Raw genomic sequence first — 64,682 nt, forward strand, 5'->3', positions numbered from 1 at the left:
GTAACATGTATTTATGGTTTGACTCTAAGCCATAATTCAGTGCCAAAGCTCAGCAAGTAAGTAAACAAAGAGCTTATGCTTCTAAGGCACCTGCAAGGCTTCAGGCCACTTTTTCAGCAGAAGCTTTTCTCCTGCAAGGTGCAAGCCTCTGTTCAGGAGGAACAGAAGGTTTCACCAGGAGGATCTGTCACACCCACACATGACATTCTAAGGAAGAGAGCAAGCCACACGGGTGCCAATGACTGTAGCTATAAGTTATTTATTCTGGAAAATAGAGGTATCTTCTATGGAGTTGAACACTGGAATCACAGCATTATGAATTGAGTTGTGGAAACATTATGACAGCACACGCACACACGCACACACGCAGGCACACACGTGTACACCTACACACGCGCACAGACGCAGCCTTCGGACACGCCCGACTCCTGCAGCACCCACAAGGAGCCCTCTCCGCACCTTTACTTGCAAAAACCTGCAGTGAGGGTTGCATTCCCCTATTCACAGGGCTGGGCAGGATTGGGAGCATGGCACAGGCAACACGTGTGTAGTGCACAAGATCCCCTGCTCAGTGTGCAGCACATCCTGGACAGGAGTTAGCTCTGGGCAGAACGCAGCTCTCATTGGAACACTCTCACCCTTGCCTCAGTCTTTGCTCACACAGACGAGCACAAGGTGTCTGCAGGAGGCAGACACAAGTTAGGACACAGTCAGTGCTCCCTGCTCGCCATGGTCCATGTTCCAAAGCCGGTAAAACTCTGCAAAATCCACGTAGGGCTCCACACGCCCATCCTCATCTGGCTGCAGCGAGTGGGTGGGTCGGGAGCGGAAGAGACCTCCATCTGAACTCGAGCTGCTGCTCTGCGTGTGAGTATTGGTCGACTGCAGCGTCACAGTTGGGCTTTGGCTAAGGAGGGAAAAAGAGAGGACAAAAACATCTTTAATCTACTCCATCTGATGCACTGGACAAGAAAAGCACCAGAACAAGCACCAGTTTCTCCACAGATCAAGCTGTCCCAGCAGACAGGTAAAAAGTTGCAGTCACTTGCTCTGTGAGAGCGCTCAAAGTGTTGAGAACTGATTGGAATTGACAAACACCAAAGGTATCTGATTCACATTAACTGGAAGGCCTTAAGTACAACCAGGCATCTGAGGAACAAAGAGGAAGCGGAAAAAAAACAGGCATGCACTCTGCTGGCCTCCCCATACCCAGAACAGTATGAGCTTTACGGGAAGAGTCTGGCACCGAGGAAAGCTATTCTTGCATGACCTGTGCTGCAGCCAAAGCAGCTCTAGTGCGTCAACCTCATTGTTTCTGCAGCTACAGAGCACAATACCCACAGCGCTTCTTCACTGTGCGGCGTGTACACACCATGCTGTGCCAAGGGCTCAACCAAAACCACGGCCACTAACTAGTACGACCCTGCAGAGTGGATCCAAAGAGGACCTAACCTTTATCTTTCTTCCCCCTGGGCAGTGCCTCTAAGCAAATCAACTTCATCAGTGCAGCCTCTCCAAGAGCCTTACAGGTGACCTGTAGAATCCCTCTTCCTTGCTCCAATGAAGGGCACCCACACTCCCTCTGTGCACAGCACCCAACACACTTGGCACACGAGGTCCAAAGAGAAGGGTTGCTCACTGCCAGGATGCCCTCCACGAAGAGCAGCAGATGCTGCTCCCAAGGCGTGTCGCCAGAGCTGTTGCTTCACTCATTCCCACTCCTCACGCAATCGTTTTCCAACTAACACATTATGCTGGCTGTCAATGCTGTAGTGGGGGGGAGCACACTCCAGATAAGGGACCTGACTGACGGGTAACTGACAGCTGTCTCTGCTTTGCAACCACTTTATACAGCGTGAGGGGCAGGGAAAACTCTGGGTAGCGAGAGAGCAGGACTTTACTTAGTGAGGGTGGGGGTGGCTTCATCCAGAGTTGAGCTGCTGTGGGCACCATTGACCATCTGGCCTTGAGAAGGCATGACAAGAGACAGCGTGACACTTGTCTTGCTTGTGCTTTGGGAGCTGGAATATGGCACAGAGACTGGGTAGACGCGGCCTCCTGAGAAGGGAGAAAACAGAAGTTATAAATGCAGCTCAGACACGAGCAACTGGTGGTGCAACACAGCAGCAAAAAACCCCAAGAATTTGTATCCAAGTGCCCTTGATGCTGTACTGTATCCTGTCAAATTGTCACAGATTCCACATCTCAAAAGCCAACGATCTTGTTTAATAAGAAAATTCTACACCAACTACCTCCTCTCCCAGTGTGAGGCAAGTGCTGGATCAATCAAGAGATCTTATCTTCCTCACCCCATTTTGTTTCATTCTCTCCCCAACACACCTTGCGTTGGTGTCAGCGTGGGCTGGCTCATCTCACCCAGGGGGTACCCAAAATTCCTCACGAGCAGTGTCATGTCTTCATGACGGGGACAGAACTTGGACCGCTCCCCACCACTGGCAAAAGTGTCACAGTGAATGCGCTTAACCCGGTCCACCACTGCTTGTGCCACAGCATCCAGTGACGTCTGCTTGGCAAACTCTGTGGCTATCATGGCTGCAATTTCCTGAGCAGAGAAGGGAAAAGAAAAAATCACTAGCGGAAAGATTTCTAGGAGATTTTGGAGGAAACCTTTTGCTGCCATCTGATCTAAGAGTTTTTATGGCAACTCATCTGACTGTGATGCTTACCTGCTGATAATGTGCCTTTGTGCCTTGAGTCATCCCATGCCCTTTAATGGGCTACTCCCAAGGGACAGGCAGCTGCCTAGAAGAACAGGCTTGGCAAAGCAACTCCCATATTATTAGATTGGAATGGGGTGGCACAGGCATTCAGCCTGGCCAGCAGTGACAGCACAGATGAGGAGGACAGCCTGTGTGAGAGCAGCTGACACCGCTGGAGTGAGTCAATACCCACGGGAAGGTTTCCCTTGTGAGCAGGCTCACCTGGTTGGCCTGCCCAGGCCCATGAGCTGCCTCCAGTGCTTTGTAGAGCCCTTCGGACATGAGCACCAAGAAGCCTGTCACCCCATCCAGCGAGTGCCCTCCGTGGATTTCAGGCTCTGCTATGATGGGCTTAGATTTAGCAGCACTGGAAAGAGACAGTAATTTAGCATTTAATGGTGACATAGTAGGTGAGAATGGAGTGAGCATGAAGAAAAGGAGGGCTTGAAACCCTACAGTTGAGTTTTTCTGACCTGAGCAGTTCAATATCGGTATAGCCGTACTTGACTTTGTAATCTCCAATGCGCCGAGTGCTTTCCTGCCCACGAATAGTTCCCACTTGTTTTATTTTCCCTGCATCCAAGCCTGTCAGATTGAAAACCAAAAATGCTTCATTAACTTTGTGAAACTTGCAGAACTTCCTCTGAGAAAAGAAATATCCACAGTTACACAGAACTGTAAGACAAAACAAGACACTGCAGAAGCATCAGGAGCTGAACGGAGAAAAGGAATAACTGTTTCCTTTGAAAGGACACCTTTTCATTACTTTCAAGCTGGGAGGGAGAGAGAAGGAGGGAGACACACACAGCCTAACAAGCATACTCTGAATGCAACAGCTGGCCCTGAGACAAAGTGCACATCCTGGTCCAAAGCCACCAGCAGCAGCTAGCCTGTCTGCACAGGCATTTGCCGAAAAGGCGGGGGAACATCTGTGCCTGCCAGCTCTGGACTGTGATGGGAGGAGAAGGCAGGAATGAGGAAAACATACGTGAAGGATTCTGCTTTTTCTTCCACCTGTAACTGACCCCTGCTCCTAAGCTCCACATGGCAATTTCACTAATACATGAGACTGCGGAGAGAGGCTGTGAAGTTTCCCTCACTGGAGATATTCAAGAACCTGTACAACGTGCTCAGGGATGACCCTCCTTGAGCAGGAGCTTGGACCAGATGATCAACTCTGGTCCCTTCCAACTTTACCCATGCTGTGATTCTGAGAAAAGGAGAACTATCTACAAGAGGCACTGAATTTGCTCAAGTGCTCAAATTGATGTGGGCTACTCCTAAAATAAGAACAATGATCAAGCAAGTATTTATTCAAATAAACTTATGGTGATATAGGGCCTAGGAAGTAATCCCATCTTGAAGAAGGTTCTAACAGGCACCATCTGAGTGCTGCTGCTGTTTGAGGCAGGACTTGGAGCAGATGATCCACTTACCTGGTCTGTTCTGGCAACCCCCCTTTCCTCATACCTAGAGCTATCAGCCAGAAAACAGAGATTTAGTCTAGGGATGACTGTCCTCGGCACAAGGTGAAGGCAGGGGTCCAGCTGAAATTCTCCCTTTGAGTCAAACCAAGCCTTGCTGCACAGATGGCTCCACACCTACCCCAGCAGTAAGACACAAGTCCCTCCATCTGCTGCAGACCACAGATGACTCATCAACACGGCCTGGCTCATTTGCCAGCTCCTGGCAGGGAGGTACATGCCACTGACAGACACAAACAGAGGGAGGCTCACAGGACGCCAAGAGAAGTCATGTCTAAATCACAGCAACTCTCCCAGGGTACTGAACAAGCTGTGATGTGCTGGCTGAAGAACCACAACATCACAAGACCTCTCCCACCCTTCCCCCAAGACAGGGGTGGCACAGGCACCATCATGACAAATGCTATCCCCACTACCTCTTATCACTGTGCTTCAACCTAGCTCAAAAACAACCTCCCTTGGGCCCCCAAAACAGCCTGTGCACACTGTCTTGTTCCACAGGATCGTCCTTCTGCTGGGACTGTAGGCAGGAGCATCAGTGCTGTGCCAAGTTAAGGCTGGTACATCTAACAGATCTCTGTTCTACTATGGACTGCAGCTAAATTCTGCATGCATTTTTGGTAGTAAAAACACTCAAAAAGTCTCGTTCCCTGGATTCTTGCATTCAGTGTTCTGTTTCACAGAACATATCCCTAGTGCAGGAGAAGAAGTGGGAATGAAAGAGAAATAGAATAAAACAAGACCTAGTAGCAGAAATTACCACATCACCAGCCTCACCCAATAAGAATATATCTGGCAGGTGAATCTAATGAAGAATGCCACCTCAGATCTACCTAAATAAAAGCACAGGACCCAAGTACCTCAATAAGAAGGATTTGGTACTGGCAATCACACAAGTGGTCTGAGTTAGCTCTAGACCAAGAAAGCAAACATGTCAAACACTGTAAAGGAAATGAGAAATTGCCTAAAGCAAAATGTCAGCATTAAGAGTTCTGTAGTTACTGATGTGAGAGAAGTAAATGCCAGTGCTTGGCCTGGCTCTGTCTGAAGTGAAGCTGCTTATTTTCCGCAGCAGCTTGTACAAAGGCAAATTGAAATGTACTGTCCTCAGGGTGAGGCATAACACAGAACTTAAAGCAGCATAAACTGTGGTTTGCCTACACAGGAGCTGTCATACATTGTCTGCTTCACTTCTACCCTCTGGCTCTGTGCTTCCACTCCTGCCTTCCTATCGACCACAGCAACAGCTGGAGGGCAAATCAATGCCACTTTGGCAGCTGGACACAAAACTAACACTCAAAACTTGAAACAAAAGCCCAGTTTTCTGCTGGGTCAGTGAGATGAGCCTGCTCACCCTGTAGCCCCAGAATGGCTATAAAGGCACAAAAAGAAGGCACTGAACTTGTCATCTGAAAACATAGCAAGCTTCTTTTTGTGGTTATTTATTGTTCCTGTGGCTTGAGTCATTCTTGGTGCCCCAGATAAACAGTCATGTGATGTTCTCAGCTAAGAACATGAAACCCAAATACTCACCCAGCTGAGAGAAGCGAAAAAGTTCATCTTCATTCTCCGTCGTATGGTCCACGTTGAGCTGAGTCACCTGCAGCCCATCCACCGTGGACTTGCACAGCAGTGCCCGATTGGTACCTGCAGTGGGAGCAGCGAGATGAGGCACCAGATAGCTCTGCCGTTAACAGGGAGAACATGTCCAAAGGGAAAAGGAACAGAGACGGGAATAAAGACAGAAAAGAAGAGAAAGGCTCATGTATGATCTCCAAAAAGCAGCCTTGCTAGCAGCATAGTAAGGGCCTGCTAGGCAGCTCTCCATCCAGACCTGAGCTGCGACCTCCCAAGAAAGTTCTATATTTCACAGTGAACCTGCACTCCTCCTCTCAACCTGTTTTCCCTCTGTTCTTTGGCCACGTGCACCAACATTTGCAGGGATGAAGAGTCAGGTTGATTTCAAGTGCTTGTGTAAGCAGCAAGCATACTGCTGCTTGGCCACAGACCAAAGAAACTGTCCCCCACATTCAAATGTCTTTTACTTCCTTGAGCCCCTACCATCCTCAGGAATGCTGAGGCTGAGCCACTGACCAAAACCAACTCACCCACATTGGCGATGTAGAGTTTGTTGTTGAGAACGACAGCCACAATAGCCATGGCTCCTCCAGAGATCTCCTGCTCTACAACCTTCAATCTCTCCACAATCTTCTGGTACTGAGAAGGGAGCTGGTGGTGAGGGACACCCTGGAAGCCAAAAGGAGGGGGAAGCTTAAACACACAGTCCACAACACAGAAATCACAGCTGGAATAAAAATTCTGCAGGGAGGGGATTCATCTTCATTAGGTCTTAGGCTTGTGTCATGTACAAGACATAAAATTTTCTGTTCAATCCTATTGAATGACACAGTTTTGATTTAATTCTGGAGAGGACAGTCCAGTACACTTGAAGAACAGAGCCCATACTTGCCCAGACGCCATGCAAATTTGAGGCCTTTCCTCTCATCTGCATGGCTCTGTCCTGGAAGAGCCATATGTACAGGCCGAACTCCCCTCTGTGATACACTCAGCTCCTTACTCAGATAGCCAATGTCAGGTCTAAGCAGTGCCAGCACGAACAGTGGGAACTCCAGGAAACGGAGCAAGGCACTTGCTTCTCTTCATGCAAGCTTCCAGAAGAGAACCATGGAGAAATAACTTTCACTTTCGGCCTCCCTTGGATCAAACTGACTAATATGCCCAAACCCCACCCAGCAAGCTGGAACCTCCAGCAAGCTCTGCTCTTAAGGTTACATTACCTCTGGTAGCTGAGACTGCAGGCTGGCCTTCTCTGCTAAGGCATCATCAATGGACTCCAGGAAACTTCTTTCCACCACATCAAAAGCCTAAAAAAGGCCATAAAGAGAAAAACGCACTTATCCGATGCCTACAGACTTTGGGGTACTCATCCTCACCTCTCTAAGACCAGCTCGTAAGAGTGGATGATCACTGTACATACAGACTTTCAAGGACCACTACAGCAGATTGAAACACAATTGTTTCAGTACAACTAGTTAACAGCTTGTAAAAACAATCTGCAACAGCTCAAAACAGAAGACAACACCATAAAAATTACATTCATAGCAATGTCAGAGACCTATCTGATCTTGTGTGTTGATCCTGTCACTCAAGAAAGCACACTCACAAATCCATCTCCCCACACATTAACTTCTCCCTTTCACTCACTGTCATCTCCTTCACAGGCTGACTGGTTCCTACACGTCCAGGGAAGGCTGGCTGCAGCTTCCTGGAGAGCTCTCAGCACCGTGCTGACGGAGCCAGGGGACAGATGGGATGAGGCATGAGTGAAACAAAGCACTACAGATGCTCAGCATGAGTGCAACTGCAACCACCAGATGTTTCCAACCCCCACAGAAACCAGATGCTGCTCCCGTGAAGGCAAAGAGGATGTGGGTAATGCAAGAAGCAGGAGCTGCTCCCACTCAAAGCTTCTTTACCTGCAGCAGAACTCGACGCACGTCAGCATCACTGTGATCTGCGTGGAGCTGGCCCAGCAGCAGCTCTGCAGAGAGCCTCTGACCCACGAAATTGGTGACTCGGTTGCCATCATAACCATTGAAGACACCATAGAGGTAGCAGTTGTTCTCACTCCTGCCAAGAGATCAGAAGCAAAGAGGTGACACAGATCTCTGTAAGACACAGATCCAAGCAGCAAGTTCCCGTGGACACCTCTTGCATGCTCAGGCCCCACCCTCTTCTTCCATGTCCTGTGTGACAAACTAAATACCTCTTCTACCTGCACTTGTGCCAGCAGGAGTCAGCGTCTCAGGTGAAACCCACTTACCTGAATTTTAACCAGTTATCTTCCAAGGGGTGACCCTCTGTCCCCTTGCCATCTGCACTGTAGGAACGGTTTGGAGCTGAGCCCACTCCAGAGAGATGGCAGGATGGTAAGTCATCTGTCCAACTGGGCTGCTGTTCCTGGCAGGAAGAGGAAAGAGACCATGTAAACCCCAAGCAGGCTGAAGATCGTGGTCCAGTATAGGTCACCAGTCCACCCCCACCCTCTTCTCAACCCTTCTCCCTTTGCTAACTTTGCTAACTAAAAGCACAGCCAACAACTCCACATTTCCCCGCTGCAGAACAGCAGCGCTTACCGTGTCCCTTCTCTCTGAAGCTGAGTTTTGGCTGTACTCCGGCTCTTGTTGACAAGAAACCAGATGTGAAATTTGCACGCAAGTTTTGCGCTCCATACAGCACAGCACAGCACTAGCTTAGCTATTCCTATGGTCAATCAGATCCTCACGCACCCCTGGTGCGGGAGTGCAGGGAAAGCTCTGGATTCTCCCAGGACTACTCAACCAGGACAAGGGACTGGGGCCTGACGCTTCAGCCAGCAGTGAGAGAAACACCCCCGGGGCCGCCATCTCCAGCCAGGCCTGCAGGCGCCAGCTGCCCCCTCCCACAGCGGGGCACCCCGAAGCCCACAGCACTGGCACGGCCCCCCCAGCCACCTGTCGCCCACCGTGCGCTGCAGAGCGGCCGGTCAGCGCAGCGGGCGGCTCGCTGAGCACGCAGGGACCCCCGCGGTCCGGGCCCCCCTGCCCTCAGGCGGCACAGGGGGCGGGAGAGCAGCAACCCACGGCCCCGCGGCGGAGGGACCTCCCCCTTCCCACACGGCAGCGCGGGGGGCGGGTGAGGAGGAGGCCCGGGGACTCCCTCGCACCCACCTGGGGGGTGCGTGTGCACGGAGGGGGGAAAGATGCCACTCACGCTCTGCAGCAGACTCCTCCTCTGCGCCGCCATCTTGCCGCCCTCCGCCGCCACAGCTCGGGCCCGCTCAGGCCCCGCCCCCGCGTGAGGCGGCGCCGGGCAGGGCCCGGGGAAAGCCGGGGAGCCGGAGCGCCTGGGAGTGCCTGGCCCTGAGCGTGCCTGGCCCTGCGCCTTCCTTCTGCTCTGGGCGGAGTGCACACGTCTCCTTTCTTACCTGTGGCCTTCAAGTGTGTGAGAAAGAAGCACCTGTTGGCCGCCACTGCCAGCATATGTGTGTGTGTGTGTGTGTGTGTGTGTGTGTGTAGGAGGAAAGAGGGGCAAGGTTGTGAGGATCGTGTAATCATGGGATCATCAGGGTTGGAAGGGACGTCTGAGATCGTCCAGTCCAGTTGTCCACCCAGCGCTGCCACTGTAAGCCCCATGACACATCATCTAGCGCCAGATCCAGCTGCTGCTTGAACACCTCCAGGGATAGAACAGCCCCATCACCTCTGTGGGCAGCCTGTTCCAATGCTTGACCACCGTAACAGTGGGGGGAAAAAAATCTCCCGTCTCAGCTGAAGGCCATTTCCTCTAGCTCTCTCACTGCAGGCACAGTAGAAGAGACCAGCCCTGACCTCACTATAACCTCTTTTCATATGTTGTAGGGAGCAATGAGGTCTCTTTTCAGCTTCCTCTTAAGACTAGAAAAACCCAGCTCCCTTAGCTGTTCCACACAGGATGTGTTTTCTAAATCTTTCACAAACCTTGTCGCCCTTCACTGGACCTGCTCCAGCATCTCAATGTCCTTTTTAAAGTGAGGGGCCCAAAACTGAACACAGTTGAGGTGCAGTTGGTACTGGGAATCCTGGATCCTGTGGAATGGGGTCACCCTAAGTGCCAGAGAGCCCTGAGCTAGCCCGGTGTTGAAATAGTTTTCTTAGTAGTGCATCATGTTCCAAGCAACCTCTAGGGAAGACTCAGCCCAGGTACCAGCTCTCAGCTGCACCCTGTTCCATAGGCACCACGTGCACGGCATCCATGTGTCTCAGCTTGCATTCTGTGTCCTGCCCTGTCCCTCTCTCTTTTGCAGGCCATAACAAGGATGTAGTTGGACCATGTCCTCAGGGAAGCAGTAGGAAGGTGTCTAGGACAAATGAAGTGGTTCTCAATCCTCACCGCAGTTTGGAGCAGTTCTTGCTAGTCTTGAGTCAGGCACAACAGTAAAACCATTTGTGTGCCTGCTTGAGCAATACAGACAAAATCAGAGAGCACTGATTTTGCTCTTATTTAAGATCCTTTATTGGCAGACATAGGCTGTTTCCGTTGAATCAGCTCAGCTGGGGGAGGAGGGAAGACACAAGATTCAATCTCACCGCTTTCTCAATATTATAAGTCAGCAGAAGAGCCCTCCAGGAGCCTGAATGCCGTAATCCTAATGTGTGTGATGGCTAGCAGTCAGGCTGTGGCAGCAAGGGCTTCAGGAAGAGCCGTGTGTTTCCCTGTGTGTATCGCGGCTGCAGGGGCTCCAGCATGAGAGATGTGCAGTTTCAGTCATGGGCAGTAGCGCAGTTGTGGTGAGGGTGGGAGTGTTAAATAGTCTTGACTTCCAGCAGTGGCTTGATATGCTCATAATGACATCTTTGTGGCAGATATATTTGATTCAGATGCACTTCAGGAATAATTGCCAGTTAATTAACCTCATTCTATGGAATGATGGCTTTTGCTGCAGGGGATTTTGCCATAGGATTCCAGCTTCCTTTCCTGTAAATCCTCTGTCTATTGTTTTGTTACACTTCTTTCTTCAAAATATTCAAAGATTACAGATCCTTTCCCCTCATGCAAGGCTCACAAATATACAGACATTCAACCAGAATTAGGTACACAGGCAGAATTTTTTTTTTAAACTTCTATTATGCAAAGATAGAAGAAAATGCAAGATTTAGAACCTGGGTCTACAAACAAGTTTCCTCAGGTTTAGGCTTCTGTATGAGCTTGGTCTCAGTGGTGATGTCATTCAGAGTATTCCCGTGGGTAAAGCTGTGAATAGGTACAAATAATTATAGGAATAGGTATGAAGTCTGTATTAGAAGTAAGATGGACAGACTTAGTACTGACAAAGGTTTGTTTTCTTGCCAGTATCAAAAGAAGAATTCCCGGTGCTGCAGAAAAACGCATAGCACAGCATTGTCCGTGTCATTAAAAAGCTACCGGCAAGTGTCTTTGCTTTAAAACAGGATGACACTTTTTCAGCATTGCAGCAGCAGCTTATGGTTATTTAATGCCACTGAAGGTTGCAGTCATGCACCTTGATGAGCACAGTCAGACTCCGTCCTTGCTCAGAGGGACACTGAAATCAGCAAGGCTTTGGGTGTGCCTAGAAACTGTCAGCATGTATTGCATTGCAGGGCTGGGAATTTAGGAGTCATTTCTGTCTTCTTCTATCCATAAGTGAGTCCTTTTGAAACTAGCAAGAGCAGAGTCTGTGTGAGAGTGTGATAAGGCAGAATATGAAGTCAATGAGAGAGCAAAACAACTTTCCTAAAGATACAAGATAGAAAATCTGCCACTTTCCTTGTTTGTACAATGGCTTGTCACCTCTTGCAGTTAAAAATGTGCCCTGTCCCTAATTTAAATATCTGGCTTCAGCTCGTAGTCACTAATCTTTGTCATTTGGGTTTATCTTTTTTCTGCCAGTTTGTGCTGGAATGAAGATCTGGTGCAAAGCCTTTTTTTCTTGGTGAAAATTCTTGTGCCAGATTCTGCCTGGATACTCCTGTGGTTCTGTCATTGAGCTTCAGCCCTAACCTTGAGTCAGTCAATTAACTACTTGACCTGGGAAAAAAGTGGATAGTAGGATTTAGCAAATAAGGCCATTTGCAGCATTAAATGCATGTTTGTCCAGCATTTCACAGTCCTCCAAAGGAAAGTGCTACAGAAGCTGGTGAGCCGCTCCATTAATGTCTGCTCATTGAAAGCTTTATGCAGCACTTGGAAGATGAAATAGTGCACCGAGTTTCTGTTGGCTGTATTGATCAAACTTATTTTAACCTGTTTATGCTTCTTACTTTCTGCAAATCTTCTCAGAAATTGCTGTGCTGTATTCCCATGCAGCCAAGATCTCCTCAGGAATGCAGGATATTGGTCACTGAACCTCACCATCCATGCACAAGTAAATGAATTATATGATTCAGTGGTTACCAGATATACAGCTCCCCCTCTCATGTTGAATTCCCACATTTCTCATTCTTCCCTCTCTCTCTCTTTTTTTAATTACTCTCCCATTTTCTCTGTCCCCAATGCTAGGGATTATACACGCAGTATTCCTAGTTCCAAGTTGTACTGCTGCCTTCCTGGTTTTATGTAAGCTTTCTCTGCAGGAATGGAAGAAATATGGTCACCACTGTGCTGGATGAAAGATGAACAGCATGACTGAGCAAAGTGCCATGGGGAGCAGGGAGCTGGAGGCAGCCCCTGCACAGTGCTCTTGTAGGCGCTCAGGAACCAGGAAGCATTTACCAGATTGCTGGCAGAAGCCATCACATCATTTCATTTCTCTCTACTGATGATGTGTGGGATATGTTTAGGGAGATTTTTTTTCTGTTTTGATGCTAACAGAGACCGGGCCTGGAAAGGAAAGCCATGATTTTCAGCAAAGCTTGCAGGAGGTGACATGGAAAAAAGGAAGGGTCTCTCTGTGACAGTGCCAGCTTGCCATATTCGCTCTGCTCCCACGGCAGACAGAAAGGGATGGTGGGGGGGTGGCGTTGTGAGGCCTCACACAGCTCCACCCCGAGGTCACCTCATCTGCCTTTACCAGCTTCAGCTTGATGCTTCCCACAGGTACAGGTGCCCTAATGCTCCTCATTTCTTCGCAGGCCACTGTTTCCAGGCATGCTGGAAGGGCAGAGAAATAAGATGGGGCAATAAAAAGAACAAGTGTTATGGAAGGAAAGCTGGAAACAACAGATTCCTTCCCCCAGCACCCTCTGTGAGAGTTGGAGAGCCAATGTGGAGAGCTACTGCCAGAGGAAGGGGGAATGAAGAGAATGTGCTGATCCCTCCAAGAGAGTCAAATACCTCTGCAAAACAGAGTTCGTACAGTTTTAGGCCAGATGGATTTATGAAGGAGGGAAATGGGTTGTTTAATATAATTTTATTGATCTCCTTGATACACTAACCAGAGTTTCATCTCCTTGAGTCCTGGGATTATGTGAACTTCAAAAAAAAAAAAAAAAAAAAGAAAACAACTTTATAACAGAACTGTTTCTAGATGTCATGGCTGCAGGGAAAAGCTTCAAAACATGACTCATAAGCATGTGAAATACCAGAGAGCAAAACTAAAGAGATTTCAAACGATTAGAAAACACAAACAAACTAGTAATGTTGGAGTCCTACTCATCTAAAATGCTTGCTTTTGGCAAATCTCGTCTCACCAGTTCTTAACACCACCTGTTGCCAACACAGATATTTGCCTTTCTGTGGGCTTGGTATCTCCACACAACATCCACCCAAAAGCTGTGACTGTAGGAAGGGTCTTTGTCCAAACAAAGATTAATCTTAAAACAGATGGGTCAGTCCACCAACACTTTTGCATATAATCTGATGTGCAGCTGCAGTGTGTGCTCAGTAGTGGCCCCAAGAGGGGAGGCAGTTTGGAGGACTGGCTGGAGCCTGTTCACCAACATGTGCCTCTGTTTACTGTCCTCAAACCCTACAAAGGTTGGGAAATGTGATACTCAGGTACTCGGGTGACAGACTCATTAAAAGGGGATGAGAGGGAAGTTGTAGTCAAGCGTCAGCACAGGATGGGATTTTGAATTTCATTTTTATTGCAAAGCCTGTTGAAACAAGATCCTTTTTAGTGATGGGCTACCAATCACTGACACCCACTGTGGGCAATGGCCCTGAGAGCTCATTTCCCAGGATTTGATTATGTTTTGAAAACCTGCAGGACACCTGCCACCGACATATTTGATGAAAAATCCTTTTTGCCAGGATTTTTTCTCCTGAGAAGATGAGGAGCCTCAGGAAAGAAATGTAAACTATAACTATCTGCTGCTGTGGAATGCAACAGGTGCATCGTTGATTGGTCCATGTTAGGTGTTTCTACTTAATAACCAAAGATCCAGCTGGTCTTGTACTCTCTGGGAGTCACAAGATTTTGTTAGTCATTCCATTCTATTCTTGTCTAGCCTTCTGATGATTCCTTTCTCTCTATTCTTTTAGTATAGTTTTAGTTTAGCATTTTTAATATAATATATATGATAATATAATAAATCAGCCTTCTGAAAAATGGAGTCAAGATTCTTGTCTCTTCCCTCATCCTGGCTGCCCTGCAAAGACCACAGCACACCAGACACCCGAGCAATGGTCACACATAGATGAATAAAGACACATCAAAGGATTAAACACTTCTGCTTCCCTGGGTGTGGAAATACAGGTGTTTATTCCATATGGATTTGTATCCTATATTCCTGTAAGTCCCCCACCCACACCTCCTATTGCCACATCCTTTTCACAGTGAGAGTCCACTTCTAGCATGGCATGTCAGGTTCCTCAAGTTTTCCTACTGATTAGGTGAGAGACACTTGATGGTGTGTGTGATTTGAAACTTAGGCCAAGTAAAACACAACCATTAGCTTCCACCAAAACATCTCAATCCAGTGGCTCCATCCAAGCCCCTGATTGTCACTAAACTTGCCAGCTTGGCCATGCAGGAGCACAGGAGCCAATGCTCTTGTAGCAAACCCAGCTAAAAAAGCCATCGCCCCCCAAAGAAGAAAGTCCAGACCATTTTTTTTTTTTTCCATATAGTATGGTTATTTTGAACGTCATAACTTTATTGAGACACCAGTAGTTACCACCTTCACTTTGTTAACCACAAATATATAGGACATTGTAAACACAGGTGCCGAGGTGGCGGGGTTTGCTGCAGTTGAATTTCGGAACAGATGGGGGCAGGGGGAGGGGGAGGAGGGGTGAAGGGACACTCGGGCTTAGACAAGACCACTCAGAGGATCCTGTATGCGGCAGGCCATCCATGAGTCATCGTATATATGTATATATGTATAGCTTTATATTATACATCTCTTTAAATATATATATATAATATATATACTATACACAGGCAGTAATGTGGCAGGGCAAGGGGCAGGGCAGCCCAGGTGGTGTTACCAATGCCACACAGGCAGCAGGGAGTTGTCTGGATGGATGGTTTGAACTTGCTGCATGAGGTGGCCTCACTGGGTTCCTTACCTTGTACCTGCTCTGGGGACAGGAGCTGAGACTCCTGTGGGAATCACCCTGCAATGCTGCCTTCCTGGGTCCTCCCAAGTCCTTGCAAGGGTACAGGGACAAAGACACCTCCTCCCCTGTGGGAACTGCCAGGAATAACGCAGAGAGGAAGGGCTTGTGATGAGGTGATGAACAGGGTGGTGGGGATATGGGTGATCCAGGGATGGGGACACATCAGGAGGCTGAATGCACAGACGTAACTGGGGCAACATTTCATCATCTCTTTGCCCTTCACAGCCTCTACTTCCACAAAGCAGTCCCTTACTTGGGAGCTCCATAAAATAAGAAGACATCAAGGGGCCATTGCTCCCAACAAGGGATGTGTCATTTCCTGTAATTGGAACAAATGGCAGAGGGGGAAGAAAGCTGCCTTATCATTTTGCTTATACAGCCTTCCCTCTGATCTCCTAATCTCTAGAGCGGGGCTGATCTCACCCACACTTAAAATGTAAAAGGGACATGTTCCAGTCAGCTGCTCAGGTCTCGCCTATGATCACCAGAAATAGGCAGCACCTTATCAGAAGCACCTAAGATAAGATAACCAGCCCTTTGGGTAGGTCTGTATGTCTCATCAGCTACAGAACCAGCCAAATGCCACTGGAAATTGCATTCTGCATTTTAAAGGGCTACATGCAAACAAGCAGAGTCCCAGTCCCAGGACTGTCACCAGCAACCTTCCACTGCAAAGGCTGAAAGCACATGAACCCAAGCAGCGTATGTCTTCTCCCATGAGCAAAAGCAAGAAGCTGTCCGAGTATCTACTGTTGTACTGTCACATCAATGCTGTTCTTATGACACAAAGCAAGGAGAACAACAGAGAGATGGGAAGTAACCCAAGATGAAGTCACTTGGCTCATGTCCCATTGAAGTGCTGGTTCTGAGGGGGAGGCTCATTCCTGCCTCAAGCCCACCTGAGCCCATCAGCTGGTTACATGAGGGAAGCAAGCTCAAGAGGATAAAGAAAAGCTTGCTCATTAGTCAGCCCCAAATGGTGTTCAGCCACCTACGTAACTCTGATGGGAAAAGGGGCATGCAAGATGCTCCTGCACCACACCCCAAACCAGAGCCCCAGGTAGATCCCCCACATACTGCCTGTACCTCTCCTTATGTGCCTAGTCACTTACAGAGGAGGGACCTCCCAAAAGGTACAACATATTTTTGTGCTGAGGGATGGTTCCTTATAGCCTCCACCTCCTCTTGGTTCCCTCCCCACACCCCGAAGGAAAGCATGAAGGATGACACAGATGAATCTAGGTGAGTACAACTAACTTCTCTCCTCCTCCACCTCATCATTCAATCATTCTTCTGCCCTGGTGGGAGACAGACAGGAGGGTGCTCCCCCCACATCCAGTCACAACAAACCTCTCTCAATAAAGTAAACCCGTCCCAAGCCTAAATATTAGGCTGAACCTACCGAAAATGAAGCTCGAGGGGCTTCTTTCCAAAAAGCACCTCTCTTATTTACAGTATTGCATTCACTCACAGGCACAGAGCAAGGGATGTGTGCCCGTACCCAGTCATTCCTGCTGCATCCTTAGGGCTATCTGATCCCCCACTCCTGTCCTCACCAGTGGGTAACCACCAGTGAGGCAGGCCAAGCCTGGGGAGGGCAGGCCATGGGGACAGCCACCAGCAGCACAAATGTGCTGGAAGGAACAGGGAGAAACAGTGCCTGTATATACAGTAGACATCACTGCTCCACTTCCCCCTGCTGCTCTACAGTTTCTACCCCTTCCTTATCTTTGTGGGGCACTGGGAGGAGGGAAGGACTGGTAACCCTCGTGTCCTCCAGATAAGATATTCACAGAACCACAGGCTAAGGGGGCTATGAAGAATAGGCTGGATGTGCAGTGCAGGCACTGGTAGATTTTGGATCTGCTCCTGATCTCTGCTACTGGGACCAGTGTTGCCTCAAGCAGGGTGGCTGCCTGCGGGATGGAGCTCCTCACTTCTGCAAGATAAAGCCTGCTTCTTGTGCTCTGAGAGATGTCTGTGCCCAGAAGAATTGTCTAGGTAGCTATTGCTGTATTATTTCCATTCAGGGGAAATCTGGGAATCTGTCTTCACGCACAGATCTAACTTCTAACTTGGAACAAAGAGTGGGCTTCCACAGTTGTGTCTTTACTTGGAGCAAAATCATGAGCAGTGTGGAATGATACCCGTAAGAGCTCTATCTAACAGTCACTGCTGCCACCTAGGCAAGGCTTTAAAGCCAGCCAGGATCTGAGATGCTGCAGGAGAGCACTAAGGTATGGTCTATGGCAATTACAGAAAGACCAGTTTTCAGACAACTCAATCTGGCTCCAACCAATTCTCTGCACACCAAGACCTCTTCCCTATCTGAGTGGGAGGCAAAGTGCAGCCAAAAAGGGCAGGACCCCTCCCGCTTGGCTGCACTCTTGTGCAAGAGCCAGACACATGCTGGCTATCCCAGCAGCAGTATTTCTTCCTAAATGGGGTCCTGCTCCATTCCTGTGTGCTACAAAGATGGTGGCAGCAAGAGGTTTTGCGCTACTGTAAAGGAACAGAGGAACAGAGGAAGGTTCAGCAGGACCTGAGGAGTAAAACTGTCTTTCTTTGCCTCCTGCTCTGGGTGAAATGACAAAGCTCCCCTCTCTCCCTCGAACCAGCCCAGCTGGGGTTGAAGGCTCTCAGGGCTCTCTAGAAGCCTACCTCCTCCATTCTTCCTCCCACAGGCACTGTATCTGGGCCCAGAGAATGGCATGGCTCCCCTCCTGCCTCATCAAATATTGGTCTGGGAAGAACAGTGACTAGCAGGACATACAGGTGAGGGGAATCACCTCCACCTCAATCCAAGGGGGTTGAGGAAGGACTGAATCTCAGGGCACCACCCCTCTGCTCTGCTCAGTCTCTTGCTGTAACCTACAGACGTGCCTGTGATTTCTGATTGTACCTGCAAATTTCCTCTTTCCCTTCCCAATTTTTTCTTCTTGTACTCCCCTCCTCTCCAATACCACTTCTCCTAAACCCTCTAAAAATAAAGCACCCTCCCTCACTAGCATGTGGCAGGGAAAAGCTCGCTTGTCTTCACATGGAGGACGCTGTTCCTTCTGTCCTCCAGGCCCCTCCTTACACTCTTGAATGCTGACTCCAACACCATTCTCCTCCCTGAGCCACCAGGTGCTCCAAACAAATGTGGATGCTCCCACATCTGCTCCAGCCTTTAGCGATACCATCTCTTCTAGGAAGGTCCCGGTCCTTCTCATTTCTTCTGTTCTGCCTCCAACACCCTTTCCCCTGCCCTGCCGGTGCCATAGCTCCTCTCCTGTCCACAAGGCAGAGGGAGAAGAGGAAAGGAGGGACCTTCCTATCAAAATGCAGATTTTGGAAAAATTTGGTTCTGGCAGGTAGCTTGGTGGGAGAGGAGAAGGAATAGGTGACGGGGAAACCTTTTTTCCTTTTTTTTTTTTTTTTGCCTTTTTTAAAAACAATAAATAAAAACAGATGACCCAGAAGGCTGGAGCATAGCTGAGAGCCACCTCTTGTACCACTATGCACGTGTCTTGTTTGTGCCTCGGCTTTCTGCCGGCAGTGGGAACGGGGACAGAAGGGAAAGGGGAAGGGAAAGGGGCATCGGTGGCTCAGTAGTTCTGCGTTTGGTACCCCTGTGTCTCGGTGTCGAAAGCATCTGCTGGAGGGGGCTGCTGGTACGTCCCCACCGCATCTGTAGCATCCTCCTCGTTCGTGTAGGGAGCATAAGGCATGCCGGAGTCCTGGCTTGGGTCCATGTAGTCCTGGGAGAAGAGGGCCGAATCGGCACCCAGCTGGAAACGCTGATACGCCAGGAATGCCTGGCCCACCTTTAAGGGAGGAGGTGGAGGGAAGAGATGGGAAGCAGACAGGGAAGAGGAAAAAGAGGAGGAACGTACCGAAAAAGAGAAACAAACAAAAGTGGGGTTAGTAGTGGTTACGGATTAGTGTGCGAGGCCCGCCTGGCAGATCGCCGGTGAAACGCCCCACGAGCACAGAAGTCCACACTCTCCCACAGAAAGCACAAACCCACAAGGAGAGAGCAGGACTGGGCAGGGATGGCTGCAAGACCAGCTGGCTGTGTGCAGCCAAGGCTCCCTGCTTTCTCTGGGATGTTCAGGGCATCTCCTGTCTGCCAGTGGGGTCTCACCAACATTGAAGGGGTGGTGGAGGCTCAGTTGGCACTGGTTATCCCAGTCAGCCCCTCCTGGCTCTGGGAAGGCGATCTCCTTGGCAACACCAGAGGGCTCAGCTCTGGGCTGCATCCACGAGGCCATTTGACTTGTAAAGGCCAGTAAGGAGAGCAGGATTTGACACAAAGTACTGAGGTAGAGGTCACCCCCTGAAACACCTTCACCAGTCAACATCTGCAAGGTGTAGCACAGATCTTGGGAAGGAGCAGCAGGAAGCAAGGCGGCTGCTTCCCAGACCAGGGGACAGTTAGCAGGGAAACTGCTGTCTCCTGCCTCAGGCAGCTTTTGGTGGACTGCAGGAGCCTGGGCACAGGATTCAGCAGGCGTGGCTCATTATCCCAGAGCATCCCTGAGAGATGTGAGGAGTCTAGCAAGTGATGGGGGAGAGGTTTTTGGGGAATGAGATCTGGGAAGAAATGGAAGAGATAAAATACTGGGGGCAGAGGGCATCTCCTGGCTGAAGTATTAGGTCTGAGCAGTCATCAAAAAAAAGGCACAGTGATGTTACACAGCATTAGTTAAGGGTATGGGTGAGGGAGAGAAGGGAGCAGAAGAGGAGAAGAAATTGCCAGTTCCAGCCCTCCAGAGGGAGATCCCCTGTTTAATGGACAACCCAACTCCAATTCAATGGCCCATATCTTCCCATCCCATGCCCTGCAGTGACCACACACTCATAGTCAGGGCATTGGAACCAGCTCTGCTCAGTGACCTCCTCCAGCTGCATCCCTCCAGCCCCTCCCCCAAATTCTCCCATCAGCAAGGGGCACTAAGGCAGCAAGGATGGGGAGTTAGGGAAGAGGGTATTGTATTCCTCCTGAAAATTAATGTCTCCGAGTCTCCGGAAAGCCAGAAATGCGAGGAAGCCCTGTGAGGAGAGAGAGGGTTGTGGGAAGGAGAATCAGTAAGGTAGAGCAAACCCGAGTGTTTGACTGAAATAAAAATACCCCAAGGAACCAGGGGAAGAGGATGCCTTTTTGGACACTTGCAAGCCTGTGCATGGCAGAGGATCACCGCAGGTGATGGCAGTTCCAAAAGTGTCTTGAGGGACCCTTGCAAAAACCCTGCTCCATGTCTCACTTTCTGCTGGAGCTTGCAAGGGGCTTTTGGCAGCACTCGAGTGAAGGACACAGCTCATGAAGGGAACACACACTGCTGTCCCTCAATTCACGGTGCTGTCACCGTGGCGAGGGTGCTGACAGCACAACCCTTTGCAGCCCCCTTTCTCTTTGACAGCTCTGTGGTCTTATGGCACCTTTCCTATCTGGCCACTGCCCAACATCAGGGCCTGTAGGAAGAGGAGAAGATAAAAGCCACAAGGGCTTATGCATGGAGACAAGGTTAAAATGCTTTCCTGCTTGGTACTATCCTGTCACTTCAGAAAAAAATCACTTGTGCTTGGTGCTCTCAGAGGCAGGAGGAAGTCATCAGAGATAATTATATTTCACTCAATAGTTTTTCCAGGAAACTGGCAATAAAGAACTGCTGGGGAAAGGGCAGTCTTAAGACAGCACTATCACCTTCCTAAAAGGCAACCCAGGGAGGTGGCACTCCAGTGGTGGGTGCAGAATCCAGAAGAACAATGATGACATCTTGCATGATGGGAGCAAAGGTGGGAGGGAGATGGGTGCAACCCCTGGCCTGCAGCTCCCTTCTCTCTTTAGTGTCTGTAAGGTGAAAATGCTGTTGAAGTCCTCTGACACACAGAGAAAACAGTAACAGGCTGTCCAGAGAGGAAGTGGATGCCCCATCCCAGCAAACATTCAAAGTCAGATTAAACTGGGCTCTGAGCCACCTGATCTAGTTGAACATGTCCCTGCTCTTTGCAGGGGGGTTGGACTAGATGGCCTTTAAAAGTCCCTTCCAACCCAAATTATTGTCTGATTCTATGACAATGGTGGCTGGGGAGCTGGCTTGTCCAAGGTCATATTAAAGGTCTGTTGAGAACACTCCTTACAGGGATATGAGACTCTCTTGCCCATTGTGCTTATTAGTCCTCTAAAACCTTTTTCCACATAAGTTTTGAGTCCCAAGTTTACTTCCCAACTACCTCCTTTCCTGCTTTTCCTTCTCAGAAGCCATGTGAACTGCGATCCCAGGGGCCCCACTCTCCTTTTATTCCTCACGAGATAATACAGCACAGAGGACATTTGATCCAACATCATGGCTACTCTACTCACCCAGGTAAAGATGGAGAAGAACGAGAACGTGATGGCTGCTCGGGCTGCATCCCCTCCCTCATTCAGTGGGTTGTCTTCTGGTTTTGAAGCTTGCCACTGGTTGGTCAGAAAGCAGAAGCCAATGAACCAGAGGAATGCCCAAAAGGCTGGGATGGATGGACCACCACCGGCGTGCCAAAGGAAGGACAAAGACAACAAGAAGATATGCGTGAGCATAACATATACATATTACATTTCTCTGGAAATTTCAACCCTCTGAGACCCACCACTATGTTGCAGACTGGGCCAAAATGACTGCTCAGCCAGTCTGAGTCCAAGTGAGCTGGCAGGCTCCCTGACAGCAAATTGTCAAGGTGACCAAGAGGTGTCTGCAGAGAGCACCTCAGGAGAGTTCATTTGCTTGTGTTTGGATTGATCATAGGGCTTTCATTTGGCCTTGGGAGGAAGCCTGAAGGGTTTCCAGTACTAGAGCAATCACCTGGCTCTATGAAACAGCCACTGCTTCACAATCCTGTCCTGCAAGGACAAGCAAAGAGCAATTCCTTCCAGGAGATCTGCAAAAGAGCAGGAAGCAGCTGGTCTGCAGTTACACAGAGACCAGCTTGTGCTCAGGACAGTACAGCTCAGGGACTCACATCAAGGAAAGGTGCTGAAAGATCACTAACATGCTGTGCCCCCAGGAAAGGGTGAAGGTAGGAGGTCCTAACCCTCTGCCAAGCACAGGCAGACACCTTGCAGTGAAGGAAATGGGCATTCCAAAGCAACAGCAGAACAGGGCACAATCCCTCCCCTTCTCTTGTCAGTTATACATAGGATTGCTAGGCAAGGGGCTAAGTGTGAAAGAATTTGCAAGCCCAAAGTCCTTAGCAAATCCAGGTGCTTCACCCAATCCTGCCCTCACTCCATTCCTGGCCCCTTTGACATACTCCAGGGAGAGCCTGACATTGAGCAGTTTGCCTGAACAGCTGGAATAAGCCAGCAGGGCTAAAGGGCTGCGAAGCTCACCCGAGACGCCGATGTCCGAGAGCACTGCCTTCTTGCGGTCCTTGACGCTGCTGATCTGCGGGAAGTAGGCATCCAGAGCCAGGTAAAGAAGGCAGCTGAGGAAGGCGAGGACACCCACGGTAATGCCATAGTTGCAGGCATTGTGGTTGCGGTTGAAGATGCAGTGCTCTTCTACCTCATCCGCGCGGTTCACGTACCCTTCATTGACAATGGAGCCGAAGACGACGATAGAGAACACCTGGTGGGGAGGGAGGCCGGAGACACATCAGGGCAAGCCCCATCTCTCTGGACCAGCAGAAAGGAGCAGAGCTCTGCCCGGGACAGACACCCTTCACCAGCACCCTTCTGCTCTGCTGAGCTCCTGCCCTGTTGGCTTGCCTGGGTTGTAGCCATAGGGAATTTACTGGGAACATGGTCTCATTTTATTTCTGAGGATTAACTTATAATAGGACATTTTTAGATTGAACCTTTTTTTCCATCTGACCTAAAGTGATGCAAAGCAGTTGCAGCCTGGAGTTAGAGTGGCTTCCCGCAGACACACAGGGAGGTGACATGGAGTGTAAATTAGGATATGGTTTTGGTGCGGGTGCCTGCATAGAATGGCTTCAAGTAGTGGAAATCCTCTTAGTCTGCACTTACTCTCCCACTCACTCCTTTCTCTTCAACAGATTAATTGTTTCTACCATGCATCTGTTCACTGATTTTATCTATCAAGCTACTACGCTCTTTTCCCCATTCACCCTCCCACAATCTACAGCCCTGCTTGCTCTGCCGCTCCATTCTGCTGGGCTTCCATTCTCCCCCCTTCCCCACACCACACACCTCTCTCCACCAGTTTTCCATCAGCCCACTCCATGACACCTATCCTGTCCACTCACCCATATGCCAACAACCTCCGACCCTCCCCACAGACTTCAGTGGCCAAACATCCCTACTCCAGGTCCACTTGTCAGGGCCACTGTGAGTCTTCCCTACCTGTCACCACCACTGCCACTGCATGTTATTTTAAATCAGGCAGAATTACGGATGAGTCCAGGTAGAAATGCACTAATCCGCAGTTGCTGGTCTAATCTTTGCTCATGGGCTTAGCCTTCGTCGCCTGCCACAAGGCTGTCCCTCTGTGACACAGCATGCTCACCAAAGCAGAGAGCTATTTACAGCAGCCCCAGTCCTGCACCTTGCATCTCAAATGAACAGCTTCCCCTTCCCCACGGAAGAAAGAGGGGAATATTAAGGCAGCATGTACAGATTTTTCCTTGCAGGGCATCTGGAGACCCTCACTAGGAACAACTGACTGGATGCTGCCTGCAAGAAGAGTCTCAGGGAAATCAAGCATGGGATGAAATTACATATGAAGTGCACTAGGACATCACCAGGGTACTCTGCCAGCCTGGGAGATGTCTGCACAACAAGACTTGGCACCTTTGAAAGCACCCTCCCATCCCCAAGGAGAAGCAGCACACAAGAAGACGAGGAGGCCAAGTCTCCTGCAGGAAGTGGAGCTAGATCTGAGTGTTTGCCTGGTCAGGACCCCAGTTCCACTTAACCCAACCAAGCACCAGAAGGCAACCCAGAAAGCAGAGAAGCAGCTTTGTGAGTGCAGGGAAAATGGCTGATTAATGCCAACCCAATACATCACCTATTAGCAGTGAGGTTGGATACCTGAGATCCAAAGCACAGACCTCTGCTGCTTGGCCTGTGGCATCAAAATCCAAAGGAAAAGCCTGACTCAGAGTCCCCCAACAGCCCTTGGGCAGATACTCAACATGAACCACATCTCACTTGCCGAACTCTAACAAATATCCGCTGACAGCAATATTATTTTTTCACCTCAAGTCTCATAATTGGGTCACACTTGGGTTGTTGAAATTGGGTGTATCACACTAGAGCAAACTAAAAAAAGCTGGAAGCTGGTGTTCCTAAGCGTAGGAGCTATATAGGTTCTCTGAAAATCATAAGAGCTTTTTAAGTTTAGAAGTAAAATAACCAATTTGTCCTCCTCCTCCTCCTCCTCTTTCTTCTTGCAAATCGAGATTGATCATATTTTGCAGAAATTGCCCGTGAAAACGAAATAAGAATCTCTTCTGTTAGAAGCAAAGATTTAGCCCTCAAAATTTCAGCCTGAATGGTTTGGAAAGCAGCAAAATTGCAGACAATTATAGCCAGGCTCTTTCAGTGGGATGACTCACACACCTTCACAACAGGCTGGGCTGGCAGGTCTGCTTAGGGTCACTGGCAATAGCACCCTGCTCCTCTAACCCAAGGGAGAGCTGGCAGACTCCTGAAGTGACATCCCAATGTGAGGCTGTGACCAGCACTGATGCTGACATCAGAAGTACCAACCTCCATCTATTGAGCTTACAAAGTGGGTGCCCTGTTTTATGCAGCATTAGACAGAAAGCCTATCTTCTCTTTGGAAGATGAGGAACAGCCTCTAAAGTAGCATAATCTGGTGTTCAGTTCTGGTTTAGGACTCAAAACTAGTAAAATGTTGATTCCCTGAGTCACGAACCCTTGCAGTGAGCTCTTCTGCAAGTCTCTGCTTACTCATTTGGGATGAATGAACTTTTGCAATGGTCTCTCCCCAGAGACACATCTGTGGAGATACCTCCTGATACACATCTCCTCTCTGCTTCTACCTTTGGGTTTGCTGCTGGGCTGGGCAGAATAATTTCTTTTTGCATTTGCTCTTTCATACCTTTTTATGCTGGCACATCATAAAGACACAGCTCAGAGTCACAAGACTGGAGGAACATCTCCCTCTCCCTAATTTTCAAGCACAGGTGGCATTCCTAACTTCCTTTCTCCACCTGCAGTCAGCCAAGATGCCAGACTTCTCTCCTATGAAGAGAAACCTGTTTCACAGCCTGGAGGTGCCCAAGGTATGATTTACACGCAAGCATCTGATGTCAGATGATCTAAGGAGTTTTCTAGGGAGATTTCATTAAGCATGTTCTCACTTGTGAGCAGAATAAGATACTGTGGATTCTTATCCTCTCTGTCCTGAAACAGCCATCCCAAAGTACTCTTTGTCCTTAGGAAAGCTTTCTATGGACCAAGCACACTAGCTTACGAGATATCTCCTTCTCTCTGTGTTTTTCCTCACCATTGACATCAGCTCTGATCCATGCTCCACTCCCTGGCACTGCAGAGAGGGCAAAGAGAGGGCGTGCTCCCTTTGCCAGCCTGTCACCACCCTGACGGCACAGCAAAATGCTGTGAGAACTGTGCACAGAAGCCTTGAGCTGGGCTGGGTTACACTGACTGGGCAAGAATGGGCAGGCTCAAACCAGAGATTCCAGGCAGAGCTGGACAGCAAGAGAACCAACTGCTGCTGCTGCTGCTGCTGCTGGTGCCAGGCAACATCACCCCTTTCATTCTCATGATGTCCATACCTGGAAACTGTTGTGACAAACAATTTCCCCCAAAAAAAAATCATAATTATGAGCTTAGATCTTGCAGCCTTTAGGAGAAGCAGTTGCACACCTCATCCATGGCAGCTATTCCTTGTTGGTAAGGGAGCAGCTGGGTGGAAGCTCACTGACGTGGCAAGTCATCTTAGAAAGAGCAAATATATTTTATTTCCTTGATTTCACAATCCATGCCCTGCAAGATGATCCAAGCAGCAGATGCAGAGTGAATGACTGCTTAGATTATAAACAAAGCAACAAGTTTTCAAGGATGAAGTGTTTATGTTCCTGTTCCTGGCACATCTGCAGCACTTGTAAGGAGAAACCAGTGACCACCAGCACTGGCACAAGCCTCTTAATGCTCTGTGTTACGGCTGCTTGTGTCTTCTCCCCCCATTTGGCACTCGCTGCACAAAGCCTTGCCTATGGTTGCTGATAAAGTGGCCCAAAAGACACATCCAACTGCAAAGAGGAAGCAAGAAGATGGCAGAAGTCTTCTCCTGACTGAGCAATGAGATGCAGGCAAGTGGCTGGTCTGCAGGCTAACAGGAGGCCTCCTGAGGCTCCCAAATGCAGCCCATCCTTCCACTCTGCAGAGGGAGATCACTGGCCACTTTCCTATGCTTGGTAATGAAAACCAGCCAACCATCCCCAGCTTTGTGCACTTAAGCTGCCTCATTTCTTCAGCAAGGCTACTTAAGTCAGTTAACAGACTTGAACTAACTAGATTTTTAGGTTGAGAGGGTTTCTTTAAGCCTCCAAGAGCAACATCAATTGGGCAGGTGTGCAGCCTGTCTGAAGGTACTTATTTAATAAGCAGTAATATATTTGGCTACACTCAAAAAAAAACACAGAAAAGAGCATTTAGAAAAGATCTGACCAACTCAGCCCTGCTGCTGGGACTGGGCTGTGCTCCACTTCAGTGCTACTTACACACTATGTCCACATAGGTTGTTGCAATCATTTTCCTCGATTCCTGTTTTCATCCAAGAGTTCTGAGGACACCAAGTGCAGCCAGAGCCAGGTGCATTGCAAAGCTGACACAGGCAGAGCAATGTGCCAAGAGACGCAGCAAAATGAACTTAATGCTTAGCACTGCGGGGAGGAGACAGAGAAGCTGAGAGTTTTCCTCTCCTTGTTTCTCAAGGGGCTCATGCTGGCCATTACAGCACGTAAAGGCTCATTACAGTGAGAAAAGTGCAAACCAGGCAAAATTCTGCCTCTTGTCATCAAACACCTTTTTCTTTTCCCCTTGGAAAACTAGGTGATATGATTTTGCCAAAGGCAAAGGTGAGAGATGAGAAGAGAGGCTCTCCAGTCTCTCCCCGCTGCAGGCTCAACCCTGCAGAAAGCCAGGCAAAACCTCCTGAGCATCATGTGAGGCGCTTTCCACCATGCTGCCCATCCCCAGCCGTGCATCAGATGCTCCTGAGCATCATGTGATGGATGCAGAGTACAGCCAGCGTCTGGCAGTGCACTAGGATTTTCCTGTTCCTCATCCCAGGACTTTGTCATGCTGCCTTCCTGACTTCATCCCCAAGATCCCTATGCAGGCTGTGGTGGGGATGAGGCTGAAGAGGGTTTCTGCCAAGCTGCCTGCTTGGGCTCGCTACAATGCCCTCCAGTCACAGCCTCTGTCGCACTGCGCGCTGCCTCTCCCTCTCACACACCCCCTTTTTTATTCTGTTATAGAGAGGAAATAGTTTGATGACATAATATTCCTCGTGGGACTTTAAATCAAATCCCCCTTCAGCAGAACGAAGCCATAACCTCTTCTGAGTTTGATCTGGTAATGACCAGGAATGAATCTGTTTAAAAAGAAAGCAAGAGCAGGAGATGGTGCAAATGATAAACTGGCAGAGATGATATGGATTTCATTTTCATTCAGCCACTAGCAAATGGAGTCTCTGGAAAGCTTTGGAGTGCCCTGCGCAGACATGGAATATAATTATTACTATTATTATTATTATTATTGTCATTAAATCTACTTGTATTTCGTTCATTTTGAAGAAAACACGTGCAGCTTTTGAGATGCATGGGACTGGCAGCTTGGAAACAGGCGGCCTCTATTTATTCCCCCCAGCCGGCACCACGCAGGCAGCTAACAACTCCTGCCCACAGTCTCGACAGCCTGAGCCTTGTGCAGGTGCTGGAGGGGACCAGTCTCCCTGGACCGCATTTCCCTGAACATGGGACAGGGGAAAAGCATGGGTATGCCAGTACTTTGCTCCCAGCTCACCCTCCCTGGCCATCAGCCACGTGGCACCAGCTCCCCAGTCAGAGCTGAGCCGGAGCAGGTGACTGAAGGGAGAAAGGCTCCGCATCCCTAATTCCTGCCATGGGATCTGGGACACACTTTCCTGGCCAGCCAGCCTTTTTTTCACATGGTTTGGCAGCTGACTGCCTGGCCATTAACCCTTCTGCCTCCCACCAGACCTGTGCTCAGGTCTCATGCAGTTCCCATGGTTAAACAGCATCTTCTGTCCCACCACGGCTGGTGACAGCCCTCCACAATCACATGTCCATGGCAGTATCCAGGTTCTTCTGTACTTTCTTGATGGTCCCTACATTGCTGTGCCACTGGTCAGCGAAGCAGCTGCCCAAAAGTTGCATCTTTTTCCCAGACAAAAAGTTCAGGTTTTTTTCTAGCACCACATCTCCCCCTCCTTGGCTTGGCTGTGCCAGCATAGACAGAGAACTGCACGCTGTGCCACCCGCAGTGCCTGCTCCTCTTGCAGCCACGCGGGCCCTCTCTGCTGCCTTGTTTTGCACAAATATTTGCATTAGCCATGTCCCATCACCACACAGCTCCTCTGCTTCTCCCCTGTATGCCTCTCATGGTTTGAAACAGCAGATTACATACGGTTGTCTTATTTTTTGCTCATGTTTCTGACTGTCTTTGGTCCCTATTGCTACTTCTCAGATTTTTATCTGGAAATATCATTAATGAGAGATTTGTTTCTGCTCCAAGATCCTTCCTGGAAATGCTGTGCTGGAAACAACACAACCTGCTGTATCCAACCTGAATCACTGGCGACTGTGCATATCTGCTGTTCATCTTGTGACACAGCCTTTCACCCAATCTTAATGACAGCAAAACCCCAAAAATCCTTTTGAAGCTGACCTAGGCGAGGGCATCCCATGAAGAACTGTCCCTAGGGCTTGACTGAGAGCACATGCTTTGAACCACCATGCTCCTTTCATCGGCACCGATTTACCTCACAAGCACGCAGCCAGTGAGCATGTGGGCTGCAGCAAAAATGGAGTGGAGGAGCAGAGGCACAAAGCATGAGCTATGGGGTCAGCAACATGGGAAAGGTCTCAGCTAAATTAACTGTGACAGAAAGAAGGTGGGAGCCCAGTTGCAGCTGGTTTTAGACTAATAAGGCCTCCAGGCTCTAAGGCTCAGTTTAACTGCCATTGCAAGCCCATACTACGTGTCCTTAGGAAGAGACAAGTGGTGTTGCAAGCCAAGCATGAGTGTGGCAAGCCTGGGACCTGCTGGCAAGGCAGGAGATGAGGCTCCATGCCATGCTGTGTCTAGCTCCTATCCTCCAGCTTTCAGGTGACAGCCTCTCATAAGGAGCCAGGAATGTGGTTCCTGTCCTTCACCTGCCTTGTCTGCTCAGCTGCAGCTGCTTGGGATGTGCTGTGCCTGTATACACAGGGGACAGCCCTTCCTGTACCAGTTCAAATGTTCTGGATGCTCCTACCAGCCAGAGGGCATGGTGGCAACAGCAGCAAGTGATGGAAAAGGAAACTGAGTGCCTCTCCTCACTGAACCTCCCTTTGGAGAGGCAGTGTCCTTGGTGTTGGAGGGGGACTTGGCACCTCAACCTATGTGACAAGTTTTAACGGGCCGCTTTGTCCGTGCAGCTCTGGTTAGAAATACTCTTACTCAAGCCCACGTCAAAACAAGCTGGGCTTGCTTCCAAAAACTGAGTTACTTTTGCCTTGTTAGGCTTTTGCATCAAGCAGCACTTCAGTTTCTCCAGCAAGCAGGTTTCCAAGCAGACAGGAGCACCTGGAACAACCTGTTTCGATTAGCATTTTACTTATTTATGGCGCCAGCGCTATATCCAACGCCTGTGGGTTGCAGAGGAGCCACCCAGCTCTCCTGCACCAGCTGTGGAGAGCACTGCTGCACTGCCCGGTGGGTCAGGGCACAGTGGGAATAGGTAGGGATGTGCTCACACTCACCCGCTTTATTTCAAGAACAATCCTGGAGCTGTGCAGCCCTAGCTTGGTGTGGGTCACCCAACGCCACTAGCTCCAGCTGTTGCACCAATAGCTCCAGCTTCTCGGTCACCTAAACATCCAAACCTGACATGGGAACCCCACAGAGACACCACTGATCACCAGCACACACACCAGGCAGCCAGACAACCTTCCCGTAGGGAGACACTCACTCTGTTGTGCCTGCTGACCTCCAAAGCACCCACGAAACCTGAGCTGCCTCACCACACTGTCGTGGTGGACAGATGTTCCAGAATTGCTAAACTCTTTCCACAGTTTAGCATTCTCCTTGTCAAATTTATCCTATCTTCCTCTTGAGCAAGGAGCAACATAAATAATCTTTGGTCATCCCATCTGCTCCTGATCCTGCAGTTCTCCGTGGAGATTTACTCCTGCCTCAATTGGGCTGCAAACTCCCTGGGCAGGAGCCAGTTTTGGTACCTCTTGGTAAGAAGTCATATGCACCTCTGTGCCATCATGAAGTCTGCTAAAAGGCAGCATGACCCAAGCACAAGGTCACTGCCTAAGGAAGCAATCATGAGAATTTCTGTTCAGTGAAAGCTCATCACGTGAAACAGGCCAAAAGGAGCCTCCAGCTTGCCCTGGAGAGACAATGCACCATTCATGCCATGAGCAGGATAAAGGCAAAGGAGATCTCAGGAGATGGCAGGCAAAATACTTTCAGTGTGAGCAAAAGCATGTGAAAGAAAGGCTTCTCAGAGAGACCATGAGGAGGGAGAGCCCTTGGCCACCAGAAGAGTTTGGCTCACAGAGCCTGGCACTAGAAAGTCTAAGTATGGATGCAGTGACAGTTTATAAATAAACTGTGAAAGGGAAAACACCAGAGATGGAAAAACACCATTTAAACTGAAGGGCAAAAGATCATAAAAGTAAACAGATACCAAACATTTACAATGGAAAGCCTCTGACCACTGGAACCATGGAACCCTCTCTCAGAGGAAGTGAGAAGGGAAGAAAACCACAAATAAGTGTTTTTTCAGAAAAGCTAATCCAATTTATGGAAGGGACCATAAAGGGTCAGATGCTTGCGACAGCCTGAGAGTATTTCACTGCCCACAGGGACTTCACTTGGTCTCAATTTTAAAGAAAAGACCAAAACTACAACTAAATATTTGGGGTGAGCTTTTGGTTTCCCTGCTTTGTTAAAGGAGAGATGCTCAGGACAACACACAAGACCAAGCCAGTGGAAAAGCAGGAGAAGGAAGGCATAGACTTGCACCTTGATGGCTGTGCCACCCTCCCTTGCTGAACTGCTGACCTGGAGCATCTCCAGCTTTTTCAAAAGAACTCTAATTTCCAAGGCCAAGTGAAGTGTCTGGGGTAAATCCCCTCCTGTCCTCTGTCAAGGTCAGATGGGCAGGGAGAAATAGAATGGGGCCCCAAGGAGATGCTGCTCTGTAGAAAGTGCTTCTTTCCAGGAGAGACCTTGCAGGGAACAGAAATGAGCTCAGCAATCAAGCCAACAGTGTCTGAGATACTCTGAAGCAGATTAGGTGCCTAATTAAAAAACAAATGTATTTCTTGTTCTTTCTCCCTCACCTGGTGGCTCTGGGAAGCCAAAATCCTGCAGTGCTTGGATGAAGGGGAAAAAAACCCACCAGACTGAGAGGCAGATAGAGAAATATAAAATTCTGCCACAGAGATTAGCAACGGGAGAGACTTTGTAGGTCACATCACGTCCATCATGCCTGGGCACACAGGCTGGCTCCACTCCAGCCTCCCGGGGCGGGGGGCATGCGTACCCCCCCGCCTGGCGCCCAGCAGCAGCCCCGGCAAAGCCAACCCCTCCCAGCGTGATGTGCTGTACTGTAAACAAGCTCAGACAGATGGACAGACGGACAGAACGCTCGCATTAATCAAGTCCTCAGCTGTCCTGGCGCTCTCCAGCCACCCTCCGAGTCACCCGGAGGGGATATCACACACCCACCCGGTTGGGGAAGGCAAGGGCTGCCTCTCCACCACCACCAGCAAGCCACCTTCCCTTTTCCTCCCCGATTGCACCTGGCACTGCTTTTTTTTTATTTCCCCAAAGCCAGCCTGCCGCTTTGCCTCCAGCTCCCATGCGCATGTGTCTCCCCGGCGCTCTGTGCCTGCCCTCCCTTCTCCTCTCCCGGCTCAGACCTCAATCTCTCCCCGCCAGCTCGCTGCCGCAGCTCTCGCTCCCTTAATCCCAATGACCTTCTTGAACAAATGCGCCGGCCCCATGGGCAGCCATGGATCAGCGTCACGGGAAGAGGGAGAAACCTTCCCACCACACTCCCGTTAGGCTCCTCTTTCCCCTTGCCCCCTTCCTCGCGAATTACTAAGAGGAAAACATTACAGGGAAGCAGGTTGGAGGGCTGAGAGGATAAGGGTAAAACGCAGAGCAACATCCAGCCCCCACTGCCCCTTTAACTCACCTCAACATGGCCTGAGCCCAGCACCCTCTGACCCACAGGGAAGCAGCTCCAGGACTGCAGCATCCCCCCTCCCGGGTTCTCCCTGTCACCCCACATCCTGCTGTCTCCCTGCATCCACCATAAACACACAGGCATGAAGAGTGAGAAGACAGCCCACCCTGGAAACCGCCAGAGACGGAGACAGGGTCATGGTCCAACCTGACTCACCCTGTCCCTCCCCACGGGAGAAACCCCAAACCAGCCTGCTCTCACCCTACACGGGCCTATACTCACACACAGGTAAGTGTGCATACAGCTGTACATCTGTGTGCGTGTATACGTGTGGATATACCTGGACATTTATACATACACAGATATATAAACCCAGAGACAGATCCTTATATCCAAACGTATATATTACAGAGACATAGCCATAAATGCCATGGAAGCATATACGTACGTATCTCTGTGTACAGATCTAGGCTGTGCGGAGACATGTTGATGGACACATGCATATTATATATATGTGGATACATGCACATACACATGCATATATAAAGCATATTATAATAAATATGTAATACATACAGCATATGATGGTAACATACAATAACATATAATGCTATATAACATACAGCGTAATGATTTTATGCCTGTGTGTGTGTGAGTGTATGCAGGTGCGCAGGAAGGTCAGGGTCGGGGCCGGTAGCGGCCGCCCGCCCCGGAGGGAGCCCCGCGGCCCCCGCACCCGGCGGGCCGCCCCCTGCCCCTGCCCCTGCCCCGGTGCCGGTGCCAGTGTCGGTGTCGGTGCTGCCCGCGGGGGCGGCGGGGCCTTACCCAGGAGACGAACCGCAGGATGGTCTGCGGCTGCCGGATGAAGGCCTGCGGGTCGAAGGCGCCGCCGGCTTTCCCCGCTCCGAAGGCGCCCCCGTCCATGGCGGCGCGGGGGTGGGCGGGCGGCAGGCGGGGGGCTCGGCGGGCGGTGCCGGGCTGCGCCGAGCCGAGCCGGGCTGCGCCGAGCCGCGGCGAGCCGAGCCGTGCCTGGCAGCCCGGCGGCGACGAGCCGCGCGCGCCCGCCCACGGGGACGCGCCGCGCCGGGAGCGCGCAGCCACCCCTTCCCCCGCCCCGTCGCCGCCGCGGCCGCCCGCGGCGCACGGCGGGGACAAACGGCGGGCCGGGGGGCTGGAGGCTGCGGGGGTGCCCGGGGTGCGGGCACTGCGGGGGTGGGAACACCTCCCGGTGTAAGGCAGGCCACCCCAGACCCCCGGGGGAGGGGTGGGGGCGATGCCACTCCTAGGCTCTGTGGGGCCCCCTCAGGGCCAGCCCCCGCCCGCCCACACCCTCTGCTCGGCCCTAGCCGGGCTGTGCCCAGTCCTGGACTCCCAAGCGGGCGACAAGGAGCCGCCGGAGAGGGTCCCGCAGAGGCCACAGAGATGATTTGGGGTCTGGAGCATCTCTTAGGAGGAGAGACTGTGGGAGCTGGGCCTGTTTAGTCTGGAGAACAGAAGACTGAGAGGGATCTCATTAATGCATATAAATACCTCAGAGGTGGGTGGATGTGCCAGACACTTTTCAGTGGTGCCCAGCAGAGCAATAAGCTAAAACACGAGAAATGTCTCTTCAACATGAGGAAGAACTTCTTCCCATTCAAGGGGGCAGAGGCACTGAACAGGCTGCCCAGGGAGGCAGCCTCTGCAGAGGCACCCATGGCACCCGTGGAGCCTCCCTCTGCAGAGACACCTGGGTGCCTTCCCATGTCACCTGCTCTAGGTGTCCCTGCCTGAGGACTAGGTGATCTCCAGACGTCACTTCCAACCCTAGCAATTCTGTCATTCTGGGATGCTGCCCCACAGAGGGGTAAGGCTGGGCCCTTGGCCACAACCCGTTATCCCTCACCAGATGCCTGCCCTGGACAAAGCTGCTCGGTGAGCCTCAGAATCCCTCTGCGGCAAAGCCTGGAGCTCTTATTTCCAACATCCACCACCCGGCCCACACTGGGAGAGGGTGGGAAAAGGCCCTCTGTGAACACGATGAGTGCAGATTTTGGGGAGATGCCCTGACTCTAGGAGGCAGAGACTGCAAGATACACACCTTGCACTCCAGAGGCTGCAGCCTTGAGAGTAACTTGGGCTTCTCCTTTGCCCACCTTACCACCATGGCCTCTGGCACAGCCAGGAAGGCATGTGTGGGGAGAAGCCTTCCAGCCTTAGGGGCCATTCCAGCTCCTCGACCCACGCATGTTGCGCAGAGTAGTAGCATACCGGTGGTCTGCTGGCTGCTGCAGAGTCCCTGATAATCTGAAATGGAAAGCAAGCCCTTGGGTTGTGACACGGTTCCCTAAGCTCAGCAGTGGAAGCCAAAAATGTACAAGAGTGAAAGGTGAATGTATGAGGGAGGTGGAAGAGCAGTTACAGCCAAGCCATGGGCTCCCACTGGGAGTTCCAAAATTGAGCAGCCATTCCTCGCCTTTTGTGGGGCTCCTTTTGAGGGGTGGGTTGGTGGTAGAAGATGGACATTCCTCCATCACATACAGCCACAGAATCCTAGAATGGTTTGGGCTGGAAGGGACCTTAAAGGTTATCTAGTCCAAACCTCCCTGCAATGAGCAGGGACATCTTCAACTAGATTCAGCCTGCTCAGAGCCCTGTCCAACCTGACTTTGGATCTTTCCAGGGATGGAGCATCCCGGTTTTAGGAAGATGAGCTGCAGTGCCAGCACAGCTGGATCCTTGGCTCTCCAGTTCATTCTGGGTGCAGGAATCTCCCCGCGGTGTCGTGTCAAACACATCCTCATTTGTCGGCCCCAGGAGATCCTGAGGGTGCCCCATGTGTGGGAGGCTCCAAACCACCCAGCTTCCACTGATACCATTGCCTTGGGTTTGCATCCCCTTCTGTACCACAAGCAATAGTGGATTAAGGCACGTGTTCATTATAACAACGCAAGAAATTTCACTAAATGAAATTAAATGAAATTTTGAAACTCCAAGAAAGGAAATGAAATGGAAATTCGTGGAATGAAATTTCAAAGTTTCATTAAACTGGGTGGCATTTTGAGGTTTCATGAAATGAAATTAACATAATGAAATAAAATTTAATTTAATGAAATAAAATTAAACGATGAAATGAAGCTTGATGAAATGATCCGAAATGACACGTCAAACTTGCATGCCATGAAATGAAATGTCAACATTTCATTCATTTCATGAAATGTCGTAGAATGAAACGGAATGAAGCGAAATAAACACTATCTGTTGAGACCGAAGTTCCCCGTTTGCTCGGCCTTGTTTTTCCGCGCATCGGTGCCCGCGCACCTTTCTGGCCGCGCTCGCCGCCCGTAGCGCCGCGCGCCCTCTCGCGAGACCGAGGGCCGGGGCGCTTATAAAGGCTGCGCGCGGCGGCGGCGGCCCTTCCGGCGCGGCGCGTGGACAAGATGGTGGGTGCGGGCCGGGGCCTGCCGCGCATCCCGCGGCATCGCCGCCATCCCGCGGCATCGCCGCCATCCCGGCCCCGCCCGCCGCGCCGCCCCGCGCCCGCCGCCCCCCGCTCCTCCGGGGCGCCGTGCGGGACTCATCTCGGGGCGCGGGCCAGGCGTTGCGCCGGGAGGCCGGGCGGGCCAGCGCGGTGGCGGGCGGGACGCGGGGTGTGGGTGCTGCGGGCAGCTGTGGGGGCATTTGGGGTGCTTTTTTTTTGGGAAGGGGGGTGGCTTCTCTCCAGAGAGCTCCCGTGGTTATGGCCTTTTTGGGGCTTTAAACTTCGCTTTGGGGTAACTCGTGTCGAGTATTTTTTTTCTTTAATAAGGCTGGGGGGTATTTTTATTTCCGTGTACAGCTGCACGGTAATTTTCTTATTTTGCGTGTGCGATTGGATGGATAAATCTTCCTTAGGGCTGAGTTCTCCGGATGGAAGCCAGTCTTTGCTGGCTCTCGGGTTGCAGAGGGAGGCTGCAGGGGTGGTACTCGAGGGGAAAATCTTGGGAAAAATTACTGCGCCTCCACCCAGAGCGGCTGGCTCAAAAGCGGGTGTTGAGGTGCTGCTTTACTGCAGTTTTTCAAACTGAAATTGTCTCTGTAATGCTTATTTTGGTACCGATTAATTGAAAAATGTGAAGCTGTCCTGTACTGCATTTTTTAGACTTGTGGGGTGGGCTGAACTTACGGTGGCACGCTGTGGCCAGATTATAGCTTCTGTAGTTCCTTGGCTAGAGTGGGACTTGGTGACATCTTAGAACAAGCTCGGAAGGGGCATTAAAGAAATCTGAGAAGTACATAGTTATTGCGTGGGGATTACACTTCTGTAACATAATGGAGTCCAGAAGCCCAGCAGGTGACAGTGGGAATTTCTGGAATGCAAAATGTCTTGGATATGTGTAATAGTCACATTCTCAGGCAAGGACAGAGCTGGCCTTGGCCCCCAAGTGGGGTAAGAAGTCTCTGTAGCAAGCACTAAGTGTTGGTTTTCTCTCCGCAGTCTCACCGCAAGTTCTCGGCCCCGAGGCACGGCTCCCTGGGCTTCTTGCCCCGCAAGCGCAGCAGCAGGCACAGGGGCAAGGTCAAGAGCTTTCCCAAAGATGACCCCAGCAAGCCTGTCCATCTCACCGCCTTCCTGGGCTACAAAGCTGGCATGACCCACATTGTCCGGGAGGTGGACAGACCTGGATCTAGTATGTACTAAAGTTCCTCTTAGAACAGGAGGTGGGTTTGGTCAGGAATGGTGACAGGTGGCCCCTTCAGTAGCAGCTCTGGGTTTTAGTCCTAGCTTGACTTCACCCTGTTCTGAGTCCAAGTAGGTGGTGTGTTTCTGGTGCACCCGCTGGTTTGGTTTAGCTGCACAGTAACAGGCTCCTTGGGATGGCTCTTCTGGACAGAGGGACATCAGTCAGCTGCCTTCGGTGGTTTTTTGGAGGTTATCCAATCCTGAATGTATTGCTTGCTGCCATCCATTTTGCCTATCCAGCTTGGCTGACCTTTCTCCTAAGCCAGCCTCAAAGTTTTGCGAGGCATTAAGTTGTGACTACAGAGTTGGTGGCTTTACCCTGCATCATCTCTGTGAAAAGAGCTCGAGTCATTTAACCTTTCACACGGAGGACTTGGGAGTGAGAAAAAACAGGTGGTGTTCAAAGAGTTGCTGCTGGAATTAATTGTGCTGTGTTTGTGTTTCCATCCAGAGGTGAACAAGAAGGAGGTGGTAGAGGCAGTCACTATTATAGAGACCCCTCCCATGGTCATCGTGGGCATCGTGGGATACGTGCAGACTCCTCGTGGGCTCCGTAGCTTCAAGACCATCTTTGCCGAGCACATCAGTGATGAGTGCAAGCGCCGCTTCTACAAGAACTGGTGAGACAGCAGGGCCTTGCCTGGTCTCAGGCCGTGCGTCGTGTTTTACTGTTGGGTTGCAGTGCTCATAGCATGGCTTTTTATTAGTGTTCAGCTTTGACAGACTGGCCTAATAACGGGATAGGCTGTAGGAATGGCTCCGTGAGGGTGGCAGCATAACTTCAGGCAGTGCTGGTGTGGGTGTGGTGGCTTTGGGTCTGCCCAGGAGCTCCCTGACAGGCTACACGTGATGATACTTCGACGGGCGGACATAAGGAAATCGCCTCAGGCGCTTGTTGTTGAGTGTCGAGTCCTGACTGTAGCCTGTTTTCTCAGGAAAGGGGAAGACAAGTGTCACTTGTGATTGCCGTTCCAGGCGCTGTTGTTGTGATTGAAAGTGTGCGTTTGCCCAAGTGTGGCTCCAGCGTGTCTGGAGCTTCCAGCCTGTTTATGAACTTGGCAGGCTGAAAAGGTGTCAAGAGTGGAGCAATAAGGTTCTCAAGGGTGTTTAGTAATGACCTTGCTGTCGGGCACACAACGGGGGGAAATTAAGGTGTTTTGAAGCAGATCACAGTCATCTCACAATTGCTTTAAAGGTCTTGTTTTTTTCTGTTATTGTTTGACATCTCCTTACAGTCTTTTGTTTTCTGTAGCGTGAATGTTAATGTGCTTTGGAATTCATGGCAGCTCCGCTCAGCTTTGGCAGTTTTGCCACTGTCTGATGAGCTCCAGGCTCCGCTTGCCAGTGGAAAAGAGTCATTAGAAGCTGGCAATGAGCCAAAGCCAACTGAGGTGGCAACTCCTTCCGCTCACCCCACTTCCCTGGGGACTGATGAAGGGCTTAGCCAAACCTTGTCTCTGCTCTGCTCCTGAAGGCACAAGTCCAAGAAGAAGGCCTTCACCAAATACTGCAAGAAGTGGCAAGATGAGGAGGGCAAAAAGCAGTTGGAGAAAGATTTCAATAGCATGAAGAAGTACTGCCAGGTTATTAGAGTCATGGCTCACACTCAGGTGAGTGCCTGTGGGCTCAGGTATGCTGGAAACTGCTGAGAGAGCAGACTTTAAACTTGATCCATCTCTGTAGGAAGATTTCTGCCCTCTGCAGCTTGATGCTGTCTATTCAGCACATTACACATTAATTCTCTACAGAGCTGTGCTCACTGGATGTTTGAGGAGCCTTGGTAACCACTGGCTGGTTTTGAAGGAGTGTCCAAAAGAGACTGAGCTGTAATAGGAACTTTTTGGGCTCAGTCCTTTGCTGATTCTGTGTAGACCTAGACTCTTAATTTTAGCTAAAAATTAAACCAGACTGAACATTGAACTCAGGGGTTCATGTGCTCAGCATTGTTTCAGGCTGCATTCTGTTGGGGTCGTGAGCACTCAGACTTTTGGAAGCTTCTCTTGCTCAGCTGGAGGAGGTGTTCTGCTGAGTGATGTGGTGTCTCCCCAGCTGTCAGTGCTCTAACTTTCTTGGGAGATGAAATAAATCTTTTGAGTTGGCTTTCAGTGCAGTAAGATGGCAAATTTTACTAGAATTAATTTCCTGTAGTATGCAGTAGAGGTAATGTTGCAACCTCTTGATTCTCTCACCAGTTCCCTCTATAAATACAGTAGAAGTAACTCTAAGTGCAATCCAACCCAAAGCAGCCTGAAGTGTGGCAGGTTCTATCAGACAATCACAACAGTTGGAGTTGGAGGGGACCTTAAGGATCATCCAATTCCAGCCCCTGGTGCTATGGGCAGGGGCACCTTCCACTACACCAGGTTGCTCAGACCCCTGTCAGACCTGGCTGAGCAGTTGTAGGGGTGGGGATGGGGGGCCATCCAGAGCCTTTCTGGCAAACTGTGCCAGAGACTCACTACCCTCATAATAAAAATAATCCTTAGGTCAAATTTAAATCCACTCTGTTTCAGTTTAAAAATATTGCCCCTTGTTTCTTGTTATTCCTCGGTGGAATTTTGCTGATGGCTGTGGGGTTAGAGAACTCTGTGTTACTGTGGGTGGCATATCACTTCCAGGTGCAATGACTTGCAAGCCACTACACAATTTTCCCTCTTATTATAGGGCCTTCTTTAAATTCTGTATTTTGGAAAAAGGATACTAGAGAAATACATTAGGCCAGGGCTGGAAGGATGCTGGGCCTGTTAATACAGGGTCCATTCCAGAAGAGCAGGAGCTGAATGCCGTGTTTTCTGTGTTCTAGATGCGTTTGCTCCCCCTGAGACAGAAGAAGTCTCACCTGATGGAGATCCAGGTGAATGGTGGCACTGTTGCTGAGAAGGTGGATTGGGCCCGGGAGAAGTTGGAACAGCAGGTGCCTGTGTCAACGGTCTTCGGCCAGGATGAGATGATAGATGTCATTGGAGTCACCAAGGGCAAGGGATACAAAGGTAAACGCATGAAAGTCCTTTTCTTTGTGATAGGATACAGTTCTTAATGAAATCCTAGCCTTGTGTTTTCATCAGAGCATGTACCAAGAGCTGGGTAGGTGAATCCGTACTGCTGTCACAGTTCAATGATGAGACCATGGAATGAGCGCTGGGCACAGCGCCTGACATCCGTGAGGAGTCATTCCATGCTGCCTTCCTTCTGAGAACACAACCCAGGGACAGCCAGGGAGGGAACTTCACCAGGAAATGTTGATTCCTGGGATGCTGGGTCTGTGCTTCCCTTTTGTTGCCTGGGGACTGCAGCTTGAAAAGGTGGCTGAAACTGTGATTAAAGACTTCAGTGACATCTCAGCTTGACACCAGACTGCTTTGGTCCCTTGCAGGTGTCACCAGCCGCTGGCACACCAAGAAGCTGCCGCGCAAGACTCACCGTGGCCTGCGCAAGGTGGCCTGCATTGGCGCCTGGCACCCCGCCCGCGTGGCCTTCTCCGTGGCCCGTGCGGGCCAGAAGGGCTACCACCACCGCACCGAGATCAACAAGAAGGTTGGTGTCTCTCAGCTGCTAGGAAGGAGCAAGAGCTGCCTGATGTCACTTCCTTTGTGACAGTGAACAGAGTTGGGAGTTTTGCTTGGGGTGTTTTGCTGTGTTAGAATGTTGTCTTGGGGATAGTGGCCATGGTTACTTATGTTGGATAACTAAAATTCTTGGATGGCCATGTGTTTCCCAAGCGCAGCAGACTGTTTCCTCTGAGGCTTTGTAGAATTCCTTACGTTTTATCTGATGACAGGCTCTTTCTCCTACCTTTTGCTAAGTAGACTTTCTTTCTGGTTTTAGATTTACAAGATTGGCCAAGGTTACCAAATCAAGGATGGAAAGCTGATCAAAAACAATGCATCGACTGATTATGACTTGTCTGACAAGAGCATTAACCCTCTGGTGAGTTGCTGCAGCTCTGTGCCAAGAGTCTGCTTGTGAGCTGCAATCCTTAGAGGCAAATGGGTCCTGATATACGTCACAAAATGATTAAATGAAGAGCTCTTGAATAAGTCAGCTGCTCTTGGGGGTGGTGGTGTTTAGTCAGCCTCAGTATTGATTTGTATAACATGGAAAGTGAGTTTGTTATGTGGCATTAGGACAGAGATGTTGCAAACCTTGAATGGTACTTGTACAAGGAATAACTTAGCAAGGACAGCTTTTGCTGTTTCATCAGCTTCTTCTGCTGTTCTTAATAAAAGCCCTACAGCAACAAGTAAACAGCTGCATTAAGAAACTTGACCAGTGAAAGGCAGTACTGGAAAAAGGATTTCAGTGGATGTGGGAATGGCCATGGCCCAGAAATGGTGTGAATCTGTAGGCAGATGTGATCACTGGTCCTGCTTGGTACAGAGCACTGACTGTTCTCTCCTTGCTCAGGGAGGCTTTGTCCACTACGGTGAGGTGACCAATGACTTCATCATGGTGAAGGGCTGTGTTGTGGGGACCAAGAAGAGGGTCCTGACCCTGCGCAAGGTGAGTAGTGGGCTGGAACAGTTTAAGGGAGCTGTGCTGCCTCTGGTGCAGGTGTGTGGGAACCCAGGACATCCCTCTGGGTGCCCTGGATGGCCAGAGCCACTGGCAGGGGGCTCTGAGACCCTGGCATGCAGCCAAAGACACACGTGGGGTTTTGATCTTAGCCCGTGGAGCAAATTACCAGCTCTGTATGAAGAATTACAAGCCACACACACACAAGTTTAGGTATTGTAGTAGAAGTAGTCACGAAGTGAAAGGAAGAAATTTTGAGTGCTGTACAGGGGGGTTTTAAGCCTTGTACGCAGGGGTTCAAGTTTTGTACATAGGGGTCAGGAGTTACAAGATGGAGGGATTTGGGTGTGCCCTGTCCTCCTTCTTTCTCCTTCCTAGCCTCCATGTCTTTGGTGATGTTGGCACTCACAGATTGGATTAGTGTAGAAAGTCACTATTCGATATAGATAGTAGGCATTGGGGAAAAGGTATAAACATGTAACACATAATGTATGATATCAAAGATGGCTCCAGCCCCCTGGGAGGGCAGTGTGCCTTTGTCTGAGCTGCTGAACGGGCCACAGCAGTTCAGGAAAATAATCTTTTAGATGACCAACAATAAACAACCTTGAGACCGGACAACAGAAGACTACTGAGTCTTTCTTTAAAGGCACGGGTTGGAGCAGAGACTTTTCCATCTTTCGGGGTCACCCCAGTCCAGGGGTGAAACCCCACACAGGTGGTGTGTGCTGTTCTTGGGAGTAATAAGACTTGCTAGAAAGAAAAGCCTTCCACACAAACCCACCTTGTAGTAATGGCCTTGGGAGTGGCATGAGGTCATTTCTGAGGTGTAGTGATGGACATGTTTAGGCTTGAGAAATCTTGTGACCAGAAGGACCCTGCGGAGTGGGGCTTGTGCTGCAGGGAGCTGGCCAGTCTTCAGCCTGGGAGGCCAAAGGTGCAGGGTGGATGGCTCCTGGTCAGGTGTTCCTTGCACATGGCAGCAGCCGAAGTCTGAGGGATCGAGGAGGCATTAGCCATGGAGGGGACAAGAAGTACCCAGTGTACTGGAGGCTAAAAGTGCGCTGCTGCTGCTGCTTGCTGCTGCTGCATTACTCACCTGGCATCTCTCGTTTTAGTCCCTGCTTGTGCAGACCAAGCGCCGGGCCCTGGAGAAGATTGACTTGAAGTTCATTGACACCACCTCCAAATTTGGTCATGGCCGCTTCCAGACAGCTGAGGAGAAGAAGGCTTTCATGGTAAGGGCTCTTCCTGGCTCATGTATTGGTGTATCACTGGGTTGTCTTCGAGCTCATGGCAGCTGGTAGCTTTGGCCTTAGAGCTGTCATGTGGCCTAAGTTCCCGTGAAACAGCAACTTCAGTTGAGAGGCCTCCTCCTGCCTGCTTGGTTATAACTGCTGGGGGCCTGGCATCTCTGTTCCCCAGTGACAGCTCTCACTGTCTGAGGGGTGATGCCGTGTTAGGGCACAAGTTGTTCAGTGTTGCAGCACGGAACAAGCACTGCTCCATTTCCTCTCAGAGCAGCTCACGAGGAGGGTGCTCACAGTGGTGAGTGGCGTTCCCAGTTTGTCGCTGGTTGGAGAGAGCAGCCGGGAGCTGTGTGAAGGCCCTGGCAGGGTCAGAGCGGTGCCGTGCTCAGGGCCGAGCAGGAGCTTCCCACCAGGTGGCACCAGCGTTGCTGCTCAGGCGCATCCGGAGTCACCGGTCAGCCCAGTGCGGCTGCGCCGCGTTCGGCTTTTCCCTCTGGCTCTGGGCGTGGGGTTTCCAGTGGGTTGCAGATTGGAGGGCTTTTTTTGCCTTGATTTCTTTACAGCTTTTGTGATTAGGATGTTTTGTCTTTTGTGCAGACTGCTGTTTACATAGCTTGTTTTTTGTGGGTTTTTTTCAGGGACCACTCAAGAAGGATCGCATTGCAAAAGAGGAGGCAGCCTAATGGGTGGAATGGTCCTGTTGCCTGTGTGCTCTCAGACCAAAAAATAAATATTGTAAAGAAATTAATTTTGCCTCTTCTTGTATGCGTTGCTGTGTCAAGCCTGGTACTCTGACTGTGGGTTCTACATGTGGATCAGACCAAAGAAACGTGTAACATTTTAGCTCATGAGCATCCACCTTATAGCAGCATTGCTCTAAAAAAATAGAGCTGTTATTGCTGGTTTTGCAGAGCAGATTGTGGGTCAGAGCAGGATGTCTCTGGGTGTGTGAAATAGCGAAGCAGCAGGGGCCCTAAATGTGTTTGGAGTTGCTCAGGTATTAGTCCACCTGTCGAGCCCCAGCTGGGTGGACAGAGCTTTGAGCCAAATGGGTTTTGAAATAACCCAGACAGTTCGAACCACTAAATTTTAGGAAACTGGTGGATGCTGGTTGTTGCCATGGAAACCTTCCACTGTCTGTATGGCAGGGGCTGTAGCCTGCAGACTTTGCAAATACAGTTTGTTGCTGTCCCTGAGAGCAGCAGAAGGCAGCAGGGATCCTGAAAAATCCCAGCCTCACAACAGCTGGATTTTTCAGCATTGCACGTAGTTCCCCTGCTGAAAGGTGGCAGGAGGCAGGCCTGCCTGGGTGGGGAGGAGGGTGATCTGCATCCCACCCGATGAGGAGGTGGGAGAGCTGTGAGTGCTGCTGGTGTTGTGTTACTGCCTGGCCTAAAATACCCTGCTGGCTCCCAGGGAGATGGTTTGCTGTGTCCTTCACTGACCATAACTGGAGACATGGCAGCAATTGAGGCAATAACTGCAGACCTTCACACCAAAGTGTAGCACTGCCCTGAAACAGACCTGGGTTGGCCCTATTTGCGTATATCTAAAGTGGGGAAAGGTGGGACGTGGAGATTTTTTTGTGTGGTGGTGCATGAGAGCCTTCTAAGAGTTAAAAAGGTGGCAAGAAGGAGGAAAAACATTTACCTTGTTGCCCTAGAAACCAGACTGGGTGACTGAAAGAGCCGCCTGGCTCACTGTCAGCCTCATTTAACACATGAACCTGCTGGCTGATTTCAGCCAAGTGAAAGATAATAAATAATTCTTTTTCCCTTGTCACAAGTCTCAAATTGGCAGGTAGGTGGAGAAGATCCTTAAATTAGTATTCCTCTGATACAGAAAGGTGGAATTCCCAACCTCTGTCCATCCTGAGCCTGCAGTTTTATGGGCAGCTCTGAGGAGTGAGGTTTTTTCCTCCACCTGTTAGCCTTGGATGGGCTTTTCACTTTATAAAGCTGGTATGTACTAGTTGACTAGGGTGGGCATGGCTCTGAGCCAACCCTGCCTGCTGCTGCTTCTGTCACCAGTCAGATGTATCCAAGGGAATTTGGATGATCAGGAAAAATGGATGTGCTGGGGGTGAGCATCCATGACAAACTGTGGACAGCCTTGATGAAAATCTCTAAAAGTGCCTAATTTTACCATACCTTGTGGTGGGAGCTCTGGGATGTTGCTGGTTTGAAGTGGCAATGTTAGCAGAGGGATTTTTTAGTCGAACTGGCTCCTAAGCAGGTGGAAGCAGTCCTGGAGGAATGTCATTGTTGAAGATGCTCGGCGTGTGTCTGGCAGGAGGAGTTACTCTGACTTGGAACCCAGTGCCAGACTTGGATTTGTTTATTTTTGAAGCGATTGTTGCTGACTGATAAAACGGCGGATGGTGAGGGGAAAAAAAAACCCCAAAAGCTGTTTCCGGGATTCCTAGGGACATCCAACGTCAGGAGGTGGCGCTCCTTCCTCTGTAGACACTTGTCGCCGAGGGCTTGCTGGTGGGACTAGCCTGGAGAAAAACCCTGCTTAGCCGGGGCGCCCGGGCTGTGTGAGTCCTCTCAGCCTCCCTTGGGGCTCCCTGGAGCCCCCCGATAACACCCGGCTGCCTTGCTGAGCAGCTCCTGGGAACCTGCTGTGGGAGGTCCCTGCCAAGGCTTGTGAATGGGGACTGAAGCCATGGGATGCTGAGCTGGCTTTGGCAAAGCCTCCCGCTCCTAAAGCCTGCGTCCACCCTGCAACTCTCATCTCACAGCCTTCCTGCTCCTGCAGAGCACGCGTCCTCTATTTTGGGGACAATCCCCAGGGCAACAGGCAGCAATTGCTGCAGATCACACATTGGTCCAGCAGCTCCTGAGAGCCAACATTTTTAGGGTGATTTACATTTTTATTAAATTACTTTGAGTTTTTCTATTTGGCACTGTCATCTCATATTCTCATATCCCACAGTTCCACGAATGCCGTGGTGGTGCTGCTAGACTGCATCTTCCCTGCTCCAAAATGTCCAACAACATCCCAGTCAGAAAAGATCCCACACCCTGGTGATGCTCAGACCAACCCAAGAGCCACAGGAGGACGGGGACAGCCCTGGCCCTGCTGAAATAACACCAAAAGCCGTGGGAATGTGCCCTGTCCCAGCTGGTGGTGGGAGGGCTGTGGCTGGGAAGCAGGACTGGGTTTCACCCCCAGCAGCCGGTGCTCCCCAGCTGCCAGCGGTGCAGGGCTGGGACCCGGCGCTCCCGGCCGGGGGCTGCTTTTCCAGCGGCATCTGGCCCCAGCCAGCGCTGCCGCCTCTTTTCCTTGCCGAAGATGAAACAAGATGCAGCTGTGATGCTGGAGCGGAGACCTTAGAAGTGTGTAAGGATGCCCGGGGGGGGAAAAAAATTGGGTTCAAGTTGGAGGTCTTGGCTCCCGCAGTCAGCTTCACAAGTGGCCCAGCTGACACCCTGCCTTCCCACCCCGGCCCCTGCCTTTGATCCCAGTGACAAGCAGGGAGCTTCAAGTATGCTTGATGGGGGAGAAGGGCTGACAAAGGTGCCCCGGGGGAGCCGCGGCCGGGTTCACACACCGCGGCAGCTTTTCTGCCAGAGCAGCTCCACCGCACTGTTCCAAGGGCGGCGTGTGTTTGATTTGCAGCCCCCCCCCGGCCTGAGGACTCCTTTTGTACCTGACAATTTGCTGGCTTCTCACCAACCCTCAGAAGTGCCTGTGGGACCTAGGGGCATGGATGTGGTGGGGAGTGGTTCCCCACAGAGGCACTCCCAGCGTGGGCCAAGGGGGTGGCAGGCAGCCCTGCTCCAGGACTGCAGCTCCCTGTGCCAAAGCAAAGCCACAGCTGAAGTTTCCCCATTCCCATGGCCGCCAAGGCCTTCTTGCCACGGAGATGTCAGTGGGCCCGGTGCAGCACTGCTCCCTGGCTGGGCACAGGACTTACGGGAGCCCACGTGAGTTTTGGGAAGTCTTTTCATTCCTTCCCTCAGCACGGTGCTGGGGAATCACATGTTTCTGTGGCGACCAATGGGCGACCAATGTGGGAAGACTAAATTTATCTTCCACAGGCTCCCAACTTCCCCAAAACTGTGTGGGGCTGTCCTCCCTCCCTGGTAGGGACAGCTCCTGTGCCAGGATCCCCTGGATGCCCAGGTGCCGCCCAGCTCCCTACAAGCCCCAAAGCACTCCAATGTCAGGCAGCATTCTTGGTAGCGTGCGTGGCATCAAATTCAAACCCAAGGATTGAATCAGGGAAAGACGTATACCTAGATCTGGCTTGGAGATCTAAGGGACACCTCTCTGAGACTGTCCACTGGGCTCAGGCATCACTTCACACCCAGACGCCACATCACAGGGCTTTTAAAACATGTATTTTTAAACTTCTTTATTAACACCAGTGGTAGCAGAGACTGAATTAAGCCAACAGGGGCCGTTGCTGCTGGGCACAGCCGTGCAGGCAGTCAGTGAGAGAAGCTACCCCCCTGCATGTGTCATTCCACAGGATAATTCCCCCTCACCTTTGTGGCTCGAGCTGTCTGCTGTGTGCTCTGCTCCTCTCTGCCACTGTCTTTGAGGGGTAGATGGAAACCAAAGCTCATTATTCCCCTTGGGAATGAGCCAGCAGCCGGGGCTCTGGCAGCCCAGGTCGGCAAGGAGCTGTTGATGGTGGAGGTATTTATAATCTTTGTTTGGTTCCAGCAAGGCTGGACGCCCACTCCCGCTTCCCTTCATACAAAAAGATCAAACAGCTCCGGGACATTTCCTTGCTCCTGGCAGATGAAATTCTTGCATCTGCCGACCTGCTCCGCCCTGCCTGGGGCTGTAGCCTCTTCCTTCGCTCCAAGACCTAGAGGGTTGCTGCTGCTGTTTATTCTGCCCCTAAACTAGGGATTTGCTCATTTTTCCCACCTCATCCCCCACCATTTTCAGAGCTTATGGGCAAGGCATAGAGGACTAGGACTGTGGCACCTTCCCCACCTCAACTTCCTTCCCTCTCCCACTTCTGAAGAACCTCAGCTGTGCTTGATGGGTCACATGTGGACTTTGCCCATGGATGTCACAACAAGTGGAGCAGGAAAGCAGAAGTTGGTACCTTACCCAAGGGCAAGGTGCCTGGCAGGAGTTTGTATCTGTCCTACAGTCCCATCTTCCTCTTTGGTGCCTGGCACTGGTGACAAGCAGGGATAAGGAGAGGATGAGGTTCTAGGAAGGCAGTACACCTGTGCTGGGCAGGTTGTCTGCATCACAGATAATGTGGAGGCAGGATGTACATCCTTGATGCTGGAACTTCTTGCTGCTGGCCTCATCCCAGCCCAAGGCCCTCACCATGCAGCCGTGTTGGGGATCTCATCAGACCCTTCCACCGAAGGCCATTTTGTTCTGGGGATGCCTCCCAGGGGCTCAGCAATGGGAGACCTCCACCACCACCACTGCAGCCACAGACGCAGGAGAGACAGCACGCAGCATCGAGGGAGGTGACACTGAACACTGACAAAGGCTGACTGTCCCCCAGGCTCTGCTTTAGGCAGAGTGGAATCATCCCCTGATACCCAGCTACTGGCAAATACCAGCCCAGATTCACCTGCCTGCTTTCCCGCTGGGCAGGAGCAGGCCCGAGGTATTCCAGCCAGCTGATGGAAGCTGTAGCTGGCCATACCCCAAGCCATGCTGTGCTGTCCTGTTCATCTCCCAAGGAGGTTTCCATTCCCCTCTCCAAGCAGGAGCCTTCCCAGGTGTCCCCAGTATTGAGGGGCTGCTGGCGTAGCAGGGGAGCCTGGCTGTGGGCAGGAGACACAGCTGCTTTTCATGTCCGCCCTCACAGCACAGCTCATGCTCAATCTTTCAGCAGGTCCCTGTGATCCAGGGGTGAATTATGGGTGTCAGGTTTGGGGCAGCCAAGAGGGGATTTTGGAGGGGGGAGGTAGCAGGGAGCAGCACGTGGGAGTGGCTGGGGAAGGACAGAGCGGGGTGGTCCACAGCTGGATTTTGGTACCTTTACAGCATCTCCTCCTGGAGCATCCCAGGGTTTGGAGGGCCAAAATGCATGTCACACCCACTTCGAGCCTTCGGCATCCCTTCTTCTTCACCCCAAGCCTTCATCCAAAAGGAAACCCTCAGTACTGTCCCCCCATGCCTTTCTGCTCCTCCTCCTTGCCCCCAGGGTGCTGAACTGGGTCTCTGTGGTGCGGAGCGTGGGATGTGTGCCAGAGGAAGCAGTGGAGACGCCGGCGGGGCAGGGACCCAGGTGTGAACCCACACAGGTAGCGGGGCTGTGACTCAGCCATCCGAGAGAAAGCGCCGCGCTGCCCCAGCTGCTGGCACGGCCGAGGCCGGGAGGGCTCCGGCGGGAAGCCAGACACGCCACTGGCCTCACTGCTCACCAGCCTTTTGCTCCAGCGGCTGTGCTTGGCTGCCCCGGGGCTGCTGGGGAGCAGGAGCACTGAGCTTTCAAATTTAGTGCTTTTCATTTCCATGGGAAAAAGCATCTCTTTCCCCTGAAGACCCAAGAGACGCACATACCCCAAAGATTTTCCACCCCTGGGTCCAGTCTAGTGTTTGAATCTGATGGGGTTCAACCACGGAGACCCTTTCTCCTTGCAGGCAACCTTCCCTCCTCCTTCTCTTTCTCTGCAAAGAGTTAAATCTCTCTCCAATTCAGCACCTTTCCCCCTCCCTCCTGCCCCCGGGATAATGTTTAACCGAGCTCATTGCTAATTAAATATCGATGACCTCAGGCAGGTTTTGTTATCGTCTGGAAACACCTGATGCATGTGTCACCAGAAAGAGTTTTTCTTGTCTCAAGTACACCGGCAATCCTTGAACTCATGTTGGCTTTTCCCTTCCCACCCTGCCGGCCGCCCCTGCCCATGGGCACCACCGAGGCTTGGCTGGCAAGCAAGCAACTCCAACTCGTGTGGGCTTGTTGTAGCCACTCCTAATTGCAGGGGACAGACGCGGTGGGAAAGAAAGTTTTATTCCTCCTTTCCTTTCCCAAATCATGGCCATTGCTGCCCACCATCCACAGCTCAACAAGCTCAGCTTGAACTTGGTGGACTTTCCTCTTCTGGGCTGAGACTGTTCTTTCCTACCTCCTTGAGCATGGGGATGACCCATCTTGGGGTTTGGCTCTCCAAAATATCTTCTGGGATTTCCCACGGGAGCAGCAACATTCCACAAGGAAAACTCCCCATTCCTTCTTCTCCTGTCCTCCAGGGTAGACTTGGACCAACATTGCCAGGATGAGCAGGCAGGAACCAAAACCCTTAAAGGCTGCATGGAGAATGGGATAGAAAAAAAAGGGAGCAAAAGAGAGACAGTGAGAAAAGGGAGGCTGTGAAGGGGTTCTGGGAAGGGACTGTGAGTACATTTTAGGCAAGATGGGCTTTTACAGGGCAGAGGCCTATTCTAGATGGGTCTGGGACCACTGTCCCCCTGAGCTGGATGTGTGGAAGTAGAGGGGGCTCCTCAGGAACTTCATGGCAGGTGGTGTTTCCTGCCAGGTCCACCAGCCTTGTGAACAGCCTCTGAACCTTTCTGCTAAAGGAGGTCGCTCAGCCCTGCAAAAATTCTCAAGTCTGGTTTTCTTTGTGGCGAGGAGCAGAGGCTTTGCTGACATCATTTTCACACTGCGGTATAAATAGCCAACCTGAAAAACAAAGGAAAACTCCCCATGAAGACCATGTAAGGCAGAGCTACAGTTGCACCATTTATTTATTCGCTCACCGTTGCTATTTCCTGCCTCTGTTGGTCAGAGACCTCCTGTGTTGGCCAAAAATCAGATTTCCTCCCTTGCCAGGAATTTATGGATCAGCAGCACCGATGGTAACAAGGGAATCACAATCCCCCAGCCCTGACAGGACAAACTCCTGTCTACACTTGGCCTCAATCCCACCAGTTGCTCCAAGGCCCAGCACATCTGCTGGGCATTTACAGAGCAGGGCATGGGAGGAACAGCAAGGCCAGGGCTGAGGCTGGAAGGTCCAGAAAGGCTGGAGGAAGCAGTGAGGCTGGAGGCACTGTCCATCAGATTTGTAAGTCTGGTGTTTGCTGGATGTTGCAGCAGGCAGGACTTCCTCAATTCCTCTCGGGTTGTACCACCTCCAAGCTACCCAGAGCCCCAGTGGGAAGCAGATGCCATGTTAGAGAGGGGCACAGTGGAAAGGTTTCCAGGCCGTAAAGCAGGGGTGTGTCACTTGGGCGCACATTGAGTCGGTTTTTGCTGTCCCCCAGGCTGCAGGTCCCTGCTGTGCACGGCAAAGGGAACACTCGGTCAAGGACAAGCCCAGCACCTGGGAGGGGGAGGGCGGCGCAGACACGGACCTGGCTTGTTCAACAAGCTGGAGCGTGGCTGCAGATGCACCTTCTTCAGGCTCCAGCTGCACTACAGCTCTGCAGCTCCTTCCCAGTGCCTGTTGCTGCCTCCAGACCTGCCAGCAGATCAGTCTGTGCATGTGCTCCTTTGCTCGCCCCAGGCACCATCAGCCAGGCTCGCTCGGGCCCCTCTTCCCTCGCCCCAGCTGTGCCGGCAGCGCGCTGGGGGGTGGCAGCTCCTCGTCAGGAAGTGGTGGCCAGCAGCTGGGGATGGGACCTCCTTCAGGAGATCCAGGCAAACATTTTGGGCCATGAGTGAGGGCTCCCTGAAATTCAGATCTGCATGTGGGATGCTAAGCAATCCCAGCTCTCCTTTGGGCATGCCTGGGGTGGAGAGGTGGACACACAGGTCCATGACTGTGCTGCATGGGAGCACGTCTGCAGGCATTAGCTCCCTTGGTCCCTCCTGTAAGCCAGAGCTGCCTTCAGCTCTGTTCATGGATGAAGACAGATTGCAATTACCCTTCCCTGCTCCCCAGAAATGCTCTGTTCCCTGGGAAATGGAGCTGGCATGGCAGGGGAGAGCATGGCACAGTACGTAGTTTCTCTGCTGGCCAGTGATGGGCACATGGGGACAGTGTCAGAGCTGCTTTGCCTGGCCACCATGGCCAAGGTGTGGGGATGGAAGGACCTGCCAGCATGGAACAGCTCCCCTTTCTGGCTGCTCACTCCCCTGCCTGAAGTCCCCCCTGTGCACGAGTAGCCACGGGAGCAGGGAAGAAGGGGGTGCCAAAGGTTGGTGTGAGTTGTTTGGAGGGCTGACTCCAGGGAGGGTCCCGTCCAGAGGACTGTCTCCTTGGTCATTGTTATCAGGATAATTCTCCAGCCACTCGAATCCTGTTTTTGTGCTGGTGTTGCCTGGCTCTACGGGAGTGAGGGGGGAGAAACACAGGAAACGCTAGCGACGGAAGCAGAATCATCTCCTGGAGGGAGCGAAGAGCTGCTGACGCCACTGAGGGGAACAAAGACATTCAGAAAGAGTTAGACATGGATTTGTGCTCTAGACAGCCCAGACAAGTAGTCTCAGTCCCAGCTTACGGCACACCTCACATCCCTCCAGCACGCTGCACCTCCATCTCCCCCAGCCCAACCTCCGGCACTGAGTTCTGGGGTGCAAGGAGACCTTGGGGGATCTCCAGGTCAGGAGAGGAGGCAGCTGTGTTCTTGCCGTGAAGAAGCCCTGGAGGGGATGACCTGGGGGGATGTCCTCGACTCTATCCCCGGCTGCTGCACAAGCTTTGGCTGCTATGGTGGAGCGAGGGTGGCCATGGGAACAGCACAACACTCGCTGGCAGCGTGGGCGCCAGCCTCACCGCTGCCTCAGAGCTCTCCCCTCCAGCACCCCCAAATGCCAAGGAGCTGTCTCCATGCTGTGCATGCACAACAGGCCCTCTGTCTCACAGGCACAGAAGGAAAGTCTGAGTAAAAAGGTCAGAGGGTCTGGCATCCATCTCACCCAGGGCCAGGAGGAGCAGGCAAACCCCTGCTTAGCAGGGTCACAAGCTGCCCCTGTCCTCATTCCCATCCATGGTACCTTCCAGATCCTAAGAAAGCCCCCATGTGCTTCCTCTCTCATAGGATGCAGGAGTGCTGCATCCCAAGTGCCAAGGGATCTTTCATGGGATCTTTCATGTGGCTCTGGGGCAGGAAATCCACTCTCCCGGAACAGAGCAAAGCCCTTGGGTCTCCTAGTTGCTGGCCCTATGGGGTGCAAGTGCCTCAGCCAGGCTGAGCTGGGGTGCTCTCTGAGTCCCGGCCTTGCGTGTGGCAGTGGAGGGCGATGACAGTGGACACAGCCTTCTCCTCAACACACTTGCGCCAAGGTTAATTCACCCCATCCAGCTCCCATATCCCTAATTCCAAGAAGAGGATGTGTACCAAAGCTGTAAGTAATGTAGACACATTTTCTGTTACAAGGGGCAGCATTCACATCTCAGATCCTTCTGTGGCTCAGGAGTGAGAGCCCCTTCCAGCTCCATCAGATGTAGACCCCCCTCCCTTCCATGACCCCATCCCCGTGGCACATGCACTGCCTGCTCCAGAGCCAGGGAGGAGGATTTTCCCCACCACTGATGTCCTGAAGCTGTGGTGACACTGGGGACCATGGAACCATTTGGGGCAGCACTGCTGGGGGGAAGCTTACAGCACCCCTACCCTGCTGCCTGCAGAAAGGGCAGCACAGCCAGGATGCTGCTGCTGCCAGGAGTGCCTCCAATCCCCAGGGTCTGCCTTTGTGAGCAGTGTTTGTGGCTGGAACATAAGCGTCAAAATGTCATCAGTCCCTTATCTGCAACGTATCTGGGTCCTTTTGGTACCTCAGCCTCCAAAAATAGCCTAGCGGGGAAAAAGAATATGTTCCTAAAATAGCAGCACCACTTGGGCTCACCAGTGCTGGAGCTGACACCTGGTTGAGTGCCCACCGCAGCTTTGCAGGGAGATTTCAGATCCATTCTCCTGTGCTTTCCCAGCCTAAAATAGCATCCGCACCTCACTGCACTGGGAGGCTGGCAGGTGCTTTCCAGCTTTTGCCCAAAGCAGTGCCAGCTGCTGCCTGCCCACCCTGTGCCACCCGTGTCCTGTGTCAGGCCCCGGGCATGTCCCTGTGCCCACACCGCTCACACGTCCCATGGCAGGCAGGGAGGTGTGCAGCCCTGGAGCACAGCAAGGTCCAGGTGAGTCACCCCTAGGGATGCAGCCAGCCATGTGGGAGGAGAGGGCTGGCTGGCTGCCTCTCCTGAAAAGGAGAGCTGCTGAGGAGGAGGAAGCTGGGAGGAAGGAAGGCCTTGTTTGTCCGTTCCCAGAGCGGTGCAGGAACTGCTATATGAGGAATTACCTGACCTCAAATCTCCAGATGCTTTTCACTAACTTCCTCATTTGAACCTCCCCCAGCTCCTGCAATCCTGCCCTGTGCTCTGCTGCTGCTGCCTCCCCTGAGCTACCCCAGCACTGGCACCTGGTTTCCTCCAGGCTGCGAGGACTCTTCCTCCTCCTTATGCTCCAAATTTATCCACACCTGCTCTTCCTCCTGGATGGGCCACATTCACTCTGCATATGTGAATCCAGAGGCCTAGCTCTGCAAGGCAGGCTGGGCTTGGCCACCTGGGAAGGCAGGGAAAGCCATGGCGAGTGGGTGGTTCCTGAGCTTCCAGTCACAGGGAGGATGCTGCAGGTGTGGGGTGTCCTGTGGGATGCTCTGTGGGACCCAGGTGGGAAACGGGGGACACAGGATGTAGAAAATCGATGCTCTGCATCCATCATTATCACATCTTGGCCTTTCACACACATTCCAACCCTACATACCTCGTGTTGCTCCCCGTGCAGCCCCATGCAGCGTTGCACAGCCGGACTTCTCGGCATCTTGTGAAGGATGAGGGGATGCAACCGTGACGCAAAGCTTTCACGCTCTTTGGAGACTATTGCTTCCTCTCTTGCCTGGCCCTTCAGAAGGTCTGGGCAAAGATGTTTATGCAGAATACAAAAGGTTTAAGGATGTGTGTTGGATTCTGAGGGATGGAGCCCAGCATGAGATAAATGCTGATCTGGAAGCAGGATTGTATTGAACAGGGTTTCCTGGGGCAAGTGGCGGAGGAGAGGCGAGGCTGCCGAACTCAGGAGGGCTGGGAATCATGAAGATAAGGTGCTCCCAGTGAGTAGGATATAGTCAGGGGCTGGGGCATCTTGGATAGCAGGGATGGAGGCACATTTTACTGCAGAACAAACCTGGGACTGTCACGTGTGTCCAGGAGCAGGGCTGGGAAGGGACACGTGGAAGCATGCAGAGGAAGGGGAGATCAGCAATGGCATGTGCTGAATGGAGGTTAGAGCAGGGGTCTTTTTGGGGAGACTTCTCTTCCAGCGACCGACCATGCTGGGAATTGAGTAGGTGCTCAGAGTACCTCCTGGGACAGAGGTACCCCCAAAAGCAAGCGTGAGGGATAGAGGGCAATGGAAATGGATTGCTGAGGTATGTGAGGGAAAGCTGGGAAGGCAAAACCTTTGTTTTTCTTCAGGGAAAATCTGTTCAACAAGAGACTCTCCAGTGCTTTGCAACCTCATAGCACCCCACCAACCCATGGTTAAATTAGGGTCTGAGACCTTCCAGGCTGGGGCAGGAAGGGGGGGATGTGAGTCAAAATAACAAAAACAGCATTCTTGAGGAGGCTAACTTCAAGGTTGGGATGGATCTTTTAAAATAACAGGTTATTTCCAGACTTAGGAAATGAACCAAGTAGCCCACAGGCCCCAAAGGAACCATGGGGAGGTTTCATGGTCTCATACCTCTGAATTCAACAACCTGTGTGCAAGCTGAGGTCACTGGCCATTGCAGATGACAGGAACTCCGGGAGAGGAAGAGGGGACAGGATGCTTGGCCAAAATACCTTAAGAAACTATGTTAAGGATATCCCCTCTCCTCCAGAGCCAAGATGTGACAGTACCTCCCCAGGGCTCCATGGGGAGCAGGGGTGAGAGGGGCACTTGCAGCAGGAGAGGTTGCCCCAAACTTCTCCCCAGCTCCATCACTTTTCCTGGCCTTCCTCTGACTGCAGTGCTGATTTCCCCCTGCCCCATTTTTTTTCATTTCAACATGAGAAGCAGCAAGTGAAACCTTCTAAGCCCAAACAAACGGGATAAACATGGGTCAAGACGGAGCAGGGGATGGTGTAATGGCAGGGTCATGAGATTGCTGACCTACGAGAAGCGAAAGAGACAATGGGATGGGCTTTAGGGGTTTGGAAGAGCAAACAGGCTTGTGCTGCAGCAGCAGAGCAGGCAGGAGCCAGCCTGATCATGCTGAACCCTTCAAGCACGATAGACTGTCCAATTCCACTGCCCATCTGAGCAAGAGTTTGCCATTGCTGAAGTAACTGTGAACCCCAGCAGAGCTTTCCCAGGGAGGTCGGGGAAGCCCTGCCAGCACAGTTATGGCTGAAGGACTCAGGTCACCTCAGGCAGGGAAGGTGGTGCAGCCCTTTAGGGTCCCTTTGGTCACCCAATGGACAAATGGGACTGTTTAAACCTTAAAATCTGCAGTAGAGCCCTGTAAAATGCTGGTGGTTATCCCAAGAGAGGGGGCTGGGGTCATGAGCAAGGATGTGGCAGAACTGGAGAGATGCACAGCTTTGCTTGTTCCTGGGAAAGGAAGCCACCATCTGTTATCAGAAAGAGGAATACTGATGGAAGAGCAATTTCATTAGATAATCTCTCTAATTAAGACAGGTGACAGGATGCAGATTTCCCTCCTGGAGAGACCTTTGTGGAGACCTCGAGGAAGGATGCTTCTGACCTTGTCCTTCCAGTTAGGGCCAAGTGCCAGAGGGAGAAGAGAAGCTGAGGGTCCCCAGGACGCTCCTTGCTGCTCCCCAGTGTCTGAGCCCCTCTGGGGCTGGATGGGCTTGCTCTGCAGGCCTGGCTGGGGATGCTGGGAACCAGTAGCCAGACCAAAACAAGGTATTCCATACCCAGGATAGAGAGATCCCACAGCACCAGGCTATGTGCAGACCTGCCTTCCTTTGCCAGTCAACATCTGCTGAAGGCCCTTACTCAGGCTGTGCTTAATCCTGGCAGCTGCGTCATTCTTCCCCTCTACCCAACCCCCTTTTTCCCCTGAAGAAATTTCTACGAGATTTTTTTTTAATTGGCTTTGTCTGTTTGATCCTTAGTTCCTATTCAGGCCAAACACGGAATGCATCTTACTGGAGACAGGATAGAGGACTCTTGGAGTTAATAGTTTTCTCCATTGTCTTTCAAATGTGTGCTGAGATGTCCGTAGCTGGGGGACCCATTGTGCTGCCTTCCTGCTTGTTTTTCCAAAAGTCTCCAGTGAATAAAAGCAATGCAGAACTTGTAATACACTTTCCATGACCTCTAATCTTGTGTACGATCTGTCTCAATTGCCAGGTCGAATACAGTATTCATCAGCAGTGGTTCCACCTCCATCCCATCTACTTCTCCAAAACCCAGCCCCAAGCCATCCCTGGCTGGCTCCAGCTTCCTTCAACTGCACCACCATCTCCACTGCCCTCATCCATACCTTCTTGTCCCTTCTCCCTTTTTTCTGCTCTCCCAAACTATGTATCCTCCCCTCTTCCCCTGAGCATTTGGTCTCTGGAGGTGCTGGCATGGGGGCGGCTGTGGCAGGAACATGCCAGATCCTGGTGAAGGAATGCCTGCACCTTCAGGAATGTACTTCCTGGGGACCATCCTCCCTCCCCATCCCACCCCAAGTGGGTCGGGGATGCCACTTGGTGGTTACCAGTCCTGGCAGCACAACAGGGACCCAGAGCAATGGCTGGACGGGACCGGAGGGCAGACAAAGGCTCCGGGTTTGCCTTCCCACCCTGGCTATGAGTTCACTCTGATGCGTGGGCTTGATGAGATTCCCAGATGCACAGGCACACAATGCAGCAGGGAAACCCTGTTCTCCCACTGTTATTTTGCATGGCTTCTCTGAGAATGTTTGCCCTTCCTACCGCTTTCCTGTGATGCCGGAAGCCTTCAGGTGTCCCTCAGCTAGGACAGCCACCTGGGCTTTAAGGATGAGTCACCCTCTCTTCCCATGTTCTCCTCAGCCTTCCCTTTGGCAAGGACTGGCAACAAACAGCAGGAATGAATCAGAGGCCAGGGTAGCTGAGGGAGCAGAAGGCCATCTCTGGGCATCCCAGCATATGTGTCCCAGCTGCAGCACCACAGGGGACTGGGCATTACCCATCACTGAGTGACAAGGACTGGTGATCCCAGCAGCAGAGAAATCTCCAAGCCATCTCACTGGAAGCTGTGCCTAAGAAGTCCCTTCCTAAAAGGACTGAATTCAAATTGGGATCTTTTCCAGCACCAAAGGGACATTCCCAGACCTTCCTCTGGACGGAGTAAGGATCCCTCTCCTGCTCCAAAGGTTTGAGCCCAGGCCAAGGATAAAGCACCAGCTTCATGCTTTGGTCTTTCTCCATTACCCACGCTTTTCTCATTGTCTTTTCCCCTCTCATTTTCTTCTTCACACCAATGGGTAGACCGTGACCTGGATGTCTGTGCCCACCTTGAGCTGACAGGGTATCCCTCTCGAGCTGCCAGCCCCAATGATCAATGTCCCAGCTCTTGTCAAGGGGTGTAGGCAGGAAGATGTGGAGCTGGGGCATCACCACAGCCCAAATCTCCAGACAAACTTTGTCAGTCATGTCTGCTGAGGAGGCAGGTCCAGTCTTGCTCTGGGGTTCCCAAGCACTGTGCAGCTGAGCCTCTCTGCAGAAAGAAGGACACTGGGTCTCACTGCCTGCAAGTCTCCCATCTTCTTCCCACTTCTCAGGGATCCTGTGACACGCTTGTACCTTGCTGTGCCACATTGCAAGGACTGGTCACTGGAGGCCCCACAGCCACAAAACATGGGCTGGGGAAAAGGCTTGGAAAGCAAGATTTTCTGGGCTGTGTCATGCAGAGGACAAGGGGATTGGACTAAGCAGTCAGAGTGGTTTGGTTTAGAAAAGGCAGCTGGAAATCAGCCTCTCCTTCTGGAGATTGTTCACACAGTCACAGAAGGGACTTACAGTTTGGTAGCGCTGCTTCTCTGTGCCTCTCTTCCCAGAGCTCTGCTCAGTTCAACCCCATTCCATCTGTGGGGGCAGGAGATAGACTCAGGGCCTCTGAGAATTAAGGTCATGGCCTGGCCGTGCAAAGCCTGCACAGCCCAGGCTGGGGACAGCATGGGCAGGCATTCTGGTGTTTCCTGCTCCCTCTCAGGAAGTTAGTGCCTGTGCTGTGAAATGCTACCCAAATATTCTGCCACCTTTATCAGCCTTGGCTTTACTGCCCACTATCTTGCTCCCTTTTTCCGAATTGCTCCTCAGGTTACAGCTACTGATGTAAATCAATGGGATGTCGTGTAAGCAGGCTCGAGGACACAGGTCGGATGGTGGGGAAGGAGAGGGGCTGTGGCTGGACTGTTCCTGTGGGAACCCACCAGAGACAGTGGCAGCCCTGGGTCCAGGGGTACCCAGGGGGACGGGTCCGGGGTGGCTGTGGCTGCCCCTTCTGCTGCAGCTCAGCATCCAGGTAAGCTGCCCCAGACCCACATTATCTCTGATGAAAGGCAAATAAAAAGGGGAAAATGAGAAGGAATTCCTCATCTGAGAGGGCTCTTATCACCTTTCCGCTTTCCTCCCCCTGGAGAGATAGGGCAGCAGCTCAATGCTCCGTTGTTCCTCAGGGGGCCTCTCCTTCCCTACTCCCATCGCCGTGGGGATGTGATGGGGGCTCCCGGCCCCTCAGCTCACCAGACACCCTTAGGGACACATTCCCTTCCGTATCTGAACCTCTGTGCTTAGCGAGTGTCCACCACAGCACCTCTGGGCTTTGCATGCTTCATCCAACACACCAACGACCCCCCAGGTAACTGAGAGCCTTTTGCTTTGCCTTGGGGGTGCCGTGGTTTCATGCTGCTCCCAGCACACACTCAGGCGGCAGAGCAGACAATGCCTGCTGGCCCCAGCCACACGATGACGGTGACACGGCTCAGGGCAGCCTCGATCAGCAACAGGTAGCTGAGGCCAAGGAGTAAAGCTCAGGCTCTTATCAGCCCTGCAGTGAGTCTCAGGGTGCTTCCACAGTGGCCTAAAGCAATTAACCCTCCGACGGAAGCAGAGCGGGTCAGGCTCGTGGGCTGAGGGCGGGAGGAGGCAGAGGAGGGTGGTTGGATGCCCCTGTAGCAGTGAGGTCCTCAGGGCGGGCAGAAGAGCTAAAATAGTCTCCGACACCCCATGAGGGAGAGGCAGACATGAAGGAGACCCATGCTCCATTCTGGCAGAGGCAGGAAATAATGCTGGTCAACATCATCATGAAATCTCAAGGCCCCTTCCACCCACCCCTGTAAGAAGAGCGCTTGGGAAAGATTTTACGTGGCACACCAGCTGCCAGAAATGGCGAAGCTATTGATCATCAGGTTACAGAGCGGTGGCATAAAATCATGTGAATCTGAAGAGTGAACAGATGGCCAGCCTGAGCGGGGATGAAATTATTTTGTAGCAGATCTGACAAGCAGCTCAACTCAGTGTTAGTGCAAGAACCGGATTTGATTTGGCAGAGAAGACAGGGTGCTTGCAAGGCTTGGTAGTGCCACATTTATTCAGTTCTCAGATTTGTCTTCATCCTGAGGTTGTTTCTCTCGGGTTGGGGATACACTCACAACTCATTCAGCTGTGGTTCGATGCAGTTGCCCAAATATTGGTTTCCAGTTTCATTTTAGATGCAGTAGTGTATCCTGCCTGGCCTCCAGCTGCTACTCCAGACGGTCTTGGGCTCCAGTAACTTCCATGGCAGATCTGCCAGCCCCCTTCATGTGTCTCAGATACTCTAAGACATCTCATATGACTCTAAATCACTTCATTTTGGCAACAGGATCCCAGGATTATGAATACACTGAAGAAAATATTTAATTTTGCATAATTTTTGCCCTTTTCTGACAGCACCTTTGGGATTTTAGGTAGGCAAACCTCCAATGAAGTGGTCATAAATCAATCAAAATAAAAGGGTCTGTTCAGCACAGGGTTGGGGGAGAAAATCTTTGTAGAGCCAAAATCAAAGAAAGTGCAAATATTTCCACTCCATTTTTCCATGCTCGATGTTGCAGTTGACCCTTTTCTTGGTAACTGAGGTGTCTCAAAGAGACACACGTCTGAAGGACTTGAGAATTGAGAAATGTCCATGGCTGATATGTGGATTTGGAATCAAATTGATCAGAAATCATAACTGGAGCCTGAAGAAGATACCAGCCAAAGACAGCGACTCGGCCTCCATCACTGCAGCCACCAGGGCTCCTTGCAGGGGGAAGCTCGTAGCTGAGAACAGTTTGCTCTCAGAGCTGCCTCATTTTGGTACTGTTACAGGAGAATGCCTGGGAAAGTCCCCTTCGTTTTTCGTTGAACGGGAGGCCGTGCCAATGTAGAGAAGCCTGGCAGAGCACAGGGGCAGGTTCAAGCAGATTCAGCCAGGGGCAGCCGGGCTCCGGAGGCTTTACCAGCTCCGTGCAGGCAGAGAGCTCTGCACTCCCGGGGTCTCCTGCTGGCAGCGCGCTTTGCTGGATCTACTTCTGCAGGCAGACTTTGGAAGAGCAGCTCTGCTTCCCCCCCTTATTCTTTATTCCTCTGGCTTGCAGGAGAAGGGTATGGAGAGTGTTGGGAGGCTATAGTTTGTGAAGGAGGATCCCAGAGCCTTGTGGAGATTTGCAGGCGTATCCAGGGGCACAGTGAGGTTCCACAGGGTCTGGGGCAAAACCCAGGTCTGTGATCTTTCCTGAATGAGGATGTCTCATAACATAATGAGCCCGGCTCTCTCAAGAGGTACCCAGGGGCAAACTGCTCTCACTCTTCTTTCTCCCTGCCTGCTGCCCTGCCCACCCTCCAGCTCATCCTGGGCATGTTAAATGAATTAAAATTAAACACATCTCTAATTTATCTGCATTCTGTTCTCCCTGGAGAATGGTTGTCCCAGGGTGATCCCTCTGATAATGAGAACTGCTTTCGAAAATTAAAAAATACTTGTTACAGAAACCCCAAAACCAAATGCCTTGAGATTAACGAGGAGGCTAAAAAAACCCGATGAATGCAAATTTGCAGAGATTAGCAGCTGTTCAAATGCAAGATGATCACCCAATGGCATATGCTTCCAGAGCATTGACTAAAACCCTACAGAACTATGAATAGATTAGGAAAAAATGCTGGCAATTGCTTTGACTTTGTGAGCGGTTTCATGGATATCCTCGCAGGAATTGGTGAGGCAGACACCCATTCTGGACTGGTGAAGCCTGTGTTTCAGAAACCAGGGTGGGACTCAAGACCCAGACATCTGAACGTGAAATTGGAGGAATATTTGTTACTGAAATTCCAGTGTGTTTTCCAGAGAGCTGGGATGAGGGGAAAGGAAATGACTGCCAGAATGGCTCCAGCCCCGCTTTCTTTGTGAAGCTTCAGAAAAAAGCACAAAGGACCCAATGCTAACAGGCCAGGGAGCAAAGGTCTCGCTCAACAGGCGTAAAAATCCTTGGCACTATGAACGTAGCACTTCATTGGGATGATAAAGGTGATAAAGGTGATGGGATCCTGCGCAGAGGACATTCCTTCACGGTGTGGCACAGCAGGAGGTCAGACAGAGTAAATCACGGCCCTTGTCTGGGGACTGAGACGTGTAAGAGGAGATTCGGTGATGTCGGCTGTAGGTGCGGTGCTAAAGCCATTAAAGCCCCGCAAGCGCTGCGCTCAGGATGGGAAGAGAAAAGCACAGCCAGCTATGGGAAAAGCAGATTGCCAAGGAAAGCCCTGAGCTTTATGGTGTTAGATATTTCCCAACAAGGCTCCAGGTGCTGCCCACACAAATGCAAGCTTAACCCTGTGGAAATCGGCCAGTTCCTCGCTGTGTATGGACACAAAACCTCCCCCAAGCAGGAGGCAACCCAGACCTTCTCCAACGTCCTTGCCCCTTCCATCCCCTCATCCCCTCTGCCCTCTGCCCCCGCTTCCCTTCCCCATGCTCAGTTGTTCCAACAGCAGCCTCCACGCTCGCTGCAGTCTGCGTGCCTGGCTCGGGTGACCTTTCCCGGGACAATGGCTGCTATTGACTCGGTGCAGGCACGGCAGGCGATGACACAGGCCACGGACGCAGCGGTCCCATCGCGGCAAAGAGGGTCCGGCCCGGCACAGCTGGGAGCGGGGGAGGCCGGCCTGGGAAAAAGGCTTCAGCCACTTGCCTGCCTTTCATGGCACTCGGTGGCCTGTGCGTCACACGGGTGGCTCCGTGCTTAGATACGCTTCTTAGCCCCTTTAGTCCCACTGCAAGGTGCCAGAACCTCAGCACTGGAAATTAAATGCCATAACAGGACTTTAGGAGCTTACAGTGGTGGTAAAATCCTTCCCATGTGCCCACGCACCAAAACAGCTTTGCTAGGAAAAAAAATCTCACATAGTTTGGGAGAGATGCACGCTTTGATTCATTAAATCCTTTGTGGCTGGGGTACCGTGAAAGCCTAGCTGTGTTTTAGTCGGCACTTTTCACACAGAGTCTTTTGGATGTGGAGCTAGAAGGCAGGGACCATTTTACCAACTACACCCCATGACTGACCCTCTCTGCAGGGCTTGGGATGTCTGCTTCCCCACATCTTAGCCATGGGATAACAATTCCTCCCTGTCTCACCAGGGAAAATAAATGAGTCAGTGCACACACAGCAGTTGCAAGATGGAAATTGCTATCTGAATGCTGCGATGACGATGAATATTACCATTGTTGCTAAAAGTGCTAATGCCAGGCAGGACCAAAGGATCTGTTCTGTATAACTCATGGTCCCTCCCCCAGGCCCCTAACAGCTTCCCTGCATTTTTACAGAAACATCAGTCCAAGTTTGACATTTCTACCCAGCACCACCTCTCAGCAAAAATCACAGGTCTTTATGATTCAGAACCCATTGCTAATTCCCTGCCTGGAGCTGAAACAGCACCAGAGAACACCTCGCTCCTGACAAGCCCAGTCCCTCAGCAGAAGGAGGTCAGCATCACTCCAGATCTAGGATGCAGTAAAGGTGCAAATGAGAGGGAGGCCTGCTCCCTCGGTGTCCTAGCATGAACATCACAGGCAGAAGCACTTTGCTAGCCCGACCACAAGCTAAACTGCAACCTCTCAATCCAGAAGAAAAGGCAGGAAAACACATACTTTATATTAATGCACCCAAGTCTCTAGATTGGTAATTTCCATCAGTGCTAAAGGCAAAAAATAGCTCTGGAGTCAGACAGGAACCTCAGTGCAAACTTTAAATGAGGAAAGACACCATATTGGAAAAATGGACTGATCAGTCCAGCATAGACAGGTTTTAAATGTGTTCATCACCCCTGGCTAAGCCAGCTGGAGTCCCCCTGCACCTGACAGAAAAGCTCAAGAAGGAAGGGACTATCATTCTCCAAATCCAGTGTTTTATTCCAAGCCAGTCAGCCACGTCACCCTTCAGACCACCAGTGAACCAGCATATCTGGGGCCAGCAAACACCTTGCTGGCAATGTCTGAAAGATCTCACTGCCCCTTATCTGCTGCTGCCCTGTCGCTTGGATGAAGGAATCCCAAAAACACAAGCCTGCCTTTCCCTCCCTCTCTTCCTACCGTCCTCCATGAGAGCGGTAAATGTCCCTGTGCTCTTATGTGCAGCGGGGTTTAAAGGTTTAAAGGTC

General features: G+C 51.3%; 3 protein-coding genes and 1 non-coding gene across 5 annotated transcripts; 2 read left to right on the plus strand and 2 right to left on the minus strand.

Annotated features, from left to right (window-relative positions):
- Positions 1–233: 233 nt before the first annotated feature.
- Positions 234–9,132, minus strand: TAB1 (TGF-beta activated kinase 1 (MAP3K7) binding protein 1). The gene is made up of 11 exons (XM_038153386.1): positions 8,978–9,132; positions 8,049–8,185; positions 7,702–7,855; positions 7,003–7,089; positions 6,313–6,451; positions 5,738–5,851; positions 3,194–3,305; positions 2,943–3,087; positions 2,341–2,563; positions 1,902–2,058; positions 234–907 (listed from the first exon to the last, which is right to left on the minus strand). Exons 1-11 carry the CDS (start codon positions 9,008–9,010, stop codon positions 700–702), a joined length of 1,509 nt encoding a protein of 502 aa, XP_038009314.1. The 5' UTR covers positions 9,011–9,132; the 3' UTR covers positions 234–699.
- A 5,620-nt stretch (positions 9,133–14,752) lies between these two features.
- Positions 14,753–33,744, minus strand: SYNGR1 (synaptogyrin 1). 2 transcript variants are annotated; one of them, XM_038153387.1, is made up of 4 exons: positions 33,502–33,742; positions 22,620–22,857; positions 21,615–21,760; positions 14,753–19,074 (listed from the first exon to the last, which is right to left on the minus strand). In XM_038153387.1, exons 1-4 carry the CDS (start codon positions 33,598–33,600, stop codon positions 18,856–18,858), a joined length of 702 nt encoding a protein of 233 aa, XP_038009315.1. In that variant the 5' UTR covers positions 33,601–33,742; the 3' UTR covers positions 14,753–18,855. The 2 variants fall into 2 exon arrangements, with proteins under 2 accessions (XP_038009315.1, XP_038009316.1); XM_038153388.1 differs by having other exon boundaries at positions 18,932–20,302; positions 33,502–33,744.
- A 2,289-nt stretch (positions 33,745–36,033) lies between these two features.
- RPL3 (ribosomal protein L3) lies at positions 36,034–43,888 on the plus strand. Its single transcript, XM_038153390.1, has 10 exons — positions 36,034–36,098; positions 37,133–37,325; positions 37,830–37,998; positions 38,853–38,988; positions 40,182–40,368; positions 40,752–40,912; positions 41,204–41,305; positions 41,783–41,878; positions 43,009–43,128; positions 43,779–43,888. Exons 1-10 carry the CDS (start codon positions 36,096–36,098, stop codon positions 43,821–43,823), a joined length of 1,212 nt encoding a protein of 403 aa, XP_038009318.1. The 5' UTR covers positions 36,034–36,095; the 3' UTR covers positions 43,824–43,888.
- On the plus strand, positions 40,486–40,578 carry LOC119708895. Its single transcript, XR_005259238.1, has one exon. It is a non-coding gene; the product is annotated as a small nucleolar RNA U83B (small nucleolar RNA).
- Positions 43,889–64,682: the final 20,794 nt, after the last annotated feature.

Source organism: Motacilla alba, chromosome 1A, assembly GCF_015832195.1.
Source record: "Motacilla alba alba isolate MOTALB_02 chromosome 1A, Motacilla_alba_V1.0_pri, whole genome shotgun sequence".
NCBI lineage: Eukaryota > Metazoa > Chordata > Aves > Passeriformes > Motacillidae > Motacilla > Motacilla alba.

Bases quoted from the DNA above. Each gene is read 5' to 3' on its own strand.
- TAB1 (XM_038153386.1), bottom strand. From the start codon at position 9,010: ATGGCGGCGCAGAGGAGGAGTCTGCTGCAGAGC. The intron at 6,452-7,002 runs GTAATGTAACCT...TTTGGCTTCCAG, and splicing joins TGCAGTCTCAGCTACCAGAG to GGTGTCCCTCACCACCAGCT. The intron at 2,564-2,942 runs GTGAGCCTGCTC...TTCTCTGCTCAG, and splicing joins GGCCTGGGCAGGCCAACCAG to GAAATTGCAGCCATGATAGC.
- SYNGR1 (XM_038153387.1), bottom strand. From the start codon at position 33,600: ATGGACGGGGGCGCCTTCGGAGCGGGGAAAGCCGGCGGCGCCTTCGAC. The intron at 22,858-33,501 runs GTAAGGCCCCGC...CCTCCCCACCAG, and splicing joins TCCTGCGGTTCGTCTCCTGG to GTGTTCTCTATCGTCGTCTT. The intron at 19,075-21,614 runs GTGAGTAGAGTA...CCTCCCTTAAAG, and splicing joins TCTTCTCCATCTTTACCTGG to GTGGGCCAGGCATTCCTGGC.
- RPL3 (XM_038153390.1), top strand. The intron at 40,369-40,751 runs GTAAACGCATGA...GGTCCCTTGCAG, and splicing joins CAAGGGCAAGGGATACAAAG to GTGTCACCAGCCGCTGGCAC. The intron at 43,129-43,778 runs GTAAGGGCTCTT...GGTTTTTTTCAG, and splicing joins AGGAGAAGAAGGCTTTCATG to GGACCACTCAAGAAGGATCG.